The sequence below is a fragment of the Thamnophis sirtalis genome, unplaced genomic scaffold (genome assembly GCF_051295495.1).
Source record: "Thamnophis sirtalis isolate CommonGarterSnake01/CBP01778 unplaced genomic scaffold, rThaSir2_p1.2 scaffold_1, whole genome shotgun sequence".
Classification (NCBI taxonomy): domain Eukaryota; kingdom Metazoa; phylum Chordata; class Lepidosauria; order Squamata; family Natricidae; genus Thamnophis; species Thamnophis sirtalis.
In genome coordinates this window covers 87,425,195-87,497,283 of record NW_028261381.1, presented here as the reverse complement: position 1 = coordinate 87,497,283, position 72,089 = coordinate 87,425,195, and positions in this window count along the sequence as shown.

Below are 72,089 nucleotides of genomic sequence, written 5' to 3'. Positions count from 1 at the left end.
AACGATACAAGCCTTACTGTCATTTTAAGGGACAAACTCACTTTCCTTTATTTTTTTCAAAATAAGCAGAATATAACATTTTAAAATGATCAAGAATTCTCCAAGTAGTTGGCACACATGTTTGTATGTTATGATTTTTATGCAAAAGAAATGCAATTCTGAATGTAAAATGATCTCAATCTGACAAAAGTAAGTTTACACATAAGAAAAATCTTCCATTATCATATTATCAATCAACCTAAGACAACACTCCCAGTTTAAAAATAAATTATATGGGGATGTGGATAGGGGTGGGTGGGTAAACCGCTAGTTAGCCTATCACATAGATATAATAAATGCTCTATAGTCAGATCTGATTGAAATGTGTCCAAAGCATAGAAATATTTTCTTGGACTTATGCTCCCTTTAAGGCCAAACAGTAACCAACTGTTCATAATTGTATTAAATATGCTACATGGGTTGTTATCAACATTATAATGAAAAGTAACAGGATTATATTAAGCAGTTAATCTGAATAATACTCATTGATATCCATTCTTCACACACTGGTACCATAAGTGGGTTACATGAAATTACAGGAATTAGAATTTAAGGTATAAAAGAATAGAATAATATCACTATTATAGGGTTTACCCATACAAAGTATAATACTTTAAGAATGGTATTTAGGAATTTTCATTTCTAAAATTATCAATAAAAAGGGTATGATCCTATTAACTGCTAATAAGAAGAGCACAAAAGAATAAACCAAAACTAAAAGAAACCCTACATGTAATCAGCAGAACTAACTATAAGACATAATGCACGAAGAATCATACATGTGAGATGGCTGGCTTTATAAATTTACTAAATAAATGAATTTATATTACTGGCATTAAACTGCAGATACATTTTATTTAATTCAATCAAACATCCAAGATGGGGAAGGGAAAAGGAATTCATAGCAAGCACAAATAAGGAAAAAAAATCAAGGTTGGAATATAGATAACAGTGGCAAAATTAAATCTTAGAATACAGGTCCACCTTGATAGCACTGGAGATACAATTTATCTCCAAATACTGATAGCTTTAGAGACAAATTTTTGTGTTATGATTGGGATGAGTAAATATTGGAAGACCCTGTAAAAAGAACAGTACAATAAATAACATATTTGCCACTGACTTAACAGATCCAAAAAGGATGGATGAAGGTGTCTGTCAAATGAGATACCAGCAAATTTATCGTGAGTAATACCACAGGGCAAGACTTTTAACCAGGCCACAGAACAAAACCCACAGAGAAGATGGAGCAAAAATGTAATTATCCACCTGGTACAGCGTTGTTCAAACCAGGTGGGTTTATGACAATTCATCATGGCCAACTCACCACAGTCAACTTGTCATGGCCAACTTGCTGCAGGACAACTTGCTGTGAGACAACTCACTACGGGACAAGAATTAGACTAATATCAAATAAATGGTGGAATAGTATATTTAAAGAAAGGATGCAAAAGGAAAGGCAAAAGGAAATGTGAATGACAACAATAAAAAATTGTATTAGTTTTAAATAATTAAATTGAAGTGTTAAATTGTCCTGCAGTGAGTTATCCTACAGTGAGTTGGCCATGGTGAGTTGTCCGGTGGCTAGTTGACCATGATGAGTTGGCCATGGCGAGTTGTCCCATTCCATCACCAGATCATGGATGCTAGGCCTTCTGGACAATATATTAGTGGAAGCCAATATATGAGTCTACTTTGCCAATTCAAACGTCTGGAAGGAAAACTCCAGCCTCAATTTGCAGCATACCACTTGGAATATAATGGGGAATATCAAAAATAATCCTTGGATATTTAAATAGCATTTTCCCCAATATTTTTTATTTATGGAAAGTACAAAGCTATATATTGCAAACAATATATATGAACAATTGTTTCCCCCTGAAAAATCTAAGTGGTTGAGGGTTTAAACTGACCAATTTCATAAATAAAACTTTAGCAGAACAAAAGCTGACTTCTGGAGATTTTCGTGGCCTGAAAGGATTGAGTATTCCATGCACCTGAATTACAGATATCTGTACTGTCTCATTTGTTTGCTAATAAAGCCTCTAGTCCAACATGGTGTTTTTGGAAAAGATTATAATTTTGGTTTTAGAGTAAGTAAAGATGAGTCTTTTTTCTTGACCATGTTTTATAAAAAATTATAATACTCATAGTCCCACCACAAAGTAAGAAAGAATGATAGTACCAGTATAAATAAAGTGGGATTTTTTCTGTTGGCCCAAAGCTGGGGAAAGATTCTTGATTTCTAAGCATCTGACATACACAGTTTAAATAAAAACTGAACAGGAAAGGAACCTGTTGCGTCCTCCTGACGCAGCCGGCAGCCAAGCCATGCCCTGCTGCAACCTGATTGGTCCAGGCGCGGTTGGCTGCCGGCGGGAGAATTGTGCCACTCCCATTGACTGGCTGCCTGACAGCTATCCATATAAATAGCTGTCAGGCGGCGCTGTCCCGCGCGTGAGTCCTGAACAAGTTGCCTGTTTAACCCTGTTGAAATAAAGTTCTGAAAATTGCCTCATGCCTCGCCTCATACTTAAAAGAACCAAAAGACAGCTCCACTCCATCCCCTAATTTTGAGAGGCGTTTTTCATCACGTATCCTTGGCCAATACAAAAGACCATAAAAATAATTCTGAGGCACTTTTTGTAGCAAAAAATAAAGCCTTCAATTTATCGTCAAGGCTGCCAGCTTTTTCCTGAGCCTGTCACAAAGGACAGAATTAAGAGTGGATTTATGAGCCTTGGTACTGTATTTTTCCTCCAGATGTTCAAGTACCAGGTAGTGGTCAAGTATGGACTTGCCAATACTGAATCTGCCCATTTACCTGCAAGGATTTGTTTTGATTCCAGCCTATTGCAAAGTTTTAAAAAAAGATGTCTTCAAGTTTGTACATAGCAGACAAAGAGGATGATAACTATCCCAGAATGCGTCCTTTCAGAAGCCTTTTTTTTAAATAAATGGGAATAATAATGTCAAATCACAGTCATAGGGGATTACCAGGGAAGAATCAAAGGTGGGAAACTGCTATTAAAATTGTTGCCCGCTAATCAAAATTTGTTTTAAAAAGTTAATGGGAATATAATCTCAACCCGCCGCTTTGCTTCTGTTAACCTAAACCACTAATTTCTTGACTCCTGCCATTGTGAATGGAGACCAGATTGAGAGACTGGGCATACAGTGTCATAAGATAAATCAGAATTTATATCTGCCTCTTAAGTAAAAAGGATTTGCAAATGTAGCTCTCAGTTCACTGCAGCAATATAAAAGATTAAGCTTAAATATCTGTTTTTGGGCTATAATCTGTTAAAAGGCTATTGCCCTGGTGGCCTGTATAAATTTAGTCCATAATTCCTTTTAAGCATTTTTTTTTTCTTTTAAAGCAGAGCTTTTTATAAGGTTTGCTGAAACTCTAGCGGTGGGAGAAAAAAAGTTTTGTGCTGGCTAGGATTCAGGTCCGCCTCCCAGGAACCTTGATTACCCTACAGTCTAAGTCAAACAATGGGTTCAGAAGGGTGTGAGTTGGGCAGGGATGAGTAAGTGCTAGATTCTTAATAGATTATTTCTGTAATTGTATAATCAAAGCTGGAAAAGGTCAGTTGCAAGATTGAGGCATTGGCTTTTGACATTTTTTTATGTAGAAAAAGGAAACAGCGTAGGGAGGGAGGAAGGGAGGAAGGAAGGAAGGAAGGAAGGGAGTAATCTGATAGGAAAATGGAATCACTTCCACTTCCACTGATTTTTTTCGCCTGCCCACGGTCACTCTGTTGTTCTGTTTAGGTAAGGAAGTATCTCTAAAACAATGACCCAATGCATCCTGGGCAGGGCCGGATTTTCCTATAGGCTAACTAGGCTTCAGCCTAGGGCCTCAAGATCAAGAGGGGGCTACATTCAAATTGTTAGCAAAATTAAAATTACACTATTCTAAAAACAGTGAACACTAAAACACTGAACCGAAAATAAGGAGAAATTCTACGCATATGACTAATAAACAAACATCAAAATGTATTGGTTAAGATCGTTCCAGCACCATGGCAGTTGGGGAGCCCGCCCACGTTCCCAGCACCGGCGGTCGGGCGAGAGGCGCGGCCACTCCCAGTAGCCACTCCGTCGACGCGGAGCCCACCAGCGGCCAGGCAGGTCAGGGTGAGGGGGCCGAGCCGGGCAGCTGAGCGCAGCAGGGGAGGCGGCTGGCCTCACTGCCTTTGCCGCAGAGCAGAGCTGCCCTCCGTCAGGAGGCCAGCTATATATATTGATATATATTGATATATATCACAGTAATGATGTATTTTATTGTCTCTCATGTAATTTACAAACTTAAAAATGGGAGGTGAAAGGGCCTCATAAGTGGAATAGCATAGGGCCTCTTTTCATCTAAATCCGGCCCTGGTCATGGGTTGCCTAGTTAATATTATATGTGGCTAATCTATAATTAGATTCAAAGACAAAAACTGGTGAAACTTAATAATTCAAATCCCAACCAAGAAGCCAAGACTGATTAAGGTAGCATCTAAGAATATAAGCAGTTCTACACAGGAAGCAATTTTTTTTAACAAAAATAATAATAATTAGGATGTTTGGGTCCAATCAATGCTATTTGTCCAGATAAAATTCCTGGATGAATCCCTGCAGTTTTGTTGGCAAGAGGTTTTTTTGCAAGTGTTCCTGGAGCTGAGAGACAGTCACTCGTCCAAGGTCATTCCCTTGGTTTTGTGCTTAAAATGAGAATAGAACTTACTATCTTCCGGTTTCTAGCCTGATGCCTTAACTACAACATTGAACTGTCTTTCATAATTATTTATTTTAGTTGTTACGTTATATTTTTATTCTGTTTTTTAATATATAATTAATATAAGAGCCGTGATGGCTCGGTGGTTAGAATACAGTACTGCAGGCCAATTCTGACCGCTGACTGCCAGCAATTCAGCAGTTTTAATCTCACCGGCTCAAGATTGACTCAGCCTTCCATTCTTCCGAGGTCAGTAAAATGAGGACTCAGATTATTGGGGGCAATATGCTGACTCTGTAAACTGCTTAGAAAGAGCTGTAAAGTACTGCGAATTGGGAAATAAGTCTAAGTGTTATTGCTATTGCTAATTCAAGGCAGTAATGCCAATGCCTTGAACCTAATCTGGGCCAATAGGTGGTCTTTTCTAGTCCAAACAGAAGTCAGGATACCACAATCTGCATGAAGCAGGTTTGTATTACCTTTTTTTAAATGCCATGTCCCTCTGCTTGTGTTACCATATTCATAGGTAAAAAGATGCATGAATCTTGTTTTGAAATCCACTCTTCTGTTCCTTTTCTAAAGTGAGCTAAAGAGCCATTGCTGTCACTGTTTCCAATTTGCTTGTGTGATACACTATTGATTTCTTCCAATGATTCCATGTATTGTGTTTGGCTATTGCGGCATGAATTGGGTATCCTTCCAGAACTCTTTCTAACATAAACCTTGTTCATGCTTGAAAGAGGCCTGTGATTGCAGGCTTACTTGCCTCCTATCTTAGCTCTGCATAAGTGACTCCAGAATAAGTTTCGATTTGTCACTTTTGTTGTTCATGGTTTTTACTTACCTTACCTATCAGAGATCAAAATTCAGTGTTTGCAGGGAAAAGGCTAAATCCTCTCAGCAAAAGTAGATTAGAGTTTAGATGGGGTGCAGAATGCCCACATCTTGTCCACTTCATCCTTGGTGTGTCAATCATATGTTAGCTTGATTAAAGTTCATGGCATTCTGTGCAAGAAATGATACATTTATTTTCATAGAATAGAATAGAATAGAATAGAATAGAATAGAAGGAATGGAATGGAATGGAATGGAATAGAATAGAATAGAATTCTTTATTGGTCAAGTAAGCCGCCCTGAGTCCCCTCAGGGAAAAGGGCGGCCTATAAATAAATAAACTACAAACAAACAAACAAGTGTGATTGGACACACAAGGAATTTGCCTTTTCTTCCTAACATGCATATTTTTGCATACAATTTTGTTTGACTGCCATTCCCCCTAAGGTAGGCTTTTTAATTTATACTTTCTGAACCTAGAATTGTACTGAGAAAACTGCAGAAGAGCATAAGAGAAAAAAAGAAGATGGAGAAGCAGAATACCCCAACATGTAGAAATGAAAAAATGAAAAGAGCTTTATAGATGTAATATTTGTTTTCTGATTACCAGATCCAGAGGATTAAGTGGTTTCTGGTGAACTATGTAGCAAACATGGGGCACAATTGTGAAACCAAGAATGCTGTTCTGATAGCAGCAAATGATTCCCATTCATTGTATATAATCAGACATATTAATCAGCAAACAGATTTCCAAGGGAATCTCTGCTGCCTGGATCAGTTCTAATTAAGGTGGACAAAGCATCAGTCAATGGATAAGAGGGAATAGTTCTGTCCCAACACCAGGAGATAGCAGGGAGCCTTGCAGTTTTGCTCCCATGAAAGCTGATGACATTTTCTCAATAAAGCCATCTCAAACTTTTCTGCTTGTTCCTGTTGTTATCTATTATCTTTAGCTGAACACTATTTAAGCACTGTTTGCGTTTCACAGTTTTTTTTAAATAAGACCCATCACGATTACTAAACTGCTTCTGATGTGTTGAGTACCGCTTCCCCTGCACTACTCTACATTAGTCTACAGTTAGAGCACATCTTGAAACTTCTGTCAGCCTTATCTTCAAAGAGCAATTCAAAGGACTGTGAAGTAAAGGGAGATGTTTGCTACAGGCCATTGTTGTATTCGGTCCCTGCTCCGCACAAGTCCTTATCGAAGCTGTTATTTTTCACCCCACAACTTCTTAATACAGATGCCTTAACTTCCATCTGTCTATCTGTAGAAAGTGCTACTTGTGCAGCTACAGAGCAGAAAATCCCAAGGAATCTGCAAGTATGCGGAAAGAAATGTGGTTGCTGCAGGGATGCAATCTGCTGTCCCCTTTGTCCTGATGAAGCCTGTTTTGAGGAGTGGCCTTTCTGTGACAATCACAGTGTGTTGAACATTCACAAGGAAAACACCCTGCTTCAAAACTAACTAAAATTAATAATGAAAATAAAAACAGCAATGTATAGGGAATTTTGATTAAGGCTCTGCAGATTTTTGAGCAGATGACTATAGCTATTCATATAACTAGGACATCGATAGCTTTTATTGCAGAAAAGCAGAGAGATCCTACTGTATTGTTTTCAGAATTTATCTGTATTTATACACACCCATACAGACACACAGTTATTTTTCCCCAAATGTGATTTTTTGTATTGCATTGTATTCTATTATTTAAAAACACTTATAAAAAACAATATTGGAAAAATGAACAAACCCCCACAGACAAGAATGTAATCAAAATAATAATGGAATATGGACAGGTTAACATTAAAAATGAAAGAAAAAGAAGAGGACTCTGAATATTTTAGGTCACAGGAGATTTTTTTTTTATAAATGGTTAGTTGATAGACACAGAGATCAGACGGATAGGTTTATATGAGATATAGATTTTATAAGAAAGAAAAACTGATTAGTAAACATTTTGATGCTTATATAAATGATGTTAATATTGAAGATAGTATATTGTATAACAATGATTGATAGTATCTACTATATGTTTGTATGTTGATATCAGTGGTGGATTCCTACCGCTTCGGACCAATTCAGCTGAACTGGTATTGTTATGGTGGCCTGGGTTGCTGTAACCCAGGCCTGCCACACCCCAAACCGATTCCCCGATCTCTTCTGCCATCGCTGTTTTCAGTCAACTGCATATGTGCAGCAATGCACAGCAGGTGCGCATGAGTGAAGCATGCGCAAAATGCTGTCTCAGCAAACCGGTAGTAAACCAGTTGATATGATCTTTATGATTATGAGGATGTTTACATTTCAACATATTACCTAGAAAACACACTGTTCAAGTTAGAAATGGAATTTGTGATATAAAAACAATAAAAATATAAAAAAGAAATAATTATTTTTAAAAGTCCTTGAAATTTTGACAACAGAAATGATGAGAAGTAGAAACTACAATTCTGATTCTTAAAAGAGAGCTCTTAGCTAATAACAGCAGGTTGAAGACCTGTTTCCAAGATCAACTTCTTTCTGACTATCTCTGTCTTGTATGGATTAAGTCTGAATGTATTGTGATCATCCAACCATTGTCATGGTGGCCCAGTGGTTAGAAAGCAATACTGCAGGGCTAACTCACTGCTCACTCCAGGTGTTCAATTTTGAGTGGCTTAAGGTTGCCTCAGCCTTCCATCCTACTGAGATTGGTAAAATGAGGTCCCAGAATTTTTGGAGCAATATGCTGACTTTGTAAACCACTTAGAGAGAGCTGTAAAGCACTGTGAAGCGGTATATAAGTCTAAGTCCTAGTCCTATCACCTTCAACTTGATACTAAACTAAAAGAGGAATAGTACTAATGTCACCTGCATAATGCTTAAAAAAAAGGGTTTCATCTACCAGTCATGTCTCACTCTACAGGGCAGTGCTCATCTTCACAGCTGAGAGAGCCAATGTTGTCCAAAGACACTTCCATGATTATGTTGCCAGCATGACTATATGCTGAAGCACACAGAATGCTATTACCTTTCCACCAAAGTGAAACCTATTTATCTACTTGCATTTGAATGTTTTCGAACTGCTAGGTTGGCAGGAGCCGGAATCCACTCCAGCATGTAATGCTTGGATCTCAAAATGCCAACCTTCTGATTGACAAGCCCTTTAACCTTCTGATTGACAAGCCCTTTAACTGCTGGGCCACTGCACCCCTTTATATTGCTAGAAAAGTAAAGGTGTGTATCCCAATTGTGAGGTTCTGATAAATCTGAGAAAAAAATGGGAGAACTGCATTGGATCACTCTAAGTCTTTCTGCAACTAGTTTACCTGCTTCCCACATCCCTCCCTCTCCCATTTATCCCAATAATGGTCATACCATGGTTTAATATTTTCAACATCAGTTTGTACTTCAGCATTAGCATGTAACATTACTAGCAAGGAAAGACATTGTTCCCCTGACAACCAATATATTTTTATGACATTCCAATGAAAACAATCAAATGATATGATTTTTCTCATGATTTTTTTAAAAATCCAAAATAAATATTTGCTGACCTATTTTATGGTAAGTTATGCTGACTTGTTTAGAGTTGTACTTAGAAACTAAAGAGCAGATGGATTAAAGATTTTTTGAAAAAAGTAATCCAGTGTAATAGGGAACCACTGGCATTTTTTTCCATAATAGGGTAAAAACATTATTTTATTTATTGGGTCATTTAATAAAGAGAAAGGATAGTTGACCTTTTAGAGGCTATTAATGCTGCCAATTTTTTGCTGAATAGTTCCAGCACAATAAAATGTTTGAAAAATTCCCCCATATGCTTTTTTCAAGAGAGAGCGAGAGCAAGAGCAGGAGCAGGAGCAGAGATCAGGAAAAGACAATATAGAAGCCTCTAAACTGTCGAGAAAAAAAATCTATTAATATGGGGGATTCAGTAGATACAATAAATTGTTCTCTTAAGTATTTTTTTTTCAAAAACCACCATTTCTCCTTTTTATTTCCAAAGCACTAGTTTTTATGATACATTGCTACTTGACTTGCAATTACATATAACTTTCCTATTTCTAAACACTGAGTTTATGGGATATAAAGAAAATTGGCATTGCTGGTTAGCTAGATGGTTCCATTCTGGGAAGAATTCCTTCATCTTGGGTCTCAACAAAGTCCCAGTTTGGGTAGGTATAATAGCAAAATCTAGCATTTATTTGTTTGTTTGTCTACTTATTTATTTATCATATTTACCACATTTTTGGCATATATGATGCACCCCCTCCCGCTAAAAGTGGGTGAAAATTTCAGTGTGTCTTGTAGACCAAATACAGGCCTGTTTTTGGCCTCCTGAACCCTCCTCACGATGCGTTTTCACCCTCCCCGGCCTCCGGAAGCACTCTGCAGTGCTCCGCATGTCCTGTTTTTTGCCAAAAATGGGCCTGTTTTTGGCCTGCAAAGTGCTTCTGGGGACCAAGGAGGGCAAAAATGGGACGTATGGCAGCCAAAAACTATTTTTTCTTGTTTTCCTCCTCTAAATCTAGGTGCATCTTATAATCCAGTGTGTTTTATAGTCTGAAAAAGATGGTATATGCCACCAAGAGCTTCTTCAGGACTAAGCTTGGTAGAGTCATGGTTATGACTTGCTGAAAAAAAATTGACCGGGATATGTATCAGAGAAACCAAAAGCTGACTGCAGAATAAGATATGTGACAAGGACAAGTCACTGAATAGTAGACCACTGAGAAGTGGCATTGTAACTTTATTCCCCTTCTTAAAGACAGTAAATATTTTAGCCAGTACTTATGTTACACCACTGCCCTTTCATTCATTGTTGAGAAACTTAAAACTGCCTCTCTTAAGCAGAACTTTGTCCATGAATTTATACAGGAATTGTTAGCTTTCAGCTAATATTCAGAAAGCTGAATTTAGGGCTTCTAAATCTGGGCTACAGCAATCCAGACAACAACTATATAGCAATGGTCCAGTGGTAACTCTGTAACCATCTGGTAGTCAACCAACCACTAGACTTTTGCAGCCCAGATCTTGTAGTTCTAACTGAATTAAACTCTCTTGTGATGACAGGACTAGCACAGAAGAAGTATAATAATATTCCAATAGAATATCAGAAAGCAAAGTTGCACATTGGGGCTGGTCACAGCTGAGAAATTGAATTAAATCTAAAATAATGTTAACATTGCCATTCAAAAGCAGAGTGCTTAATAAAGTGATTCTACTTATGGCAAACTTGAAAAGCTCATCTGCACAGTCTCTCTCAGGAATCTCCACTTATGAAGGCTAAGTTGCAACTTTGTCTGATAAAAGCCAGAAGTACAAAAAAACCCATTAAATCTGAGAAGCTTTTCAAAGTTTAAAGCTTTACAAAGACATTTGATTTGATTGGTTGCTTTGAAGTGAGAGTTTGGGCTTTAGTGCTTAGTCAGAATCTGTTGTTCAAGGCTTTTAAAACTGAAACATTCTTTCAAAGCTTGCACAACCTTAATGTTTAATAAAGTAGTTGTTTGTAGGCCATCTGAGTGAACAGACAAAATAATTGACATTAGAAAACAACATACTAGTTATCTTGTCATCTTGGATTTTTTTATGAGAATGATGTCACTTTCTCTCAGAATTTGAGAATGTTATTAGATTGTTATTAGAATAAACTACTTTTCCTTATTATTCCTAATTGACATGAGTAAAATGGAGAATTTGCTTCAAGATGTACAACAGTTCTGAGGGAAAATGCAATGGTAGTAGTTGTTGTGCTAAATGTGATTATTATGGTTGGTTGCATAGTCAGCTAGATGTTTATAGCATTATTATTTTTCCTCCCCCTCTATCTTCCAACTTCTATCTTCTATCATATATTTTCTATCATTTACTGTATGTACATATGAGGTAATCTTGCTTCTATTTTCCCAATTTCAAAAATTCCTATGAGGTAGATTGGACTGAGAGAGAATGACTGGCCCAAGGTCACCCAGCCAGCTTTCATGCAGATCTAAAACTCACAGTCTCCTGGTCTCTAGGCCATTATCTCAACTACTACACCAAACTGATCTTCATAATAAGATAAAAGGATAAGGAAGCCTTTCTTGGTTACAAGATTCCTTCCTTCTTCATATGGCTTGCACAATAGCTCCCTAAGGTATTCATTGATCCAGTGGCTATATTATTATTTGTCTGACAGGAAGATAGTTGATGTAAATCTTCCTATGTATTCCTTTATCTTAATATTATACCAAGTAAGATTTATGTACAAAAATCAACATAGTTCTTGTAGGCGCATCAAAAAATATAGGATGCATTCATAGTTGCAAGTGAGACAATATGAATGTCATGAGCAAAGTGGATTAAGAGATTCCCATTTTTTAAACTAGTGACTGTACATTCGGCTAATGTGCTGATAAGTGCACAAGGTGCCATGTAAGATCCCACAGTTGATCACTTACAGTGGGATTTATGGCAGAACATTGCCAGCAATTTCTGTTTTCTTCCTCTTTCCCAGCTATATGGTTGCTGTGCATGCAAGTGATGGAATGATTATTTTCTATTCCTACCCTGCTTTTTCCCTATCTTCTTTGGATGTGATTATTTTTATTATTTTAGCCACTAAATTCTAACATAATTCCATAGTAAATATATATTGTGGAGTACAATTATAAGTATTTGCTACAGTATTTAGTGGTGGTTCTGGAGAACACCAAAAAAGAGTTGGAATTTCATGTGGCCTGAATCATGAACCACTCTTGTCATGGGGAAACAAATAGAACAGGGAAAAGGTATTTCATGCCCTCCAGATATTTTGGATTACGAACTTCATTAGCCTCAGATAACATGTAAACCCTATGGGTGGATTGACATGACACCCTAAACCTGAGTTAACAAAATACTCATTATGCCTAAATAATTAAACCAGTGGTCCCTAACCTTTCCAGCTTTGTGGTCCACCAGCAGTGAGGGGAGAGAGGGGATTTCTCTGTGCATATGTGTGCAGCTCCATTTTCGCAAGTGGCAGGCACACAAGCACATTGCTTGCACAAATGGAGCTTTGTGCACATATACTCACCCACTGCTCATGCAAGTGGAGCTGCATTTGTGCTCACACGTTATCCTGCCACTTGCTCATCCTGGTTCTGAATGGGCTGCATCCTGGTTCTGAACAAGGCACATCCCAGTACTGGGCTGTAGCCTGAGGATTGTGGATCCCTGAATTAAACCATATTATGTTTTAATGTAATGGCCTGTTTCACATCATATAAAGACAATGGCTGGATTCTCACAAGATGCAGAACTGCAAACAACGAAAACCCATTTGCTGTATTCCAGTATGTCTTATGAACCCAATCAGTATAATTACAGAAGTAGTAATTCTAAAGGAATCGCTAATTCACTACCCTTAGGAAGACTTTCTGATAGAAATGTGTAATCTTTTTTATATTGTGGCATTTTATTTGATCTTCAGGAACAGTTTTCCCATCCCTTCTTATCAAATATGCTTTTCTGCAAAGCAATAGCTAAGTTTGTTCTTGCTTATAATCCTCCCCCATCACGTCTGTGTGCAAGAACAGATTTCTTTCCAGGTTAATTTGGCTAATGACTGGATATGGAAGGAAAGAATTATGTTGCCCTATAACATAAGGCTTAATTTATTTGCTTGATTCATCTGTGCCTATTTTGTCTGCAAAGAGTTTTGCAATATGTCTTTTCTCTTTTTGTGGCACACTGTTGTTTGGATTGCATAAACCAAGCTGGGTGGTGGGGTCTGCTTTTGGAGTGAAGGTTGAATGAAATAATATTTGCATCCTTTCAGCTTTAGGGTTGTCTGCATCCTGTTGCTAATATTTTTGTGCTAAATTGTGACCTAACTATCAAAGTCATTGCATGAGCTTTGAGTTGAGGTGGCTCAAAGGTGCTTTGAGCCGAGGTGGTGCAGTGGTTAAATGCAGCACTGCAGGCTACTTCAGCTGACTGCAGTTCTGCAGTTCGGCTGTTCAAATCTCACCGGCTCAGGGTTGACTCAGCCTTCCATCCTTCCGAGGTGGGTAAAATAAGGACCCAGATTGTTGGGGGCAATATGCTGACTCTGTAAATCGCTTAGAGAGGGCTGAAAGCCCTATGAAGCGGTATATAAGTCTAACTGCTATTGCTATTTAAAATTCCCAAATTATTGAAAGTTGGCATCCTTTTTCTAAACAGAATGACTTCTAAAAATTTCCCCTAGGTTTCCCAAATACTGTAGATATTTCTTGCAAATGAAAAAAAGGACAGGCTAGCTTCAGTTAAAGTCCTTAATTTAAGTGACAACCACGCACCTGTCCATGTAGTTTTTTTGGTTTCGTGTTCCAGTAATCTTTGTTCCTTTTCTCACATTATTCTGCTCCTGTTTCCAAGTTTTGTTCACAATCTTGCCTGCACTTTGTTGCATTGTTGCACCACAAATGATACTTGAGGAACTACTGGATTTTGTTGACTCATTATCAAGTTCTTCATCTTTTAGATGTCCCATTCATATAAATCACAAATATTTGCTGGAAGGAAAATAGAATTCTGTGCAATTTGGCAGAAATGGAAACATCCTGAAGCAAAACATATGGAAAGGAGCATGGGTATGGTTTTGTGAAGAATTTGCTTATTTCAGTGAGCACGGAAAAACTGGTGGCCATTGGTGGCTGTGAATTATGGGAGTTGAAGTTCAACTGAAAGACATTGAGGCTACCCACCAAGAAAAGTCTGCTTTCATGCTTTCTCCAGGGCAGTTTCTTGTTCCAAGAAGCACTGATAAGCCCCCAAATGCAATATACACATATGTCCAAATCTCTTTTAAATCTTCCTGTTATTCGCTATCATCACAGTGAGCTGCTTAGATTTAACAGAAGGCAGCTTGGTTTAACAAGATAAGGGGGAAAGGTAACATGCAAGATATTTCTGAGAATTGTCTCTGGAGAATAAATGCAATGCTAGGTAACGAAAATAAGAACATTTTTTACATTTACTGTTTCAGCAGAAATGAAAGAATGCACATATTTCTCCTGTTCCTTGGGGAGAACAGCAAAATGAAAGGGAGAAAAAAGAACAAGGCCAAAAGATTAGACAAATTCTTGGTGCACTGAACCATCAGAAGCTATCACTCATGAGAGCCCAAGAAACAATCTTATTTTCAGCTTATTTTAAACCTCTAACTGCAAGGTTCACTCTCAGTAATTGAGCAGGGAAGCAAGAAAGTTTAAGTTCCAGTTCCCCTTTTCAGTTTGCTTGGCTGTATGTATGTATGTATGTAAGTATGTATGTATGTATGTATGTATGTATGTATGTATGTATCCGTGTCTGTTTCTCCCTTGCATCTATTGTGAACTCAAGTCTATATTCCTTTTGCTCCAAGCCCCTCATTGCTTTTTCAAACGGTATTTGTTCAGCTTAACTCAGCTCAAGTTGTACACATTCCAGACTGACTCTTTTTCTTCTAGGCCTGTTACATTTGCAAACTTCTCCTCTCCCTTGTTGTGAGACTATCATTATTTATTTAAAAGATTTGATTTACAGATTTTTACCCACTCTTCAATTGAAAATGACTGCATGTGTTCAAAATAAAAGCAAGGCAATGTCTTTCCCTGGTTGTAAAACTAGTTATGGTAGGAAAAATATATATTTCTCCTTCCTTCTTTGGCTTAAAAAGAAGTTGCTTTCAGTATTGCAAATGAGAAGACCATTTGGATGAAACAGAGTGTTTGCAATGAAATGTGAACCTAATCAATAAATAGAGGATAGAAGGTCCAATCTTGTATGAGAAGATGTGCTTCTTCATGGCTGTGTTAATGTGCATACCTCTATACAGCAGAAATCAGCAGAAAAATATACCTTTCCATGCATAATTTGCATTGCCTTAGTGTTCAACCTCTATTGGCCCTCAGCAAAGGGATTTGCAACTGGTGCTCCCTTCATAGCTTTAATGCAGGACAATTTAAGATAAATAATTTCTAGACTCCCCTTAAATGTGTTTGTTCTCCCATAGCATCACCAGCTGGTGTGAAAAATAGTCATCAGTCAATCTACTACACATATTTGATTAAAAGCTGCAAGACACATTTGAAATATGTTGAGAAGGAAAAATAGATTTGATACAAAGTCTTCTAAGATGTATGTATGCCTGCATGCCTGCATGCATCTATCTATCTATCTATCTATCTATCTATCTATCTATCTATCTATCTATCTATCTATCTATCTATCATCTATCATCTATCATCTATCATCTATCTATCTAGACATTGTAGGACAATCAAACTCTTAAGATTAGCTAGCAAGCTATTTTTCCAGAGTTAATGGGCAAAAGGCATTAATAATTTAATGCCTTGCTAATTGATTTTTCAAAACATTGAAGTTCTTAAGTTACTAATATCATTAGAAAAAGTTTTTTTAATCCTCAAATCTACAGATAATTTTAATTTACAGTATTAAGCTATACTAAGTTGTACTTCATGCAGTGGATGCCCAGATGTGATTTATTAAGAATAATGGATTCAATTATCCTAACAAATCAATGGATTAGGATCTACAAGTATGTTCATTTAGCATTATATGACAGTATGGTGAAATCAACAACAAACTATTCTTTGGCTGCATGGGAAGGGTTGGGTTTCAGCCCAGGTTCATATAGGACAGTAATATTAGCAGGCGCCCACTGTTCTAGTAGAAATCTCTAAGAAATGCATTCATCAAAGGTTGTAAGCTTGTCTTCACCATTCTTCCAGAAGACTGCTAGATATATCATTTTAATATATGGTAGTGGTTAGGGGACTTCTCTTAGGTCAGTGCCCATGCCTTTACTCCTTCCTCCATAGATTCAAAACTATACAGCTGGAAAGTGACACCTTCACAGTATAGCTGCCCACATTCTACGTCTATAGAGAGAATTTTCTGTGGGAGAATTCTGGTAGCCTTATTGAAGATGCATATATAAAATACCCCTCCCCTGTAACACTTAAGCTATGTGGGTAGGGGGACTCAGCTTCTCTGTAAGACTGCTAAGAGAAGGGCTGCCAGCTACATAGTAGCATCCAGGGGTGGGTTCCTGCCAGTTCTAACCTCTTCTATAGAAGAGGTTCCACAAATCTACAGTGCCATTTAGAACTGGTTCCAGCTCCCTCCCCCTGCCCGTCCGCACATCATCAAAATGAAGAGTGAGAGGAGGAATTCTGGGAGCTGAAGTCCACAAGTCTTAAAGCTGTCAAGTTTGAACACCTCTAGGGATTTTTTCTAAAGGATTAGGAGTGCAAGGGTCTTGTAACTTGACAGCTTTAAGACTTGCGTGCTTCAAATGAGTTTCTGAGCCAACATTTTGGTTCCTAAGCAAGAGTGTTATTAAGTGAGTTTCACCACATTTTACAAGTTGGTCACGCCCACCCAGTCACATGACTGCCAAGCCACTCCCACTCAGTCACATGGCCATCAAGCCACTCCCACAAAGCAGGCCACACCTACAGAAGAGGTTCTAAAAAATTTTGAAACCCACCACTGGTAGCATCCAACTTACTGCCTTTCTGCTACAGGAGAAAGCCACAACTTAATGGAGGAGAAACAAGGATGTTTGGTGCTGAAAGAATAGCACCAGAGAGTCTTACTTCGCCTTTAATCAGCTTGCATGGTGAAGAAAAGCAGAAGACGGTTATTTGCAGTCAGTGTTTGATTCCATGTAATCATCACTACATAGGAGTGTGAACCTATAGCAAGTGACATGCTGCTTCCCTTCTCAAACCATGGTAAGAAAAGGGGGGAGGGGGTAGAATGGAAGAACTGGGCCTTTTTTCTGTTCTGTCTCTTCTGTATATGGCTGGCAGAAGAAGTATGTGCATGTAGCAGGTGGAAGTGAAGAGAAAAAACAGAGAACAACTCTTCTGTGCTAGTTCTTTGATCCTACATTTTGCTTTGTCATCAAGGCAAATTGAGGGTTGGAAGTGCTGTTGACAGTTTAAAGAACTACTACTCTGAATATTAGCCTTTTAGTCTTTCTGTGGTGAAGAGCCCTTGGACTGCAGACTACCATAAATGGAAGAAAAAAGGTCTATTTGCCTGTCAGAGGTGTGATATGAGAGAAGTAACAAAATATGCCAATGAACCTTTCTCAGGTGGCCAGAAATTTGGGGGAGTTCATGGAAGAAGTGACTGAAAGTAAACAACAATGGCATTTGCTTTCAATTGCTATAGGAGCTACATTGATAACTGTGACATCAGAATCTATTGACAAAAACCTCAAGAGCCTGCTTCATCTCCATAGGACTATCACATTCCTTGCAGCTCTGGCAGTAAGAATTTACATTGTCTAGATAACTAAATTCTGTATTCAATGCAGAGAATATGATCTTAATGCATATTTGATATACAGAGCTTTTCTGTACTGCAGCCTGAAGCTGCTTGACTTCTTTGTGTAAACTGGCTGGACATGAAGCTGGCTAAAGACACCCCTCTTCAGATTTCAACTCTACTATTTGACCAAAGTGATGACCTATCTGGACTGCACTTATTCCCCACCTTCTTCCCCCCTCCCACTTTTACCAGAGAAGCAAAGACGTGCAAAGTATTTCTTCACCCAGCATCTGAAAAAGGCACTTGTGTGACTAATAAAATGGATTTGATAAATTTATGGAGGGCATGTTTATCAAGACTACTAGACTGAAAATTTAATGCCTTCAAATACCAGTTGGAAGGAAGCATTAGTAGAAAAGGGATCTACCTTCTTTTCATGATTATGAGACCCAGAGGTATCTCAGTGGCCACTATGTGAAGTTAAGTTAGGATGAATTTTGACCTGATCTGGCAGGACTTTTCTTATATTCAGATTGCACCTAATTATTTATGCTATAGAACCCTTAAATATGTGTTTCTTTAAATGATTAATTGTATGCCTTTCTATAGCTTCCATGCTGTTCCAAAAGAAATGTTTGCGTTTCTTCAAAACCTGGAAGACATTTTGGTGCACAGGGGAGCATTTACAGTTTTACAAAGGATTAACATACAATACAATAGCAGAGTTGGAAGGGACCTTGGAGGTCTTCTAGTCCAACCCCCTGCCTAGACAGGAAACCCTATTCCAGACAAATAGCTATCCAACATCTTCTTAAAGACTTCCAGTGTTGGGGCATTCACAACTTCTGGAGGCAAGCTGTTCCACTGATTAGTTGTTCTAACTGTCAGGAAATTTCTCCTCACATGATCATAGTTTGTCAAAGTCAGGGCAACCATCAAGATGACCGATCTAAGAGGAACTGAAACCAAATGCCTTTTACACCCGAAGGAGTGCACAGACCTTGGACATGGCATTAATGAAGAGGGAAGTGAGCTTGGGTCCAAAGATCCCCTCCTCCATTTTTAGTTGATTGTGGAGATTAGTACAATGCTTTATATTTTTTCCCAATATCAATTCATAAAAATCCTGCACCCTTCAAAGCAGTTCTTTGAAACCTGTTTGCCAATAGTAGGATAACAAGATAAAGGTCTCTGAAATATTAGAAATGGAAGCCCCAATGTTGGAATTCTGTGATGCCAACCAGAATATTGTTTGCATGCCAATAGTAGCAGCTGTGGAATAGGCAAAGTATTATCCTTTATGATTTTCTAACTGTAGCCTATCTATTCAAGTCAATATTGTTCAAAACACTGACAGATCCAGAAATGTAATTCAAATTGAGAAACAACAATTTGCTGCAGTAGTTGGGATGTGCAACTGATTTGCAAAGAATCTGTGTGGATTGGAATCTCTCAGATTTTACAAATTGTGAAAATTTTCAAAAATTTAGATTGGACAGAGATTTTTCTCCCAATAATGATATGTAGATGAGTCAAAAAACAAAAAAAACCACCAACCTTACGTTGCTTATAGTTAGCCTGGCAGTCACTAAAATTGTCTGATCCAGACTCAGTTCAGCTTTTTGAGAGTTGGAAATTTATTCAATGACACTGTAAACCTTGAAGTATATTTCTGATTGGTTTCCCTGTCAGATTATATTCCACATTACTGCTTCTGATCAAAAGCTATAAGGAATAATGAACAGTATAGAAAATGCTTCTCTGTCAAAAGTTGTTGACTGTATCTAACCCATTTTTTTCAGACAGGAATGCCTTACCATATCACATAATCTATACATTGACAGAATTGTTATTCGAGATGGAATAAAATAACAATACAGTAAGAAAAAGTAGTGGTTTATGAGCAACACTTAAATATCATTAAATTTAGAGATAGTAGAAAACTGTTTGGGAACTCTGGATAAGCCAAGAGTGAGTTTAATCTCAAAACATTTATTGCAGCTATAAACTGCACCAGAAGATTAGAATTCCTAAACAGAAAGAACTATTAATGGTTATATACAATATCTTGAAAGATAATTGGAATAGGTATTTGTTAACCGAGAGACCATAAATGCTTAATTGTTATACACAAGCTTTGAAGTATCTTAAGATTGGGGCAAAATAGAAGTCAGAAGTCAGAACAAAAACCCTTGGTTGTGTGTAATTATTTTAATTTTGATGAATTTTGTTATTTTTGCATTTGTTTTGAGCCCCTCAGGATTACACTGTGTAATATGGATAGCCACATAAATCTTTTAACTAAGTCAATCAGAATGTAAGTAAAACAAAGCACCATACTTCGTTTCATGTATAAAATAAAATATGGCCACATCAAGTACTATTTGCTTTGTGCTGCTTCCTGCTACTCTGGATAATCTAGCTGGAATCATGCCTTACATTTGTTGTTAGTTTACTTGTTTCCCATCTTGGCCAATGCAGCAATTCCAGTTGGGAGAGGATGAGTGGATTTACAGTTGCTGGGGGATGGATAGCTGTTAATTCATTCTGGATCTAATCCCAAAAGAGAGAGAGGAGTCTGCAGTGAGGGCCATGTGATTGGATTGCTTTTGCTATTACTGATAGAGCTGGTGGATACACATTATATCTGGCTGCTTACAAACAAGACTATGTGCTGGTTTGATTGATGTATGGATGTTTTGGTATACAAGCAATCTGTAGCTGCACTTGTACTTTGTTGATGTTAAGCTCAGGGATACATTTAAGAAACTGAGATGTTCCATCTGTATTGATTTGGATGTTGGTTGTATTGATGTAGATCATATTGGTTCCTTGGTTTTTATGATGAGCTGCAAATGCTAATATATTATTGGCACATCTTGCATAATGTGTAGCAGAGACTATTCTACAATGATGTAATAACTGGAAACAAAGGCAGTAGTTGGAATTGTGTTGTGTTGTCATATCAAGTCTAAATGAATCTCATGCCATAGAGGGACTTGCTTCCTCAGTTGTTTATTTTCACCCCGGACTGACATTACTGAGATCTGACAAGTTCTTTAGGGGTAAACAATCAGTCTTACAAAATCAGTAGCTAATAGTTCAATGAAGACAAGTTTGATGGAGCTGGTCTCTCAGGATTACTGATGGAATAGCCATACGTGCCATCTCTATCTCTGCTATAGCCTACATGTTTGCAGAACTTGCAAAATTGGGTAAAATTGCATTTGCAATAATAAATTGATATGTTTTTATTAAAAAATATATACCTCATCAGGAATTATAGCTGAGGATGGAACAGGATTACTTACACAATCATTGGTTGGTTCAATAAGGTACATAAATAACTCAGTATATTTTGTCATATTATATTATAATGATTTACACATTATGAACATCATAAAAGGAGAAACTACCTCTTAGCATTGCATGTTTAATGATAACAATTCCACTAAAAGGAAAACAACAAGTAAGCAAAACCCATCATTAAGCAATTGTGCCCCTCAAGCAACCATAGCCATTTCCCCCTAAAATACCTGGAGACTGATACAGCAAACAAGTTTATATATTATAAACTTATATTACTTGGATATAAATAGTAAATTTACGCTATGTATAGTCAATAAATAGTGCTATAAATATGGCTTTTTGATCTGAATGCACTGTTTCTTTATCTTAGGTAGTGCATGTTGTAGACAATAAAATAGATCAAATCTGTTTATGGTGAGGTTTAATTTGCCCCTGCCACTCACTTTTCAATTTCACTATTGATAACACAACTGAATTTGGGAAGTTGATTACATTTACCATTTTCTTAGTGATTTAGGGGGACAGATTTGAATGGAATGTTGTAAAATAGTTAAAAGGAGAAGTAGCTTCCCTTACTCAAATGCCATTAGTAAGCCAGCTTTATACAACCTGAATTCTTTTTGGATATGTTTGCTTGATCCATATTGTGATTTGCCTAATTGTTTCCCCAGGCCTTATCAAAAAAATCATGAGCTACTGATAAAGCCAATAGTAGCTGGAGAAATATCCAAGGTTATCTATGGATTTAGAAAGTCATGAAATTGCTTTGTATTCTAGTGAAATGCTAGGCAAACTCATTCTCTGCTCTCAGCAAAAATCTACTCTTGATGCCTAAATGGACTCTGCTCACCATATGCTAAAATCCATTATGGGCATTATTGAATCTGTGCTTCTTTGACTATCTTGAACCCAAAATAGAGGCTAATTTTTGGGTTCACTAATCCCTTCCATTTCTAAAACAGGATTGTTTTGGAGCAGAAGGTTTCCAACTGTAGAACTTTTTTGTGATTCTTTTTCAACAAATAAATAAAGAAGCAACAAGTAAATACTGCCAAGATCTGCACTCTGTTAGATCTATTAAGCTCTGCCATTTAACTCTTCTTTGTCAGCTTAAAAGAGAACAGATGGAACTGTTGAAGGAGAGAACTGAAATGTGATACTGTAAAGAAAGAAAGAAAGAAAGGGTAATGCTAGTAATGGATTGAAGACTGCTGAGGGTGAGATTTCACAATTTTTAGAGGCAAATTTAGCTTGGTAAGAGCCTATATTTATCACAAAGATGCTAAGCTGAGAAAATATCAACTGTTAACCCTCTTTATATATCAAAGAGGGTTAATATATTTATCTATCTGCAGATTGTCAAGACAAGTAGGGTGCAACCTAGTTCAACCTTTACAATGAGAATGTACTGAATGCATCGAACACATTTTCATTAATTAGAGGGTGTAGAGAAAAGAAAAGCCATCTTATATGTGGCTGAGCTTGACAGAAGTAAATCTTAGAAGGATCTAAGAGTCTTTAAGAAGTCTGCAAGTTAACATGGGTCAATAGTGCACAGTGGATCAACCAAAGTATAACATAATGATTGTGAGAAATAAAGATTTTATTTTATTGTGGTGTAATCAGATCTTACCTGGAACTCACTGTCCAATTCCAATGTAATTTAGAAAGATTATCAATAATAGCAATAGCAATAGCACTTAGACTTATATACCACTTCACATGCTTTACAGCTCTCTCTAAGTCCTTTACAGAGTCAGAATATTGCCCCCAACAATCTGGGTCTCATTTTACTGACCTCAGAAGGATGGAAAGTTGAGTCAACCTTGAGCCTGGTGAGATTTGAACTGCTTAATACAAGTAGCCGGTAATCGGCAAAAGTAGCTGCAGTACTGCATTCTAACCACTGTGCCAACATGGCTCTTGGAATAGGTCCAAATAAAGCTGGTGATTGATCTGGAAACCAAATCCTACAAGAAAAGGCTGAAGAAATTGAATGTTTAAATAATGATCATTTGGTATCTGGCATCATTTGCTACCAGTCAATGATGATGGAGCAATGGAGAAATATGGAGCTATATGGAGAGCTTGAGTAGATAAACTCCATGGAGTGAGTGAACAAATGGGTAAGGACTTCAGAGAATGTTGGAGGATTGAGGGAGATTTTACCTTCAGAGACAAAGAGAATCAACATACTACAAAAAGCATGAATGCCAGTAAATATACTTCCAAGTGCCAAGATTTTTGAATGATGTGGAAAAGGAAGGGGGAATGTTGAGGGAAAAGTCATGTTCCACATTGTGTGGCATGGAAAGGAATGGGCATTAGGGAGCTAAGTGAAAAAAACTGCTATAGATAAGCCAATGTCTACTATTCATCAAATATTCTTAGATATTAATGAAATATCCTATTTAATTTATTTGACATTGTTGCCTTCTGGGGGTTAAGATGCATGATATTTCATTTTTAAATCATTCTCTGAGATACAAATGTATTTTCTTTACTAAAAACACAAATGTACCACAGATTTAAACCATCAAAAAACCCCAGTATGGTGTTGCGATTAAAGTGCGGAAGTAAGAGAGCGGAGACTATCAAGTCATTTGCTCTTAGCCCAAATCACTTCACAGAATTTTTGTGAAGGAAAAATTGGAGGAAAAAGTGACCTTCAGCTCTTGAGGTTGGCTTAATTAGTATTTTCTCCCCCTGGTAATAGCAGAGCATTGGACTAGATTATTTTTGTAGTCCTTTCCAATTTCATAATCTTTATCATTCTATCCTGGTGTAATCCATAATTCCCTTTATGGCTTCAAAGTGAGTTAGATTAAATGAGATCTGAACAAACTATGACCCCACTGATCAAGCCTAGCTTAGTTACAGTGCATTATGCCAAATATTCTTGGGACTATTACTAATGTTATGTTTTGTTCTCTTCATCTTCCATTTTTTTGTATATTTTTATTGTGCTGGTTACTCATTTTCTGAAGTACAGTCTGTCTGCCTGCACAATTTGTTCTAACCTGACTTTTTATCATGTTCTGTTCTTTTTCTTGTAAACTCAAGTAATTTGTGATTGCTCTTATTAAGGCTTATACTTCTTCTGTTTCATTTTTGATAAAATTATTCCATCCAAAGCTTGTTCAGAGGGATCTTTTTGCACCATGCTTCACTTAATCTAAGGATAAATCCAGATTCTAACACATGGATGTTCTCCAAGAACAAAACTACACTTATAGTTTTAGAATTCTCTGTGTTTGTATATTTAGTCTCCTCATCTCTGGCTGTGGCAGCCAGTGATATAAAACAGGGAGAAGCAAGTACAAAATAACACAGTTCAAGAATACAAAGTGAATTCTGAGAGATATTAGAGGAAGAAAAAATTAAATATGGCAGTGATTGCAAATTTGGAGTAATGGGTAAATTGGCCTCAATCCATTGCTTCTCTTGTTCTTCACTGTTAGAGATACTGCCAGCATGTGATAAGAGATACACTTGAATTTTTGCAAGGAGAATTGGGGTAGACAGCTTACTCCTAGCAGATCCATTAGTTTGGTCTATTCAGTCCTGTTTTTTTTTTTTTTAACTCCCCAATGTCTTTGTAGAAGAAAAGGAATTGCATGACAAGCAGAGTAGGATACTGGCCTTTTGACTGGTAGAAAATAATTTTCCTACACATGAGCTGATTAAATTTATTAAATTTTATTTTATTAAATATATTTATATGCCGCCCGATCCCGAAGGAAACTGGAACATACTGTATAAACCCCATGATATCGGTGAGAAATGATTTATAAACTATCATTTCCAGCTGTTGAGAAGCTGAACTGATCTTCTATTTGCTGCCCACTGGCTTTTCCCAAAATTAATTTTTGAGGGAGGCAAAAGAAAGCTCACAAGTAGGCGGAGAGTTCAAACATGTATCACTGTAATTTGGTAGCAAAATTTACAGGTCCTTATTTTTATGCTGTTTGATAGTGTTAAACAACAAAAATAACGCTTTACTATATTAGTAGTAAAGCTAAAATTTTGTTCTATGCACATTCATTAAGACATTATTTATTGCAATAACTAAAAACAGATCATATACAATTGGCAGTGTTTTTATAAAAATCACTTGCCATTTAGCAATAATACATAATCCATTATATGTACCCTGATATACTTTGTGCTTCTTTTCATAATGTAACTGAAGTATTCGACCATGGTTGGACATTCCAAAAACACTGTAGATAATGTTGCTTTATTTACAGGTCCTTATTTTTATGCTGCTTGATAGTGTTAAACAACAAAAATAGCATTTTACTAACTAAATAACATTTTATGTAAAACTGGGTAAATTAAAATAAAAAAAGTATGTTTAAAGGTAAAGTGCAGAATCTGTGACCATATTAGATAGCTAATAAATGTTCTGTTCTCAGCAAGTTAATCACATATGGCTATTTATGTCTTTCACACATCATATCTTGACAGTTATTTGTATACTGTCCCTCAATCTATGTAAAATATGCACATTGTACCTTTTAGCATAGAGTATGGGAGACAATGAAGCTGCATTGCTTCAAGAAATTTATCATATTGTTGATTTTATTAGATTCTTCATCATTAGTTTACTGCAATTATTGACCCTCTACCCTACCTGGTCTACAACATATGGTTTCCCTTTAATGATCATCTTCTTCAAAATAGTAATTTAACTATTGATGCATTATGTGAAGCATTGATATTTCCATTTTACCATCTCACTGGAGAATGATGCATATAAGCAGAGTTGCAATGAGAAAGATTGGACTTGAATGACAGAATAACTTTAACACATTTTTTTTACCTGGACTATTACCTGGACTATTACCTGGACTACAAAGCTTTTTCAAGGATATTTTGTCAGCTCTTCAGATCTGGATATGGCAGTAAATTTCATCCTGCTGGCTTTACACAGTTAAACTAACCCTCATGTCTCCAACTTGGACAAAGTCTCTCAGATGCATGAGTTGGTGGAGCTAGATAAAAAATCTTTACTGCAGTTAGAAGAAAGTCACATTAAGCAATTGATTGCCCTCCATCAATGTGAGGATGGAACTTCCTCTTACACTTCCACCAGTTGCAACCTGTTGGTTCTTGCTCTTTCTTCCTTTTTCACATTTGAAAAAAAAAGTGCTCTGTGCTCTATGGCCTTGAAGCTAAGCAATTTTTGGTTGTCCGGTGTAAGTGACATTTATGTCCCAAATTCTCTAAGCTTTTCTTCCAAATTTCTTTGATTTTTTTTTTTGAGTGGGAAGGAGGAACTAAGAGTAAACACACACTAATGGAGAATGAAATGAGGACCACTCCATTTGGAATACACACAGATCTGAATCTCTGAAAGCCTTTTAAAGATTTGCAAGGCAGAATCCCTCTGTTACACAGGAAGGCTTTCAGAACTGGTATCAGTGTGATTCATGGATCTCTGGTTTCTCTCTCTGGACTTGTTCTGTTTTCTGTTTTATTAAGATCTTTAAATCTCATGACTAGAGAAAGAACAGTAGAATGGGATAAATGGACAAATCCCTCACATCCAGTATCACAGATTAGTAGGTTATTTACATGCTCATTTATTGTGGCGTCTGGATCTCCTTGTTACTTATCCTTCCCCACTAGGTCAGAATACTAGCTCTGTTATCTTTGAGATGTGGTCTCAAAGTGAATAAAACAATTTGATTTACTGGGTCACTGATTCCTGACTGATTCTTCTCCCTGTCACCACTCAGGGTCAATTTGGCTTGCTGTAAATGGTTTCTTATGGAGGCACTTTAAGCAGTTCACACAATGGAGCCAGGACAGGGAGTGGGGCATCCCATAGGTTTGGTAATGAATGCAACTCACGTGTAGAGGAGGTACCTTTTACTAACGCTTTGTACATAAATATATGCAGAATAAGGAAGGGGAAAAAAGGTTTTTAAAACTGTAAGATTTCTCCCACATATGTCATATTGAAGCAAACAGACATAAAGCTGTACTGTGGTTTACTCTAATATATACTTTTTGAAATAAACCATTTGCAGGAAGGGTATACGATGCACAGGTTATTATATGGTATCTCGAGCCTTATTGATATTTCACAGATAAAAACAGTTATGCTTTGTATCATCAGAATGGTGCAGTGGGGTCATTTTCTGTTGTGCTGCATATTTCGATAGCCTCTCATTTCCTTGAACTAGCAAAAAGCTGGGAAAAGAAAGTAATAAAAAGGTTTCGCTTGACTGCCTGCTCTAAGGAATGAATAAAGACTTACGATAAATTTGAATATGAAATACCAGCTGTGCTTATAGATTCTCTCCTTAAATACAGTCAGCAAATATTTATTTTTTTTACTGTTCATTGTTTTTTTTAAAAATATATTTCCAGCTATTTTTAATTAGGCAATTACCAGGCAATCTGCTGGGGAAAATTCCAGTTGGTGAAATATATCAGATTCACACCTGCTTTCGTACTTTCATGGAAAAACTGCTAAATCCAGAAGATCTCATTTTATTTTCCAGCTCAATAAAATATTTCCTAAATCCTTAAATGTAGAGCCAATATTTATTTATGGCCCAATTCAGAATATTGTTTACAGTATGTTAATACTTTCTAGCCATCCAATGACCATTTAAATAGATTGTCTGTATTTGGGATGGTGACTATTAATACATCTGGAATAAGTTGCATTGAAGAAAACACTTCCATGACAAAACCAATCAAAGAAAGAGAATTTACTTTTTCCAATGGCAGGTCATCCTGAACCAGCTTCTTCCTGGCCTCCATTATAAGACCAACAATTTCAATTGGACCAAAGCCTGTTTTGGATCTCTAATTATTTGAAGTCAACATGAGTCCCATTTGCTTAGTGTATGTGTTCTCACCAACCACAGATTTCAAACATGAGTGTTTCTTAGGTACTCTCACATGTAACGGAATGTGTGGACGATCTTGGGGAATGACAGGAAGAGCTATTGCTTAGGAACAATAAGACAAGAAAGAAAGGAGATCCCAGTGGCTTAACGGTCAGAGAAAGAAACTTAGGGAAAATGCACTCTAATGGCTCAAGCAATTTAAAGTGGCACCAGGAAGATTGTACTTTCAGATTTGCAAGGTGGAGATCAGTTCTTCCAGGTAAATCAGACAGGAAACACAACTAGATGAACTAATTTTACTTAATGTAAGGATACATTAACAGTGTTGCAAGTGTTGAGACTCTTGAAAGAGTGCAGAGAAGAGTAATAAGGATGATTAGGGAACTGGACGCTAAACATATAAAGGATGGTTGCTGGAATTTGGTATGTCCTTTTTAATAAAAAGAAGAACTAGGGTTGACATGATAGCAGTGTTCCAATAGTTCAGGGGCTGCCACAAAGAAGAGGGAGTCAGGCTATTCTCCAAAGCACCAGAAGGCAGGAGAAGAAGCAATGACTGGAAACCAATCAAGGAGAGAAGCAATTTAGAACTAAGGAGAAATTTCCTGACACACCAATTAATCAGTGGAACATTTGCTCTCAGAAGTTGTGAATGCTCCAACACTGGAAATTTTTAAGAAGAGATTGGACAACCATTTGTCTAAACTGGTGTAGAGTTTCCTGTCTGAGCAGAGAGTTCAAGTAGAAGACCTCAAAAGTCCCTTCCAATCTGTTATTCTGTAATTCTGTTAAGTGTAGAAGTACAAACTTTCCCCACCATTTTTAACTACTTGATGCATTAGGGCAGATCCTTCCAAAGTTTCTTTTTCTAACCATTAAACCACTGTGGGCTTCTGCCTTTCTTGTCTAATTATTCTGCAGATAGTATCTCTTTTCCTTGTTCCCCAAGGTTATCCACACATTCCATTGCACACATGACCTCTGCTTAGTACAGATATGCTACCCAGAGCAAGCCAAATAACCATTTGTCAAAGTGATGGCATTGCTAGTGCACTGGGAAAGGAAGCCGTTCTCATTTAAATTCTGCCCTTGCAAAATTGTAAAGAGACAAGAGCTGCTATAGTAGTAACTGCGTCAAATGCCATATTGATTCAAGACCTGCAGGTTGCGAGTATGTGCTGTTCCTGAAATTCTCTTTTGGATCAGCTCTGTGCATCCAGCAATTCATCAGGACTGTAGAAATGTAAATTTAGCTTGACAACAGCAAAATCTGTCACAGGTTTGGATCTCTGGGGTGTCAGTAGATCTAATTAGTCAGTAGGGCTATGTGAATTAGTTGTGATTCAGTTTGAATAATCAGTTAAGTTCAGATTGTTGAACCAATTAATTTTGGATTGTCAAATTGAATAATCTCATTAATTTAATTTAAACTGTCAGTTTGATTTAGAAAAAGTCTGTCTGTATCCATTCAAAAAAGCTTCAAATAATCAAATCAATTCAGATCAATTTGACAGCCCGACTAGAGTGACTCAATGTTTCAATCCAATTTGATCTGAAGATTTGATTGAACTGCTTTTGAAACAAATATTCACTCTGAATATTTGCATAGTTCTATTAGTTCAATCATATCTCTATGGATAGAAATTAACTGAAACTGTTAAGCAGTTCATCAGTTTGCAAGTGTTACAAAGATTCCATGAGAAGAGTATTCATGTGGTATAAAATTCACCCCATTGTACTACTTTATTTCTTAAAGAAAATGTGTCTTCATTTTGTCCTTGGGACATGTTAAAAGTATATAATGAGTGGTTCCCATTACCTATTTTAGCTCAGGATTGTTCATACATATTTCAAAATGAAGCCTACAGAGTTAAATATGGCTTTATTTTTCCCCAAGTACAAGATTCATAGAATGGCAGTTTTTCTCCAATTTTGAAATGACACAATTGGGTGATGTATGCTGACTTACAAATGGCCAAAGGTCTAGGTGGGATGCAATATTGGGAGAGCAGAAGACCAGTTCCTGGTCAAATCTTTTTCTTCTCTTCTTCCCCCTGCTGTAGTCCAAACGAATGCTCAGGAAAAGCTATGTTATGGAGTTATGGAAGATAGTGCAGATTTTTGCTGGAGAGAGGGAGAAAGGGAGAAATCTCTATTGCACAAGCTGCCTTGAGATTGCACTCCATTAGATTTCCCACTCTGTGAAAAAAAAAACCTTGGAATTACTGTATATATTTATCATATTTTTAGGAAGCTTTGAGAATTGATAGTCAGTGAGAAGCTTGGAATGAAAGTGTTTAACCTAAAAATCAGAGAGGTAATATAAATTGCCTTGACTGATCTAAGGTTACTTTTCCTGCAAATGCAACCCACTTCTTTGGAAAAATGAGGTCAGTTTCAGTATGCTTCAGTTTTCTAAATTTGATAGGAAATACTTCTTTATAATTGTGCATGGAAACAGGGATCATGCTACTCTCTTATATTTCATTCTGAATAAATGTAGACAAATTGAGGTAGTGAGATAGATTGCATTTGTGTAGAAGACACTGAAAACAAATGTGAGACTACTTATCTATATCTGTTCTTGTCTGTATTCATCTGATAGGCTAACCCTAATGTTAACTTAATACAATAGAATACAATAGCAGAGTTGGAAGGGACCTTGGAGCTCTCCTAGTCCAACCCTCTGCCTAGGCAGGAAACCCTATACCGTTCCAGACGAATGGCTATCCAACATCTTCTTAAAGACTTCCAGTGTTGGGGCATTCACAACTTCTGGAGGCAAGCTGTTCCACTGATTAATTGTTCTAACTGTCAGGAAATTTCTCCTCAGTTCTAAGTTGCTTCTCTCCTTGATTAGTGTCCATTCATTGCTTCTTGTTCTACCCTCAGATGCCCTCTTCTTTGTGGCAAACCCTGAGATATTGGAAGACTGCTATCATATCTCCCCTAGTCCTTCTTTTCATTAAACTGGACATACCTAGTTCCTACAACTGTTCTTCATATGTTTTAATCTCCAGTCCCCTAATCATCTTTGTTGCTCTTCTCTGCACTCTCTAGAGTCTCAACATCTTTTCTACATTGTGGCGACCAAAACTGAATGCAATATTAAGGTTAGGTTTATTAAGGTTTATTAAACTTGTATGCCACCCTATTCCCAAAGGGACTCAGGGCAGCTGACAAACCAATAGGGAAAGGGGGGCAATACAAAAAAGACAAAACAAGACAACAACAAGTACAAAAACAAATTAAAAACATCTCAACAGCCGCAACAGTTCAAGTGGGGCTGGGAACTCTCAGCCCCAGGCCTGCCGGAACAGCCAGGTCTTGACAGCTGTGCAGAAAGTCTGAAGGGTGGTGAGGGTCCGAATCTCCACGGGGAGATCGTTCCAAAGGGCCGGAGCAGCCACAGAGAAGGCCCTCCTCCAATATTCCAAGTGTGGCCCTACCAAGACATTATAAAGTGGTATTAACACTTCACGTGATCTTGATTCTATCCCTCTGTTTATGCAGCCTAGAACTGTGTTGGCTTTTTTGGCAGCTGCTTGCAGCCTGAAAGACAGTTTAACTTCCAGAAAAGAATGCAGGTTATGGATGGAGGTTTAGTTCTCTAAGGAATAGAAATACACAGTGGGAATATTCCGAAACATGTCTCCATTATTGAAGTGTCATATGTTCTCAGTGGCCCAGCATGCTGCGAGTTAACTTGGGTAGTCTGTCAGCTGTGACCCTTTCTGGAAACAGAAAATCTGCCATAACAATTTATTGTTTGGCTATTTCAGTTTCAGATTATTGAAACATGGCCTACATGGAATTGCCTTGGAAGACAGCACAAAGTTGCTGCTACTAAAGAAGGCATCATGTAGATGGTTTTCAAAATGCTATGCAGGACTCCACACCTCATAAGAGATAAAAGGGTTTTATTGACTGCCAGTCTGAGATCAAGATATTGGTGATACCATTCAGAGCAGAACATCTGCCCCTCTATACATTTGTTTAAGATCTGCCAAAGCCCTTTTCTCTGTGAGTCTCACTACTGCAAGTGGCACTTACATGCAGATAAGAAACAACCATATTTTTTGGAGTATAAAATACTCCTTTTTCCCTAAAAAAAGAGGGTCAAAATCTGGGTGCATCTTATATACAGAATAAAGCATTTTTGGCCTACCGAAACCCTGCCTCCTTTGCAAAAATGGACGTACAGAGGGTTTGGAAGGCTTGCAAAGTGCTCCTGGGGGCTAGAGACGACAAAATTAAGCACAAAACAGGCTGGTTTTCCTCATTTTTGCCCCCCAGCCCCCAAGAGCACTCCACAAGCCTCCCAAAGCCTCCTCGTGCCCCCTTTTTCCCCCCAAAGGCCCATTTTTGTGAAAAATAGGCCATTTCTTTGCTCATTTTTGCCCCCCAGCCCGCAGGACCCCTCTACAAGCCTCCCAAAGCTCTGCATGCCCTTTTTTCTTTCCAAAAAATGAGGTGTGCAGAGGGCATAGGAGGCCTGCAGAGTGCAAAAACTTTTTTTTAATTTACCTCTTCAAAATCATGATGCGTCTTATACTCTGAAAAATCCGGTAATCTTTTTTAAGCCTGATGAATATGGAACATCCTTTCCCTGCAGCGGAAGCTAGTGGCAAATCTGTATTGGTTTCATAATTACCTCCCTTCTTATGCAAATTTTTGGGTCTCAGCAACAGCAGTTGATCATTTTTCGTCTATAGGATGTTTGTACTGGGTATTATTGTTTTACTGTTTTCATTGATTGCCTCCTATCTTCAAAACTGTTTATGTGGGTTTATAAATGTTGCAGAATGGAAGTAAGGAAAAGAAAGGACTACAAAAGTCCATGAACTAAAAAAGTAATACACCCTTTTTGTTGAGTAAACTGTAGTTTTTCCAGACCAGGATTGTAAGGAAGGGAAGAAGGTGAGATTTTGGGAAATTCCTTGGAAATAATTTACATTTAGGCTTTTGAATTATTTTCCTTTATTGCAGTAGCCAGCAGATCAATTTTCTTTTATCTGTATAAATGAATCCTGAAGAGCATTCTATCATGTTCAACCATATTTATTTTCCGTTAAAATCAGGACTGTCTCCTAGGTTTGTCTTGTATAGTGGTTCACACTACTGCCTTCTGCAACACATTAGCTATGCAGTGCCTTTACAATTGTACCAGATTTTCCCCTCCCCCTAAAATATATATTGGTAATCTGACAAGGCCAACAAAAGTGAAGTTATCTGTGGAGCTCTGAAATGAAGACATGACACGAATGAAACTGCACTAATTTGACAATGCACTGACAGGATTATCATGCAATTAGCAACAAGGCGATACAGCACCAGCTTGTTCTACTGAATTTGTTGTGCTAAAAGTGGCAGTTGCTGGAGTTGAGTGCAGAATCTTACAGTATACAACTATTTCTTTTGCACAGCAATGCCAATCCTTTGACTGTCCTCATTTATTCACTTTTCTAACAGCTGAATAGAACATGTGGTGTGAAAAGCTCTTGACATTTTTTTTCACTGAAGTCTTTTCATATTAAAGAGTTTAACAGTTAGCAGAAACATCAGTGCCACTTAACAATAATTTCTCATATAGATGTCAGCTCAAGTGATTAAGCTCTTCTGTTCAGTGCAACCTACTTTAAATATGTAAGATGCATTAATATCAGAGGGTAGATGTGATTGGCTATCTGCTTGGAATCCTGCTCCTAGCAAAATGCAGGAAATGGAATTGCAGTAGAATAAAAATATTCTACAGACTCCATAAAAACTGTTATTGTAGCAACATACAACTGAAAGGTGCTTTGTATTTCCCTGTTCCCTCAAGTGAGGCACAATTCACAGTTTGGGAAACCTACTACAGAGGTATATCTATGATTTCAGTTTCTACCAGATGTTCACAACAGAGACAGGCAATAATGACCAACAGAAACATTAGTTGTTGCAATCAGTTGGGATACACTGTGAAAGGAAGGAAGTACAATGGGTACTAGTATTCTCAACCTCTTGGCAGGTAATTGAAAACACTTCAGAAATTTTATTTCATGCATTGATGATCCTGTTTATCAGTGTGATGCTTGTTCAATCAACAATCCTTTGGTATTCCAGTCAGCCCTTAGAAAAGTGTTAGACAAACCTTCAGACATCATTGTACAATGACTTCCATCATATTGATTGTGATTATCTATGATGGGTGAAGATAATGTGAGTTATGTCCCAAGTGAGGGGTATCAAACTCAAAGCCCGTGGGCTGGACCCAGTCTGTGGGGTGCTTAAATCTGGTCCAAAGGGCCAGTGTGGAAATAGCAAAGGACCGATCCATGGTGCCTCTGGCAGCCAAAACGGGGCACTGCAATAGGCTGTCCAAGCTGAAAACGAGGTGTGGGGGGACCATGCATGCCCTCTGTGTCCCATTTTGGCCAGCAGGGTGCTGCAGCAGGCGTCTATCTCATCTCTCCTGCCCTGGCCAGCCCTTGATGAGAACTACAATGCTGATCTGGCCCTCAAAGAAAACTACTCAGCTATCTCATACTATTAATTTATTCCATACTTTTTCTGATGTTTTGCACACAAGACCTCCACCATTTTTCAAAATATCTCAAGATCATAGCACCTAGCAAAATGATTAAATTAAGAGCCCGATGTTGATGCCCATTGATAGCTTAATAATTTGATTACCTCTTTCAAGCTAAATTGATAATGACAGAACAAATGACTGTTATTTACTAATATTCTGTGTAGCTTGAAGTACATTCTAAGGACATGCAAGAATAAAAGCAATAGACATGGGTTACTATGAATAAATGTTAGTCTAAATTGACTTTCAGTTTAAGACTATTGAGCTCTATAGTATAATATGAAAAAATGACCCATAAGGGAGGGAGAGCTACTGAGTCCATCTCAACCATATAACTCAATCTGTATGTCATGTTGTCTGTTCATAATGGGAATGAAAGGATAAAGTTGATTATGTAATAAAACACAGTGTTTAAAAGTGGGAAACCAACTGACTATCAAAGTGGCCTTAGTGGCTGATAGACTAAGTCAGTGTTTCTTAACCTTAGCAATTTAAGATGATTGGACTTCAATTCCCAGAATTCTGTAGCCAGCATGGCTAGTCACATTTTTGTCTACTATACCATAGAATGTAATGAACAAAAACTGATAATTTGAACAAAAAATGAACAAAAATAATAAAGCAGCATAAGATACTGTGAGAAGGAAACAATTTTTGACAGATGATGTCTTTTATTGTTTTTGATACCATAGATTTGATGAACAAAAAATAATAAACAGCATCATAAGATATTCTGAGAAGAAACAGCCTTTGACAGATAACGTCTACTAATTAAATTTTGTAAGTTGCTTCGAGTCCCTTTACTGTACAGTGAAGGATGGAATATAAATTAGCTAAATACATAACTTTGTAAATAAATTATTCTGAGTTCACAGTATGTTCCAGTATCCAAAAATATTTTAAAAGCTTGACCAGTACAGCTTGATATATTAAATTTATTGGGAAAATTTGGGTCTTTCAAGTTTTTAATGTATCTAAATTATTCAGTTTAATACATATATTTTCCTTCCCTTTCTCTGATGTTTAAGTTCATGATTAATTTTAAAATTTGAGAAATTTAACATGAGCATTAATGTTCATGATACTTCATGTTTAGATAGAAATCTCTGTTCACAGTGTCCCATATATTAAATAGCTATCTCAGTTTTCAAGTGCTATACAATTATAAATAGTTCCAGAACTAGGCATTCACTGAACCATTTAATTTGTTATTTTTATCTGTTTCCTCAAGCAGGCAACTCCTTTGAATTTATGAAACTACCCTATTACATTACAGCTGCTGGGGATGAAACTGTTTTCAGATAAATGAAGTATGGGATATCTTTTTGGACCATTTTCCAATAAGGAGAGAAAAGGAACTATTTGGTAATGTTTTAAGAAATTAGCTCAGATTTCTAAATACGTTGTTCTGAACAATATTAGGTGAATAGAATGAAATGTAATAGCTACAAGATCTTATTATACTGTGATTGATCAGACCTATGAACAAGAATATCCACTTTAGTAAAAACACAAACAAAACAGTAATTGAATGTGTACAGCAAAAAAAATTAGTGGAAAAAGAACTGTTCTCATGCAATTATTTTAGCCTACCAGCTGCAACCATTGCTCTGTAACATAAATATGTGAGTAGGAAGAAAGGAAACTGGCTCTTGATAATTTCAGGATAGGAAACCAATTTACATGTCCTGACAACATGTTTTGTGATGGTCTTTCCCACTGAAACAACCAAAAACACTACGGTTTCCACATTTAAAATAAAACCAGGGATGGGAGAAAGTCTTGTCTCATTGCATGGTTAATGAAAATGTATCCAATTCACATTTTTAACTTATATCCAACTATGATTAATTTTAAAATAGATTATTTTAAAATTTATAATCTGTTTCATTTTTAAAACATAAAAATATGCATCTTAAGATGTGCATCCAAATATGTGTATTTATTGACTAATTTTCTATATTTGGCATACAAATATGAAATAAATTAAATTTTTATTGAAATGTGTTATGTCAAAACATGTTATGTTTTGACATACACAGTAGTATGCTTATGCTATTTTTAAAAAGTCACAATGACAAAAACTATAATCACAATGCTTATGATCCTACTTCATGTAGAGTAGGGGGCCAGCAGAATGGCTTCAGTGAATACATATTAATTTTAAAGATCTCTCTTGAGAAATTTTCAGCTATTCCCTTAAGTATATTCTTTCTGGAAAATCTGCATGCTTATTTATTATCAAAATTATTATTATCAAAATTTATATGCCGCCCAATCCCGAAGGACTCCTTATCCATGAACTGATAGAATAACTATTACTCCAAAATAGTTGGACCTTCCTTTGACCGTTTAGGTATGTTGCTTTTTTTTCTTTGAGTGTATGTAATTAAAAACAGGCACTATTAGTTTCATCGTGGTGGTGTTATTTAAACCCTCTCCTCCCTTTCACTCACTCACACACATACCTAACCATCCATCAAGCCTGCCCAATTTTCACCCAGTCTGAAGTCATTTCCATGAGGTGAGAAGACTTCTAAAATTTCAGACCCTTGTCTTCTGTCCAAGTCCCACGACATTTCTTTCAGGACTTTCTAAAGTCAGCTTGGTTGAAGGTATCAGGCGTGGAAGTGATCTTTTACATTGGGCCTTCAAGCCTGCCACATTTTCTACTGTGGGAAAATGGGAAGCGCGATTGCATCTCTATACCTATATATAGGTGATATATAGTCAAGATAACATTCTTTTCTCAGAGAGTCAAGTCACTTTGCCCTGCAGCTGCAATAGTATGACTGGGAGGTGTCTCCAGTTCTGGATGGTGCCTGATTGGATCATATGATGGACATGTGGGTGCTGGGCAGGGACTTGAACTTTCTTTTGTGTGCGGAAAACCTGGAAACCTTCCAATTTGGGTTTTCCCAGATGTGCCAACATCTCTAATAAAATAGAACTTTGAGAAAACTCAAGCCTCAGAATCTTCTTTCGTTGGGGGTGTTACTCAGAACCCTGACACTAACCCAAATCTGACAGAGGAAGGATTCAGTGATGGGTTTCCTCTGAGAATGAAGAACAGGGTTACTTCACTTCCATGGTTGTTCAGATAAAGTTTCCCTTCAAGGCTCTTTCAGAAGATGACATTTCTCAAGCCCCCTTCTAACGACAGAAGTAACAATATTCCATTGCATCATCATCCAAATATTCTGGATGGCTTACCTTTTTTGAAACATAATAGTACAGTCCATTAAACAATCATAAAGATAATTACAAATCAGCTAACTTTAAGAATCATAAAACTAAATTGTAAGTGAATTTCTAGAGCTCAGAGAAATAACATTTTAAACTTCAAATGCATACTGAAAAATAATAGTCTTGATTTCCTTTCTTAAAAGATGCAATGAAGAGCTTCCTTGAGGGGTAGGGCTGGGGAGTTACTATACAGTGTTGGATACTAAATGGATTCTTGTCAATCAAGATAACTTTGAATTAAACTGTGAAACCTTCTTTAACAAGATGCTTGGAAGGAGGTGTCCCTTACTGAAGTATGTCTGCAGAATGGAAGAGCAAGGCATCAAAAGAATGTATATAGTTTATCAATTTGCATCTCTTTTATGATGGTATATGTGATGATGTCATTATGAATTTTTATGTGACTTGTTTCAAATAAAGTAATTTGTGTAATGATGCAGTGACATAAATAATAGAAGCTAGAGTGGAAATTTACCCATGTATTGTGATGTCCTTTCTACTATTGTCTGGTAAGAAAAACTTTCATTGTATTGGGCTTGCAAAGGAGATGGGGAAAATGTCTTTTCTGCCTGCCTTTAAGCAGCTGCACTTTACACCACCTGAATTGTCCAGATGGTCTTCAAAGGAAGGTCCAACTAGAGCACATACTATGAATCCAAGTTCTTGATGATGTCACCACTGGACATCAGTTCACGCTGGCCAAAAACTTCCCACAGGAGAAGGTATCTACCTGCTGATCAAAGACAAGCTATGAGTTCAGGAGAATTTTCTTAGGGAAAATGGCATCACATTCAGAGCTATGTCAGGATCCATTGCTAAGCCAGATGATTTCTGACTCAACACAAACTCCATTTTGATACTGTAGAGTCTGAACCTGTCTCATCCTCTCCACTTCTTCTTGGCATTATTTCAGTTTCCTCCCCTGGCTTCTTTCATAGCAAAAGGAGTCTTCTGTGGGTATATGGAGGAAGCCTCTTCCAACAACTGGAAATACTGGAGGAAACCATCATAAGGATAATGAGCATCACAAAAACAAAGTGAATAACTGGAATTGTGCAAGTTATGCACTATATGCACAGCTTCAGACATTAATATTTTTGCATCTTGGCAGAGATCAATGAATTCTAACTTCTTTAAACAAATGAAGTAAAATTATTTTTCATCAAGCACCTCCTTAAGTATTTGAGGAGATGATTAATGATGATTTACTGATGCAAACAAAACCGAAAGTATCTTCAATAAACTGTTATGAAAAATGCAATTTAAAAAGTCATTTGCTTAATCATTGAGTCAACATAATTCTATGCCTGATAGAACATACACAAGCAATCTCAAATTTTTCATCAGGCATACAAATATATATATCACAAAATATATCACATATATATACATACACACACACACACACACACACACAGAGGGAGGGAGGGAGGGAGGGAGAGAGAGAGAGTGTCACAACCCCTGGTAAGCCCCAATTATGGGAGGAAGCTAACTGCTTCCATCATCTGTCAATCGGCTCGTCACAAGAGTCCATCACAGCAAAAACCCAATATTTTTACTGTTGCCTTTGTTATATTTGTGTTTTTTAATTTGTGGTTATAAATAAATAAAGGGAGACTAGTATAGATCTATTTCAAGCTATTTAGCTCTCATCAGCTAGCCATACCCTTACTGGGATTCGAACCTGTGCTGTATTGCATCTTAGGCAAACGTCTTAGCCATTAAGCCACAGGTCTCCTCCTTATCAGCTGAAGGATGATGGAAGCAGTTAGCTTCCTCCCATAATTGGGGCTTACCAGGGGTTGTGACTCTAAATATATACCTTCTTCCCTGGCTTCAGCTGATAAGGAGGAGACCTGTGGCTTAATGGGTAAGACGTTTGCCTAAGATGTAATATAGCACAGGTTCGAATCCCAGTAAGGGTATGGCTTGCTGATGAGAGCTAAATAGCTTGAAATAGATCTATACTAGTCTCCCTTTATTTATTTATAACCACAAATAAAACACACACACACACACACACACACACACACACACACACACACACACAATTATACATAAATATATTTCCATAACACACAAATATATATGCTTCTGACAACAAAAACAATTTTAGCTTAGCAAACTTTCAGAAACAATGCTTGAAAAATCAAAAGTAGAGGATAATTCTTACAAGTACTTCTTCAGCTTTAATTTCTTGATTATATAAATGACATTGATATTTGCATGTATTCCCCAAGATAAAATTTTCCCAAACATTTGTAGGTATCAGAAGTAAGATCCACCATGATTTCAATACCCCAACAGGTACTGAGTTGTCTTGGATTTGATGATTAAGAAAAGCTTAGACAGCCATCTATAAGATATGCTTTAATAACTGAACAGAAAAATTAATTTCATTACATTATGTTGGGAGAACAGAGCAGTTCTAAATGTACCTCATGATCATTCATCAAATCTATTGTATTGGTGTGTAAGTCACACCTTTATTCATTTACACTGTTTTAATGCACTTCACATGGGGCTACTTTAAAGACACCTGCAGTTCATTCCAAAATGCAGTAGCCTAGCTATTCAAGGCTGTTAGTTTAGTAATATAATGTTACCACTTTGGGATTTGTCACCAATACCTTTCAAAGTCTAATTCATAATTCATAATGCTTGTATTATCCTATCAGCTTTTAATGGCTTGGCACTCATGTGCCTAAGGCTGTCTCGTGACTAGATTCTGCCCATCCAGTGCAGTCTTCCTAAGAGGAAGAGGGTTCCCGCTACATTCTATATGAAAAGGGCAGGAGCCTAAACTCTTTGTATGTATGTTGGAACATACATACCTGAAATGTGTAGAGCATGAAGCCAGACAGCTTTTTGGATTTGTCATATAAACATAATGGGAAAGAGACATTATCACAGATTTAAAACATTATGGACTTTCAAGCCTACCATGTCACTTTGCTTGGTCTTTTAGACTGTCTGTTCTGATCTGAAATAAAGGAATCTTGATATCCAAAAGAACCTAAGCAAAACTAGTGCCTGTATGAAGAAGGAATTTTTTACTTTTTAACTCTTTCTTAACTTTTAAAAGGTGAAAAATTCCTTATGCAAAGGAGGCCCCGAGTTCTCTGGCCTCCTCCTAGTTAATACTGAGAGCAGACACCAAAGCACTGTGACTTGAAATCTGGTAGCAACTACCCTGGCTTTAATTATTTTTTAAAAAAATATTTAAAATTCTTTCCTTTCCCTGAGGAGACTGGTGAGGCCCTGCCTCCCTTGCCTCTAGTGACTGCACGTCCCTGAATGACAACCATGAACCTGACCCAGATAATTGAAAATCCAAGATAGAATGTAGATTACATGCTATATCTTGTTTTATTCTGGGACACTGGTAGATTGGACTGGATATGGGAGATATTAATATCAGTTCCTTGTTAAAATCATATTACTCACTAATTACCATGAAGTTTTTCATAGTTGCTTCGCAACATAAGTATACCCATAGAAGTGTTCTATCTCAGATGCTTAATGGAAGCTGTGGGTTTAATTTAATTGACTTAGGTGCCCTCTTTTTCCAGTGCTGCTGGGAAACAAAAATAACAAAATACATCATATTTCAACAAGATGGAGAGAAGGAAAGAAAGAGAGAAAGAGAAAGAGGGAGAAGTAAATAAATAAGAAAGAAAGAAAGAAAGAAAGAAAGAAAGAAAGAAAGAAAGAAAGAAAGAAAGAAAGAAAGAAAGAAAGAAAAAGGGCTATTACTATTTGCATAAATTCATCTTATGTGCCAATTTTACCCCAATTTCAAGATTCAGGGCTTGGCTCTTAGCTACTTATTCCTTGGTTATCTCCTGTTTGGGTTATTTATTACATTATATATGGGACTGTACCAGTGGTGACATTCCATTTTTTTACTACAGGTTCTGTGGTGTGGCTTGGTGGGCATACAGCAAACTCTCCATTCCCTCCCCACTCTGGGGCCAGCCAGAGGTGGTATTTGCTGGTTCTCCAAACAATTCAAAATTTCCGCTACTGGTTCTGTTGAATTTCACCTGGAAATTCACCTTGAAGATCACTTGGAAAGTTTGGTGGTCATCTAATAAGGAGAGTAGTTGATTATATTTGATGCCATGCTCTATCTATAGCTGCTTGTTAGAAGCAAGAAGCCAGAGCTGGGTGAGGTTATCTAGGAGTTGATGGCAGCTCTGTAGGGGAAGGAGAGAGCATTACTTATTGTGTTTATGTCTCCCCAAGATTCCAAAAAACATAACTGAACAATTTAATTAGTATTTTTGCTTACTGGTATCTTCACAGAGAGTCCAACATATTGCTTGCCACAATTTACAAAAGATGAATGAAATGAACTGTGACTTAGTCCTTTATTGGAAATCCTGCCACTGGCCAATGATACTTATACGGCAAATATCAGAAGTGGTTACAGTAACATAAATTGTAGTTAAAGCCATTCTGGATCATTGCAATTTGAACTACATAAAGTTATCTGAGAAGCATTTTTGATACTTCAGTTTATCCATACTGCAGTAGCAGTACTTAGAGTTGGCTTGAATTAGTATTCAAGCCAAGCAAATTCCTGACAATTCTTTCCTCATTAATACACTTAATATTTGTATCACAGCTTCATATTCTAAGCTTTTCAGAAGATCAAGGAACCTGAATCTTGGCCAATAATTAATTAATAATTAATAATGTTTCCACCTCTGTGCATTTTCTTTATTCAACAAATAAATCAGGACTTTGACAATATTATCCTTTTCTTTATCTTCCATAGGGAGGAAACAAAGCTGACTATAGCAAAATTCATATTAAATTCTCATGATTATCTCACTATTTTCTCCCTTTCTGTAATATGGCTTCTTTCCTCCTCCTCTTCTTCTAGCATCATTTTCCCTTGTTTCTATTATTTTAAAGTCTTGCCTATTTTCAATGTGTTGTATTTTACTTTGTTGTATTTTGATGTTTTATTGTGAAATTACATTTGTTTTGCTTTATATTCCTGATCTGTATCCAACATAAAAATAACCTATGAAATACAGCTATTTTTGTAGTTCAGAAGTCTTTTTTTTTCTTATCCAGAATTGAGGATAATTAGTTTATATAGTCTCTGACTTGGAATATTTTCCAATAGATTTAAAATATTAGAACTGTCTCCCTTCTAACAGCTGCATAGGAAAACAGACCTAAATTAGGTTAGCTGAAATCAATGGGTATATAACATTTTCTTTGATGGTATCGAATTTAAGATGCCCCTCCTCTGCCCTAGAATAAAGAAAAGCACATTTACTGCCTCTAATTACTATATTATTAGTCAGTTAGAGGTGATATTTTTATTCTAAAGATTAAAACATTAGGGGAAAATATCATCTTCATTTCAAATAAATACAGAAACACATTAAGTGATTTTAATGTTAATTTTGCTTATTTATTTTGCCATGGCTTTGATCTTTTATCATAGGCTTATGTGTTGGTATACTTCCTGTTTCAAACTGTGTTCAAATGGAGTAAATGTTTTATTTTGCTGAGAAATGCACATTGTATGACAAATTATTTATCTGCTAGGGAGCAACTGGCATGAACTACCTCAATTTCAGTTTCATCAGTACAGCAGAATGTCATGAAGCATACAGTTGTGAATGACAGATTTAGAAAGATGATAAATGAAGTCCAGACTTGGCCTTGGAGTCAGTTTCTTCATAGTCAATGGACCCAAAACCCATTCAGAAGGATCCCTTTCATAACATATGAACCTCACAACAGTCCACTGAAGTTACGCTTGCTCATTAGTAAGAATCAGATGTTAGAACTTCTCTCAAAACTGAAACTGCTTCCACAGGGAAAGTCTTCTTAATATCCCCTCACAATTGTCATTCCCTTCCCGGGCCTCATTCACTCTATGGGAGGGAATAGCCAATTTATATCAGCCTTACAAGTCATCCAAATATTTTCTGGATAAAGGCAAGCGGGGAGGAAGGATTATTGAAGAAAAAATGTTTGACATATAACAACCTACAACAATATTTTACCATCATGGAATATTTGAATAGAATATAGTTGGAAGGGACTTTGGAGGTCTTCTAGTCCATCCCCCTGCTCAAGCAGGAGAACCTAGACCCTCTCAGACAAGTGACTGTCCAGCCTCTTAAAAACTTCCAATGATGGAGCGCCCATGATTTCTGAAGGCAAGCTGTTCCACTGGTTAATTGTCCTCACTGTTTCTCCTTAATTCCAGGTTGTTTTTCTCTTTGATTTGTTTCCTACCATTATTTCTTGTCCTGCCCTCTGGTGCTTTAGATGGGCCACCTTTCCCCAAGTTACATCTACCTGTCCCATCAGGTCTGACATGAGAGGCATTACAGGTCATATTGATTAACTAATGCCATCCAGTGGGTCTCAGGAGGAGAAACTTTTCTGTCATGGTACCTGGTCTTTTGAACATTATCCCACAAGAACTGAGATTGGGCCTGACCCTGCTGACCCTCCAAAAGGCTCCAAAGGCATGGCTCTGTTAACATTCCTGAAGATCTGGCTATTTATTTAATAATGAATAAATAAATATGCATGACTCTGGGATGCTAATAGTTGAATAAATAAATATTCAATTGCTTTGAAAAGTAATGATAAAAATGTGTAATTTTGTAAAGTAGAGTAAATAAATGCAGGTAGTCCTCATTAAAGGACCATTCCTTCAGCAATGATTCAAATGCAGGTAGTCCTCATTAAAGGACCATTCCTTCAGCAATGATTCAAAATTATAACAGTGCTGAACAAGGGGGACTTATGACTGGTCCTTAAAGTTGCAGCTGTTGTAGCATCCCCACAGTCATGTGGTCATGATTTGGTTTGCAATTATGACAATTGCAACATCACAGGTTCCCATGATCATCTGATCTCCATTTGCAACCTTTACTGCCATCTACTGACAAGCAAAGTAAATGGGGAATCTGTCAGAAGATCACAAATGGTGATCATGTGACATGGAGCCTAACAACTTACAGTATGTACTTAACAACTACAACTGAAACTGCAAAAAGTGCCACCCTAAGCTGGTGCAGCTACAGAATGTGTCATTGTGATTTCTGACTGTATTGTTTAGCAATGGAGTTTCTGTCATAATTGCCATTGTTAATTGAGGACTATCTTTACATTACTTCACAAACCGCACAATACATGATCAACAACATGCCCTTTTCTTCCACATGCTCTTTTTGGGGGTGGGATAGAAACAGCCCCAAGCAGGACACAAACAACTTTCATCATGAAACAATTGTATTTATTCTTCAGTACAAAAACAAAGTTTGCTTATTAATGGAAAAGTGAAGTGCTTGGTTATTTACTATACATTTTCTGATTTATAAACTTTTTCTTTATCCTAATTTATTCAGCATTTCTCCAAACATATTCCTTATATTTGGACTTAATTCTGAGTTCTCTACTATGTTTCTTACATCTCCAACTAGCTGTAACCAATTCACTTATGTCACAAGGAAATTCAATGACTCAATTCTCAAAGTCTCCTTTGGATGGAATTAATATTGCTGTCATTTTTATGATTCTACTGTAATTATTTGGATTCTGTTATGATCTCTATTAGGTCTTATTATTCAATGCATGAAACCAAAGGAAGAGTAAAGATTTTGCCTTAAGGATAGAAAGATATGAAAGAAATAGAAATAAACAAAATGTTATTTTCTCTTATAGATGAATTTTTGAGTGGGATTTTTCCCCCACTCTAGGGGAGGAAATTCCAGGGAGAATTCTGAATTTAAAAAAAAATCTAATTGAAAACACATATTTATTTTTAGAAACCAAATCTTACTACCTTATGCAGTGGTCAGTCAAAGGCATTATGTCAATGCTAATTAGTTGGTTAATGCTTTAATTTAAATTAGTTGGTGCCTTAGCATCATGCGATTGGCATATCCTTTTTGTGTGAGGTATGGTATAAAAGTCAATGTTTTGCAGATACAATAAAATAAATAGGAGATGTTCCATTGACAAGTGACAAATGAAACCTGTTTCCAGAGAGAGCCTTTGTTGTTTCCAACTTTATTGTTCAAAAGATAAGCAATGCATCAGAATGAGAAATAATGCAAGTCAGAAAATCAAATTTGCACTGTGGAGCTTTGAATCTCAGTGTTTCAGGCTAAATGGTGTGAGTAGGAAGAAAAGCCCTTCAGAGACTCACTCACACTGCTTTAAATATATCCTTTACCTCACCACCACCTCCAAACATATAAAATATAATTGATATATCAAGTATACAAAGAAGGCACTTTGGAGCACATAAAGTACATTTCTAGTCTCTAGGCCCAATCTGTCAAAAATCAGGCTCAATTTTAGATAGATAGACGACACAGCTACTTCACAATGCATAACTATGAGGAATCCTTCTGAATGGTGAATATGAAGTGTCTGGCTGGTACAGTTCTGGAGCTTCACACTTGAAGCACAATGAAGTACATACCACCTTGAACCCTGAGCTAAAGAGCACGGGAGGGGGCGGGCAAGAGATGGTCTTCAAAAAGTGTTTGTTCAGACTGCCACTCTAAACCACTGTTTCATTTCACTTAAAGGCACGACTAGGGAACTGTTCGGAGGTGGTATTCATCAGGTTTTGACCAGTTCTAGAGAAAGGTAGTGGAAAATTTGAGTAGTTCAGAGAACTGGTAAATACCACCTCTGACTGGCCCCACCCCCATCTATTCTCTGCATCCTGAGTCCCAGCTGATTTGGAGGAAATGGGGATTTTGCAATAACCTTCCCCTGGAGTGGGGAGGGAATGGGGATTTTATAGCATCCCTTCCCTGCCACTCCCACCAAACCACACCCACAGAACCAGTAGTAAAACATTTTGAACTGCTCCCTTAGTCACCAAAATACTTTACATCTACCTCGAATTTGTTCTGTAGATGAGACTCTGATTAGAAAAACGTTTACTCTCTTTTGTCTTCTTTTGTCTTCAATTCCTTTTTTTTTCAACTTCCTTTTGCCACTTTACAGAAGTTGACGTGCAGCAAATAACTACACTTTTTTTATTCTATTCAAGCCAGTTTATTTTCTGGCTAATATATGTATTTGAAGCCACCAAATGTATGAGCTGAATGTGGAAGGCCTTTATCCCCTAAGTGGAGTGTAATATGTTCTTGATTATGAGGTTTACCTGTTTACACTGGTGTGTTCTGAGAAGACAGAATGAGGGAAGTCATATAGTTCATACAGAGCTGTTCACAAAGTATATAAAACAAGCTGTTTTGACATGAAGTATTTGAATGAATTATGTGGATGACATTCCTGCTCACATTTTACCACATAGAGTCCTCGTTAGGACAGATGCCGAAAATGAGAGAATCAGCAAATGGCATGTAAGGATGCATAACCCAAAGATGCCAAGATTGCAAAATTTCCTCCTTTGTGTAAACTAACAGTTCAAATTCCTGGCAATCTCAATTTATGCTGACCTTATAGTCTTTCTCAGAGCAAATTTGCTCCTGGCCTCAGCACATCCACAGTGTTGTCTTTTTTTATATAAAGCAAACATTATCCTGAAGTGAAGGAAAACTATTTTGTGCCTCATTGCATGAAAAAGTCCATGTCATACGCATCCAGCTGTAAAAGAAGAGGTAAATAACCACCTTGGATCCCTCCTTCCGGCCCTAGGAGTCCCACTCCAAGACCAGATGGCGCGAGTAGTCAGGACCCTGGTCTCAGACTGTTGTCGCTAAATGCCAGGTCTGTTGTCCACAAAGCTCCCCTCGTCCGGGACTTAATTGTTGACGAGAGGGCAGACCTGGCATGTATTACTGAAACCTGGCTGGGCACAGAAGGAGGAGTCCCCCTTGTAGAGATGTGCCCAGAGGGATTTCAGGTGCTTCATCAGCCGAGAGCCCAGGGAAGGGGTGGCGGTGTGGCTATTGTAATCCGGGAGTCTCTGTTACCTCGTAGGGTCCCTGCTCCGGAGCTTGTCGGGTGTGAGTCTCTGCTGATAAAGTTGGACCTCAAGGGTCAAGTGGGTTTGCTGCTAACGTACCTGCCTCCCAACTGCGTTGCAGCATCCCTCCCCTCGCTCCTCGAGTCAGTAGCCGAGCTGGCGGTTGAGTTCCCCAGGCTTATAGTTCTGGGGGATTTCAACTTGCCATCGCTCGGTGAACGCTCTGATGGGGCGCAGGAGTTCATGGCTTCCATGACAGCCATGGGCTTGACCCAAGTAATTCGGGGCCCAACCCATGCAGCGGGTCACATGCTTGACCTCGTATTTCTCTCGGAGCAGTGGATGTGTGATCTTGGTCTGAGGGGTAATGAGATCATACCCCTGTCGTGGTCAGACCATTGCCTACTGAGGCTTGACTTCCGGAGGCCAAACCCCCACCGTAGGGAGGAGGAACCGACCAGGTGGTTCCGCCCCAGGCGACTTATGGACCCTTTGAGGTTCCAGACGGAGCTTGGGGTTATTCCTGATACCCTCGCCCACAGTTCGGCGGAGACTCTGGCTGCCGCCTGGTACTCGGCGGCGTCGGAGTCTCTCGACCGGATTGCGCCACTACGGCCCCTCCGGGTCAGTGGATCCCGGAGAGCTCCCTGGTTTACCGAGGAACTCCGGGAGAAGAAACGCCGGAGGAGATGCCTAGAGCACCAGTGGAGGTCCGATAGGTCCGAGGCAAACCGAGCACTCTTAACTACCTGCACCAAGGACTATGTCCGAGCATTGAGAACTGCAAAAAGATCATATATTTCTTCCTTGGTTGCGTCCGCCGAGTCACGCCCAGCCGCCCTGTTCAGGATAACCCGCTCCCTCCTTAATAGGAGGGATGCGGGAGACCCCTTGCAGGGTAGGGCTGAGGATTATGCTCAATTCTTGGCGGACAAAGTAGCTCGGTTTCGATCGGACTTGGACTCCACTGCAGTAGATCCAGCTGAGACACAGGAGGATCATTTGCCACATCAGTTCTGGGTTGAGTTCCAGGAAGTTGCCTCTGGGGATGTGGACAAGGCCATCCGAGCTGTAAGTGCCTCCACTTGTATTCTGGACCCGTGTCCCTCCTGGCTGGTGGCTAACAGCAGGGAGGTGACACATGGCTGGATCCAGGCGGTTGTCACCGCCTCCCTTCGGGAGGGGCACTTCCCCGCCGTACTCAAAACGGCGGTGGTGAGACCCCTCCTAAAGAAACCATCGTTAGATCCAGCCATCTTAAACAACTTTCGTCCTGTCTCCAACCTTCCCTTTATCGGGAAGGTTGTTGAGAAGGTGGTGGCCTTTCAGCTTCGACGGGCCTTGGAGGAAGCTAGCTATCTTGACCCCTTCCAGTCCGGCTTCAGACCTGGTTACAGCACAGAAACCGCTTTGGTCGCATTGACCGATGATCTCTGGAGGGCCAGAGATGGAGGCTATGCGTCCATCCTGGTCCTCCTTGACCTCTCAGCGGCTTTCGATACCATCGACCATGGTATCCTTCTGCGACGACTGCGGGAGGTGGGAGTGGGAGGCACTGTTTTGCGGTGGTTCTCCTCCTACCTCTCGGACAGGTCGCAGTCGGTGTTAGTGGGGGGGCAGAGATCGTCCCTGAGGCCCCTAACATGCGGAGTACCTCAGGGTTCGGTCCTATCCCCCCTACTATTTAACATATACATGAAACCGCTGGGCGAGATCATTCGGAGGCACGGGATAAAATACCATCAATATGCGGACGATACACAATTGTATCTGTCCGCCCCGTGCCAACTCAATGAAGCGGTGGACGTGATGAACCGGGGTCTGGAGGCCGTTAAGGACTGGATGAGTGCTAACAAACTGGTGCTCAACCCGGATAAGACCGAGTGGCTGTTGTGTTTTCCCCCCAATAATTTGGCTAATACACCAACGCTTAGGCTGGGGGGTCAAATTTTACACCCCTCAGATAGGGTCCGCAACTTAGGAGTCCTCCTGGATCCACAGCTGACTTTTGACCACCAGCTGTCAGCTGTGACCAGGGGGGCATTTGCCCAGGTTCGCCTGGTCCGCCAGTTGCGGCCCTACCTAGATCGGGGGGCCCTCACAACAGTCACTCGAGCCCTTGTGATCTCTAGACTGGAATACTGCAATGGGCTCTACATGGGGTTGCCCCTGAAGTGCATCCGGCGACTACAGCTAGTCCAAAATGCAGCCGCGCGAGTGATAGTGGGCGCACCTCGGTTCGCCCACGTTACACCTGTCCTCCGCGAGCTGCACTGGCTGCCTGTTGGTCTCCGGGTGCGCTTCAGGATAATGATGACCATCTTTAAAGCACTCCATGGTAGTGGATCTGGGTACTTGAGAGACCGCCTTCTGCCGATTACCTCCCTGAATCGACCAATTAGATCGCACAGACTGGGCCTCCTCCGTATTCCATCTGCCAGTCAATGTCGACTGGCGACCACACGGAGGAGAGCCTTTTCTGTTGCTGCCCCGACCCTATGGAACGAGCTCCCCATGGAGATCCGCACCCTCACCACGATCCAGACCTTCCGCGCAGCCCTCAAGATCTGGCTCTCCCAGCAGGCCTGGGGATAGGCTTCCAATTACCCGCCCGAGTGTTTGATTGCTGAATGAAAGTTGTGTTTTATTACTTTTCTTTTGTTCACAACGTGTTTGTTTTGACCTTGCACTTCCCCTCCCCTGTGGTTGTAAGCCGCCCTGAGTCCCCTCAGGGAAAAGGGCGGCATATAAATCCCAATAAACCTATAAACCTATAAACCTTGGTTCAGTATTACAATTACATACAGGCATATAATTGGCATTTGCATGTTATCTTTTAAGAGCTTGCATTCAAAGTTCTAACCTAGATGTAGAGATCTGTCAAATTCTCACATTTTATTTCTGAAGAATTTGCAGGCTTGTTTTGCAAATAAGAATAGGCACATGTTTATGAATTGTGAAGAGTTTGCAAGGTGTTTTTTTTAAAAAAATGAATGAAGCAAGCACTCAACATCTTTTTATTTCTCTTTCTCCTGATATTTAGCATATTAGGTTATCTGAATTGCCCTTACTGAAATGAAAAGTCAAAGTATTGAATAGGTAGGTTAATTGGGATTCGTGTTATCCTTAGCAACTGTTCAATATAAGATGGAGAAAACTTGAATCTATTGGCTAATCTCCTCAGGTTGCATAATTTCAATGTAGCACAGGAATTCCGGTGAACTGGCGTATAATATCTCTAGAGAGCACAAAGTTGGAGAAAGCCAGATTAAACTTGATCTTTATTATAAACTTCAGGCTTGCAGGTTCATCAATGCATGGCACATTAAAAGTAATGGGATATATTTTTCAGAGGTTGTTGTTTTTCTTATTATTTCTTGGGTTTACAAATCGTACATCTATGCACACAGAGAACAAAACAATGCATGCATCCTTTTGATGCCGAGAAAATTATTTATCTGTTTAATGCTGTTCCACATTAGCTCGAACTTGAGATAAGGATTAACATTCACAGAAATTAAACATGCAACAATGGTTTCTTATCCATTAGAACCATGAAAAGAAATAGATTAGCCTATTAGTTGGAGCCCAGAATTGTGACTAAATGTTATGTTTGCTTTCTTTCTTCTCTTTTACTTTTTTTAAAAAGAGCTTTATGAGCCAAATATTTCACTTCCAGAGCATTGTGATGTGCCAATAAGCAATCCAACCGAACATTGTGGGCTCCAATTTGCCCACAAAGTGTTTCTCATAAATTATGAGGGATACCAATATAATTTCTATGTTGGTATTTATTTTCAGATCCCATTTTTATCCCTAGCAAGAAATGCATCACTCTTTTCAGCATTAACCACCCCCTTGAGTCCTGTGAAATTTTTCTTGGTCATTCTCTGCTACCTCAGGCCTAAAATATGTACATGTGGACTTTCTTATATGCAAACACACACATATACATGCACACACAATGTATAGAATTGCACCAGTCATATTTACCTAATGTGTTCTAATCCTATGTATATTTGTCCATGCATGGACTTCAGATATCTGAGGTTTGGATGGGTCCTTCTTTTCTCTTTTATGCTGCTCAATTGTGTATAATGAATGGAACAAATTGAATAATTGCTCTTCTGGCTCTTTGGACAATGCTGCCTGTTGCTAGGGCAGGCACATAAATACATATGGGGTGCTAAAGTCCTTACATTGTGCTTTGTCAAAGTAGAGCTACATGTTGGATCTTTCTCCTCTAGCTCAGGCAGATGGATCTGTGTCTGTTTATCACATATTTTTTCTCATCTTTGGTCAATGGAGACTGCATCCTATTTGTGTGTTTCGGGGGTGTATTGCCAAGTATAAATTCCAAGATTCCATTATTGCAACATGCCTCTTACAAAAATGCAATAGGCACTTATTTGAAAACTGTAGGATTGAACTTTTAATCAGATCATGAAGCTATAAATCCCTTCTTCATTTTACAGTTAATAAAATGCTACAGAAGTTTTGCTCAGTTCCAATGCACAAAGCCCATTGCAGTACATTCATTCCAAGTGTACTGCTTTTCTTAATAGCCTCTGAGTATATTCTCTATGTCTAATGAAGCTGTACTCCATTGAACCAACTATTAAAACAGCCAAGACCAAATGTGTCAGCTTTACTTATTAGACCAGATTTATAGAAGATCTTATTCACTCCTGTGGTAGTTCTATATTCAGTTTCATTTAATGGGAATAAAGCATTCAAAATGTTAATGAGTTTGGGCCAGGGCGAAGTTGCTACACTTAGTCAGTAAATGAAAGTAAGTTTAAAAGGAAAAAAAGAGACAAATTTGCCAAATTTCTAGTGAGGGCTTAGAAATAAAGTAGTGTCCATTAAGCTAAACAGAGAGAAAGAATCCCAATGCAAGAATTTTATTTTCTTTTTGAAATGAATGGGGATGGATATTCATAATGTTTGAAAGTTGTACATTAGAGTAAAATACAGGTGTGGGTTAATGGCTTTTGCTTATGTGTAGACTAACATGATTTCTATCCTACTATTTCTTTGAGAAATTTTAATGGGTAGGTGAGTATATCAAAAGGATTAGAGGAAATTTCTGCCAAGACATTTTGCCCTAATACAGACATGCATTTTTTTAATGGATATTTTACTGAAAAAGATACATGAGTATTTAAACTGCCTTTGAATCTTTAAAATATTTAGATGGGATAATTGGCATATGAGAATTTTAATCTTGATGAAAAGGTACCATTTTAAATATCTCCCCATCTCTAATTAAGTTAATAAGAAGTTGTGTAAATTGTTTTTTAAATATTTATTATTTATATGAAGGAACTGTTACAGTAAACAAATATATGGTAGTGAAGAACTTCATTTAATATGGGGATGGAGAGTAAGGATCCCAAAATTGGTTAGAACAAATACACATCTAGCTCAGTCAGAATTTCAGGCTTTATAACAGGACAACAGAACAAAGAATTAGAAGGAAGCTTAGAGATCTTCTAATCCACCCCCTGCTCAAGCATGAGAACTTATACCATTTCAGACAAGTGGTTTTCCAGTCTCTTCTTAAAGCTTCCAATGATGGAACATCCACAACTTCTGAAGGAAGCTAAGGTATATGTAGTACCTTGCTCAATAGTAGTAACTGTGGAGTCCTAGTAGACAATCATTTAAATATGAGCCAACAATATGCAGCAGCTGCCAAAAAAGCCAACACAGTTCTAGGTTTCATAAAGAGAGGGATAGAATCAAGATCATGTGAAGTGTTAATACCACTTTATAATGCCTTGGTAAGGCCACACTTGGAATACTGCATCCAGTTTTGGTCACCACGATGTAGAAAAGATGTGGAGACTCTAGAAAGAGTGCAGAGAAGAGCAACAAAGATGATTAGGGGACTGGAGACTAAAACATATGAAGAATGGTTGCAGGAACTGGGTCTGGTTTGATGAAAAGAGGGACTAGGGGAGACATGATAGCAGTCTTCCAATATCTCAGGGTTTGCCACAAAGAAGAGGGACTCAAACTATTCTCCAAGGCACCTGAGGTACAACAAGAAGCAATGGGTGGAAACTAATCAAGGAGAGAAGCAACTTAGAACTGGGGAGAAATTTCCTGACAGTTAGAGCAATTAATCAGTGGAACAGCTTGCCTCTAGAAGTTGTGAATGCTCCAACACTGGAAATCTTTAAGAAGATGTTGGATAACCATTTGTCTGAAGTGGTGTATGGTTTCCTGCCTAAACAGGGAGTTGGCCCAGAAGACCTCCATGATCCCTTCCAACATTGTTATTCTAAGCTGTTCCACTAGTTCCTTGTTGTCACTATTGGGAAATTTCTCCTTAATTCCAGGTTGCTCCTCTCCTTGATTAGTTTCCATGCACTGTTTCTTGTCTTGCCTTCTGGTGCTTTGGAAAACAGGTTGACTCCCTTTTCTTTGTGGTAGCCCCTCAAATATTGGAATACTGCTCTCATGTCACAGTTTTAAATGCAGTTTTTAGAAACTGTGACAGGCCCTGTTTTAAATGTTACATTATTTTTTGTGTATCTTCTATTTCAGGATAACAGGAAACTGAGGTCATTTTTTCCTTTCAAAATCTTGCTTAGTGGATCACAAAATAGGGACATGATAGCAATAGATGGTCCACACTTTCATAATTCTGAAGTTCATAAGCAGCTGTATAGCTTTACTCTTAAGCAATTGAATACTGATTTGCTAGCTATATTTTAATCAGTAGGAACCTCATTCAACAAACTGTAAACATTGTATTAAGAAGCTCATTTGGATAAAACTGATTTATATCTTGGTCCTTGCACTTATAGAAATGCTCTTTTTTAGACAATGAATCCTGAGGTAAATTGCTAATGAGGTGATGTTTGACAATAAGGCTGCATTGACAGAAACCTTATTAATGCTCCAACATGAACAAAGGAGTGTGTTAGAGCAATTAAAATGGAGGCAAGAAAAGCAGAAAGTCTATTGTGCTCGGGATTCCTTCATTTTATTTTCTTCTGAAGAAGGAGTTAAGTTTTGTATTAGATAAAGTGGATTGTAGAAATCTGCTCAAACTGTAATGCACCAAGGTTTTTTTTTTAGTTCAAATTAAAATGTGGAATGGAATGTAGAAGAAATTGAAGAGATTTAGAAAAACAGATAAAAACAGAAACAGAAAAGGCATGAACAGCTGTCTACTTCAATGTAGTGCCAAATGTGGAAAGAAAGAAAGAACAAACAAATGTCACTAATGGCATTATTATTAGCCAGGCTGGAAAGAATGGATGCCAGGACTTCAGTAACATTAAATTAGTGGCAGTTTCAAAGGGAAGAGTAATTTGGAAACCACTGAGATGAGGAGAATTTATAAGGTCACAAATGAAATGAATCAAAGACAAAAAAGGAGATGTTTGCTGAAGTACTTCTAGTTAAGATTTTATTTTTGCATAAGACTGACTTTGATAGAGATAAATCACTACAATTGTGAGTATAGCTTAGTCCCTTGAGGATTCTGACCAGTGAATATTTGGTAACATGTTGTTTGTGTTTTAAATTATAGGTTGCCATGAAAACCATTACTTTGTCATATATATCTAATTAAATGTTTTGATCTTTAAAAACAATAGGAAAGACACAGCAAATAATAAAAAAAAGACAAAACAAAACACAGAACATACATCACAATATACAGTAATTTTACAGCTTTCTATATCGGCTTTCCTACTTAGCTTTTATAATTCTCCCTTCTGTGTTGCCTTCCTCTCACTATAACCTTGTCCTATAATGTAACAAACATAATATTAACATTTAATAGTATTCATTATTTATATCTCCATATATTTGTATTCTCTATTTTCTGCCTTGGCTTCTGTTTTCTAGCCACTTGTACATTTTATTCCATACTTTATAGAAGTCCGATTCTTCTCTTTCTTTTAGTTCCATTGACATTTTATCCATTTCTGCACATTCAAGTATTTTCCTGATTGTAGTTTCATCTGAGGGTGTATTGATTTTTTTCCAGTTTTGTGCGAAGGCAATTCTGGCTGCACTGGGTATACTTTGTCAAATTATAATGCACTTGAAATCATATAAATATTATCTTATATTGTGTTACCTTATATTGTATTGTATTTTATCATATCATATTATGCAATATTATATATTTTATTCATAGTGTAATGTCATAAGGATAGTGATATTCATATTATGAACTAGCAACTCAACACTCTAAACTTTTATTCAGGAAGTGTGAGAATTTTTATGGCTACATTCATAGAATAGATGCAGTTTAACAAGATATGCAGTAAACCAGAGGTGGGTTGCTAATCATTTTACTACCAGTTTGGGCGCACTCCTGTGCATGTGCAGAAGCATCTGGGAGGGGGTAGAGCTTCCCGCCGCCACTACTACTGGTTTGGCCAATCCTGGCCGAACTGGCAGCAACCCACCTCTGCAGTAAACAAAGTTAAATGCAATAATAGGGGAGGGAAATTGAAAATATGTTCCCAATGAACTACGTTTTCACAGAAATATTGCCAGAGGTATTGACAATTACATAAAATATCTACAAAACCTTTCATTTACCCTGTAGTAATTCCACTGGTTGCTATTGTAACCCTTTCCCCCCCTGCTTTAATGTTTTGTCTGTGTGTGTGTGTGTGGCCCTGATGAGAACAACACTGAACAATACTGTCAATAGTCATATGTTATTCATGCCCAATAAATTCAAACTCTCTTAGGTGTATCCTAAGTGTTGTCTTAAACCATAAAAGCTCAATTTTAAACCCAGTGAATGAGCTATGACTTAGGACCTAGAGAATGACGAATATTTTTAATAAAAATGTCAATACCTTAGATAGGTTTCAGATATCACAGATGATAAAGGCTTCGGATGGTACGATGCAAGAAAAATGTTGAATTGTATTTCCTGACAATGCCAGAATAGCATGATAGCCTTTTTCAAACAGTTGTTCTGAGACACCCCTTAGGCATACTTGAAGTCTTTAATTAAGGGATATTCTCTAAAGCAGTCTGTCTTGCAAATATTGCTGTTAAGCAAATTCAAACTATTATTTATGGTTCAGTACTAAAAAGAACAACGTATAGGAACAATAGGCAGAAAATTTATGCTGATTGTTGCAATTGAGAGCAAGTTTTTCATGCGTTTCATAGTCTCGCTACTATGGGATGAGAACAAAATTTTGCCTTTCCTTTCACCTAACCAGCTTCCTATTATTTCATGAAAGCTATGAAGCATTCACATGTAGGAATAACATTGAAATTAAGTATGTCAGAATAGTGTGCATATAGAAGGAGAGGTCTGTGACACTAGACAGGAACTGAGGTGCAGACTATGCTGAAACCATCCAACACAAAGGACAGACTGTAAAATGCAGGCTGCAAAAGCATACTGCCAAATAGGCAGCATTGTAAACAGAAACATCTGCATGCTATATGGGCCATGTTCCCATGTCCACAAAAAGTCACAGATCCTAAGATCTTTACAGATCCAGACAGGCAGACAAGTACTGTCCACTCAACCAGCCATCATGGTATAAGGCAAGAAGCAGAAGACCGCAATAGTGATAGATTTAGCAGTACCAAGTGACAGCATCAACAGGAAGAATAGCAAAAGCACTTATATACCACTTCAAAGTGCTTTACAGCCATCTCTAAGCAGTTTACAGAGTCAACTATCTGGGTCCTCATTTTATCGATCTCAGAAGAATGGAAGGCTGAGTCAACCTTGAGCCACTAAGAATCGAACTCCTGGAGTGATGGATCTGTTAGAGGATCCAAGATTGAGGAGACACAGACCAGGTGAACAAAGATGTAACCCTCCTCCCTCCTAAATTTTGTTGCATGAAGTACCAGGGAAGATTATAATGAAAACTGTATCCATAAAATGAGATAAAAATTTAAACTTGAGGATCTTACACTTACATTAATGAGTAGTAAAATCATTCCAATTTAATCAATCCATACTCATGTTGGATTTTATATTTTAGTTTAGTTTATTTCAAAAAATGATAAAAGTGTATGTGTGTGTGTGTGTATTATCTATGTCTGTCTGTCTGTCCATCTATCCATCTGTTTATCAAGCATTTATCTATCATCTATCTTTTTCTATACAGGTATTTTGGATTTTTGTAATTACCCGATTCTCTGTGGTTAAATTAATAAATAAAGAATTGGGGGGAAATCAACCAAGCCTTATTATTGAATGGTTAAGGTGCACTTTGATAGATGTAGACTCTGCTGTTTGTTTACCCTCCCCACACACACACACATGATACTGTTTTTGTGGATAAGGAATTTTGGGTTATGCAATGACATGTTAGTTGTGGGTGAAAGACATGGGCTTTCAAACCCAGAATCAATTATCTCCCCAATTAACTAGAGACAATAAACAGAAAGTAAGAAAATATAATTGGAAGAACATGTTAGAAAAAGTAAGAGCAAAACCTAAGAAAAAAAATGAAAAAATATGGAAATGATAGTGGAAACAACAGCTTCAGACAAGAAATAACACAGCACAAAAATAAAGAAATGTAGGGAGGAGGAACTGGCTGACCAACCACACTAAATGTATAGTCCTCAACCTACATGGAGGGAAGTATGCAGTGGGGTATCCCAAAGCTCTGTTTTAGGTCCAGTACTCTTCAATATGTTCATCAATGATTTGGATGAGAGGTTAGATGAGGAACTCATCAAATTTGCAGATGACACCAAGCTGGCAGGAATAGCCAACACTCCAGAAGATAGGCTTAAGATACAGAAGGATCTTGACAGATTTGAACATTGGGTACTATCTAACAAAAAAATGAAATTCAATGGTGAAAAAAGTAAGGTTGTACATTTAGGCAAGAAAAACAAAATGCATAGGTACAGTATATGTAGTACTTTGCTCAATAGTAGTAACTGTGAGAGGGATTGGAGTCCTAGTGGACAATCATTTAAATATGAGCCAGCAGTGAGCTTCAACTGTCAAAAAAGCCAACACTTTTCTAGACTGCATAAAGAGATTCAAGATCATGTGAAGTGTTAATACCACTCTATAATGCCTTGGTAAGGCCATACTTGGAATACTACATCCAGTTTTGGTCGTCAAGATGTAAAAAAGATGTTGAGCCTCTATAAAGAGTGCAGAGAAGAGCAGTAAAGATGATTAGGGGACTCAGGGCTAAAACATAAAGAATGGTTGCTGGAATTGGGTATTTCTAGTTTAATGAAAATAAGGACTGGGGTGACATGATAGCAATGTTCCAATATCTCAGGATCTGCCACAAAGAAGAGGGAGTCAAGGTATTCTCCAAAGCACCTGAGGACAGGACAAGAAGGAATGGATAAAAACTAATCAAGGAGAGAAGCAATCTAGAACTAAGGAGAAATTTCCTGACAGTTAGAACAATTAATCAGTGGAACAACTTGCCTTCAGAAGTTGTGAATGCTCCAACACTAGAAGTTTTAAAGAAGAGATTGGATAACCATTTGTCTGAAGTGGTGTAGGGTTTTCTGCTTAAGCAGGGGGTTGGAGTAGAAGACCTCCAAGATACATTCCAACTCTGTTATTCTATTCTATTCCATTGTCTGTCTGAAAGGGAATAAGCCATAAACAAAAGAAAATGCATGAAGCGCTGCATGGCTGTGATGAGATGCAGGAGGAATATAATTTTGAAATAGATTTTTACCACAGAAACTGCTAAATACTATGATTCCATGGAGATGTCCCTATAATTATCAAAATTTATACCTACACCAAAGAGCTGGTCCAAAGGTTTGTCAGTGCTTACCCTCAAATACTGCAATGTGCTCTACATGGGGCTGCCCTTGAAGAGCATCCGGCGACTTCAGCTAGTACAGAACGCGGCCGCGCGAGTGATTGTGGGTGCACCCCGGTTCACCCGCATAACACCTATCCTCCGCGAGCTGCGCTGGCTACCTGTCGATCTCCGGATGCGCTTCAAGGTGCTATTAGTCACCCATAAAGCCCTACATGGTAGTGGATCTGGATACTTGAGAGACCGCCTTCTGCCAATTACATCCCTGCGACCAATAAGATCACATAGATTAGGCCTCCTCCGTATCCCATCGGCCAGCCAGTGTCGGCTGGCAACCACAAGGAGGAGGGCCTTCTCGGTAGTAGCCCCGACCCTTTGGAACGAGCTCCCCGTGGAGATTCGCACCCTCTCCACCGTCCAGGCCTTCCGCACAGCCCTTAAGAACTGGCTCGCCCGTCAGGCCTGGGGATAAAGATAGTTACCCCTCCCGAATGATGAATGTATGTTGTTTACTATTTTATTATATGTTTCTATCTTAATGTCTGTATTCCCCTTCCCCGATTTTATGTGAGCCGCCCTGAGTCCCCTCAGGGAAAAGGGCGGCCTACAAATATTAATAAAATCACTAAAAAAAAAAAATCACTAAATGGAGATAATCTGATAAATCCCAATTGTGTCATTCTACCAAGACTCTTTTAACATGGTGGCATATATCTTAGAAGAATCCATGAAAAATCCCACACATAATGCTAATTCCACCATAACTATCTCTTATCATATGAACATTTCCATATGTATTCAATATTTTACACATTCAAACTAAGATGAATTGAAAATCTAAAGAGAAAGGGAAATAACTTGCAAATAAACACATATTTTCATAATATTTGTAACATTTTAATGCTTTCAGTACATCTTTCACTGAAGACCAAATTTGTTTCCTTATATATTCATAGTTTAACGGCATTACATTTAAAGAAAGAGTGCTCTAGCAAAACAAATAACATTTTGCTTTGCTCTTCAATTGCCAATTATTATTGGCTTTTTCTAAAGTTTTCCAACTGTTGTTACTGCTCCTCTTTTTACTGTGGAAAAAATTATTGCCAAGATGGTGTTACTAAAACATAATGATTTAATTCTTCCATCCCTGAGGGATAATTATCCATGTTTTCCAATACTATTGAATAACTTTAAGTGAAAAACAAAATCTTTAAATGAAACTAGGCATTATAGAAGATTCATAAGTAATTAAAATGATAATTTGCATGAAGCGGCTTGTTGCAATTCTGAAGTTGTATTGAAAAAAAGATGAATTAATGTTTCCCCCTTCCTAATCGGTATCAAAAATGATTATACTCTATTCTCTATCATTATCATTAATTTTCAGAGCAGTTTTTTTAATCAGTAAATGTTCATTTTCTAAAAAGCCAAACAATTTGTTTGGTCAAATTTACTAACATATAATTAGATTTTAAAAACTCATCTGCCCTTTGATTTACTGCAAGGGCAAACTGCTTAGTGATATTTGATGCCATTGTTGCCAGCTGTGAAGTTCATAATAAAATCTCATTGTACAGGTATATCCTGGAGCAAAAATTACAGGAAAAAGATTTTTACCAGATTCAAGAGAGAGTTAAAATCATTCCATTTCTGTTTTATAGTTGTTTATATTTCCTTAGTATAGTCAGGAAGGCATTTTTCAGTTTTCTTTATGATATGAGAAATTCTGAGACCTGAAGTCCATACATCTTAAAGGTTGACAAGCTTGAGAAATATTGGATTACATGCTCTTCAGATAGGTTCCTTTCATAAATATTTAAACAAACTTTTTTTTTCATTTTATAGTCAAAAGATTAGCAGATTTTCATATCATCACCAACATGCAGGCCAACTCCATTTCCACAAGATCAATTCTATATCTGAGACATAACCACTGTGAATGTCTTCTTAATCAGTTTCAACACATGAATCAGCTCTTACTAGGGAAAATGCTTTTCCTTTACTCCTTATATTACCATGTAGCATCATATAGATTCCATAAAATGAAGAAACAAGGCTGATTAAAAAAATAAAAATATTGCAGTTCTGAATGGCTTATTGATTGGGATTCGTTTCTTGACCTTTTATACTCTGATATATATTACAGACATGGTGGCTCAGACACTGAGCTTGTCAATCAGAAAGGTTGGCAGTTCGGCGGTTTGAATCTCTAGCGCCGTGTAATGAAGTGAGCTCCCATTACTTGTCCCAGCTTCTGCCAACTTACCAGTTCAAAAGCATGCAAAAATGCAAGTAGAAAAATAGGAACCACCTTTGTTGGGAAGGTAACAGTGTTCCGTGTGCCTTTGGCATTTAGTCATGCCAGCTACATGACCATGGAGACGTCTTTGGACAGCACTGGTTCTTTGGCTTTGACACGGAGATGAGCACTGTCCTCTAGAGTTGGGAATGACAAGCATATATGTGCAAGGGGAACCTTTCCCTTTACCCACCATATTTTTCTGAGTATAAGACGTACCTTTCCCTCCTAAAAGAATGTGGAAATATTGGTGCTTCTTATACATCGAATACAGCAATTTTTGGCTTCCTGAAACCCCACCCGCATCCCATTTGTGAAAAACGGGAAAAAAATGGGGCATTTTTTTTTTTGCAAAAACTGAGGCGTTTTTGCCTTCCCCCAGCCCTGCTGAAGTCTGCAGAGTGTTCCTGTGAGCTGAAGAGGACAAAAACTTTTTTCTCACTTACTTCTTTGAAATCTTGATGCGTCTTATACATCGGTGCATCTTATAGTCTGAAAAATACAGTATATATTACAGCCAACTGAAAAAGGCTAGCCCACACACCTCAGGCAGATGGCAACATCTCTTTGACATTATCTAGGCTCAGATGCTAAGCAGGGTCAAGCCTGATTACCAGTAGAAGGGCTGTAGGTTAGACTAGCAAGCCAAAACACCACAGAAAATGACAGTCACAAACCACTCCCATTAAGACTAATAACTGAAACTGTAAGTTCTATTCATAGAGCCAGCAAAAATCAAGGCTGACTAGAGGATAGCTTTCTGTTTTCTTTTTTACTGGCCTGCTATTTACAAAAGAGTTGCTTCACATTACGATGGAACATTGCAAGACTCATATAGCTACTTCAGAATCTGCTTCCGAATCTCTCCAGATGTGCATGTTTGCACAGCCACTTTGTTTCGTTAGGCTGTTGGTTTGTTTCATTTTTCTCAGCAAAGTGAAAGGACTGTATACATGTATTCTTGTAGAGATAGACAGGAATGCTTCTGAAGCAACCATATGAGCTTTGCAAATATCATTCCTGCTTTAGCAATTCAGAGAAAGATGTTTTACACAGACCTATTAATAATCATTAGAATTCTTAATTGTCCAAGTGTAATTGGACACACAAGGAATTTGTCTCCGGTGCATAAGATCTCAGTGTACATACAAGCAACAAGTGATAAATCATGATCATAATCATCATAAAATACATTAATCATAAATCATAAGATACAACACTCAGTGAGAGTCGTAGGGTAATAAATAAGCAATCAACATAAATCATACTAGGATATTAAGTGAAACAATTAATATAAATCATAAGATAAAGCAACAAAGTTATAGTCATATAATCACATAATAATATAATCACATAATAAGCAGCTACAATCTTTTAATGATAATTATGGACATCATCCTATCATCCGGTCAATAGGCATTTGTTTGGAATATTTCTTTTGAAATTGAAAACATACAGTATCTATTGTGGTTGTCACTTTGATTGTTGCTGTGATTTTAATGTACAGTATATCCTTTCTTTCTATCCCAAGAATGCTAAACATAGTAAATGCTCCTATACAGCTAACCGAGAATATATCTCAATAAGGATATGCAGAAGTGTAGGATTGGGCTAATGTGGCCAAACAAGAGTTAATTGACATTTCAAAGAATGCTATTGGATTTGGAATATGATGTTCATATTTTGCTCAGAAGCCAAACAACTATAAAATGAATGGTGAGTTTTGCTGGACGAAGTTACATTGAACTATGTTGTCAAAACATCAGTACCCCTTAATGCCACATAAATATCAGTTAATTTTTTCCCCAAGACTTTCCATCCTGCTTTGGGATTGTTTTAAACAATGTAAATGATGAGATATAATTTATAGATAAGTTATAAGTTTGGGAGTCTCACGGGAGCAGAAACATAAATAATCCACTTCAAAGAATGGATTAATCAGGTGTGTAAAGCATTTGTAACTGGTTGTCTGCATATGCCTGTACACATATTGCTGCTTCATTTGGCTAATATGTTTAGCAGAAATGGATCTTTGGGTGCAGTCACAGGTACAAACCAGTGCAGAGAGCATTGAAAGCAGCAGGGTGAACTTTCTAAAGGACAAGGCTGCTTTAATACTTTTAGGAGACGTACTTTGTTTGTACTATATGCTTTGTGAACTCTCCCTTTTCAAATGCTTTTCTCAGTCCTAATTTTTCTTTTTGGGGGAATATGTCTAAAAAATGTTGTAGTAGGGCGTCACTTAGAGTATTAATTAGGATCCATGCTTTCATGGTGTCTAATAAATGGATGGAAATAAGTAATTATTTTGTGATGTGGGTTACTTTCATTCAGCAGCAAATCAATTCTATTCTTCTGCATTTTGTCCAAGGATTTTGTCTGAAGACTGTTCACTTTGGATTGGTTCATTCTGCTTTACTTCTAATCTAAGCAAAGTCAGCCGTGTTTTATTCACTGGATTCAGTATGCTTCTGCAAACTCTCTGCATACAGATCTTTAAATATTCGAAAGAAATTATAAATTATAAAGGTGGGACATATCCCAAATATTGAATGTATATTCAATACATATATAGGTCTTATAGGTCTTTGAAAGACTACAGTTCTGCTTAAATCCTTTTTAATATGTAGTAACATTTTCAATCAGATCTTCTTTACAAAAAAAACACAAGAAGGAACTTGATACTTAAGAACAAAAAACTAATAAATGCCTCTTTCACAACAGTGTTTTGCATATATGAGCTCCAGACTTGATTTATGCAACAGTCATATTTACTTTTGAATCATGAGTTGAATATTTTGAATCACTTCTGACTGGAAACTACAGTAAAATTGATGTAATACCTTTTTTTGGATCAGTACATTTCTGAAGACCTCGTGGGCAGTCTACTTCTCCATTGTTAAACTCTTGTCTCATCTGGCTTTTGGGTCAATCTCCAGTCAGGCTTCTTTCTTGTGTCTTTAGGTCTTGCTTCTGGAGTTTGTTTTGCTTAGAAATACTACTAGAAGAGAATATTTGTAGCTCAGGGTTTAACTGTAGAGGTTGGTGCTCTTTCTGAGCTTGGTTGTTTTCTTGCAGATGTTTTGTTACCTGACTGGGTAACATTTTCAATACTAACTAGAAGTCCAATGCTGTTTAGCAGTTCATTGCAATCACTTGGGGAAGGGTGATAGAACAGGTGATGAAATACTTTTTATTTGATATACAAAATGTAGAAAACGACACTGATTCCATTCCAAATGAGATAATATTCATGGAACTTTTCTGACTTAATGTTGTTTACTCTCCCTAAAAAGGGAAGAAAAAGTACTTGATTACAATCTCACAAAATGAGGTTTCAAAATTGACTTCTTTTTAATGAAAAAGAATGCAGATTTGGGGAACGAATATTTTGTGTGATTTGTTTATAACTACCGTAAACTGAAATAAGGCATGTGTTACACTGTCTCTTTTTGACAATGATAGATTATTTTAAGATTGGTGCAAATTCTGATTGATTCCCACTCTCCAACTCTTCGATTCGGTCCAAGGAATTCAAACTAAGTAAAATATGAAAGGCAACAAGCAAATACAGAATATATACCCATTATATATTCCATATATGTAGCCAAATCAATGACAGAACAGTAATTGCTAAAGGGATGCATTCTTGTGTAAACATTGTTATAAAAAGTATATCCCTGTGTTTTGAGCTCCACTAGTTAGAAAACACTAGCGCAAAGAATGGAGGCCAGTTTCTAGGGGAAAGTTGCTTTGTCAAATACCACCCCCATTATCTCAAGTTTCCAGACATAAGGGATACCCATTAACAGCAAGTGGAATATGTTTGCTTTCCCACCAAGATTGACACTGAGTTCAAAGGTCAAGCACTGGCTGATACCTTATTTACCAGCTTAAGCCTCTGTTTCCCACAGAGGATGGGTTTCTATGAGAACTCACCCAGCTGCCTTTCCATCAGCTGGGGATTTTTTTTTGTACATCTTTTGTTTAGGAGCTGAATTTATTAGAAGACTATAATCAGTCAGGAACTGAAATCTTTTTCACCCTGTGTGGGCAAAAGCACGAGAAGCAAATAAGCAAAGGATAGGTCCTTAAAAGTCAGTGTTAATAATTCAGAATTTCCTTTCCTTTCCCCCTTGTTCCTTGCATGCCTAAATGAAGAATAACAAACTGAATTTTGCAGAGTTTGGTCTATTCCCTGCTTTTTGTGCAGCCTTCAACCTGTCAGTCTCCAAATCATGGTCAAACTCATATAGAAACTGCAAAAGTATGAAGGAACTTATGAAAAGAACTATTTGGAAACTTCTTTTCAGGCATTGGTTAAATTTCAGTTCCTCAGAAATCCTTTATAAGCAATGTGTTCCTACATCACATTGGGCAGAAAGGTCATTTTCCTTCTGCTGGCCAAATAATACAGATCACAGTGTACACAATGTCCAATGAAATACATTTTTGTGAAATCTTATACTATCTACCATCACTTTAATCCCGCCTTTTAAGTAGAAGCTGCAACATAATACTCCACCTGGTTTTCCACCTGTGTGACTCAAGCAAAGATAAACCCCTCTTTTACTATTATGATGAAAAAGTGTTTAGCTTATAAAGTAAACATTTGCTTCATTGACAAGGAGGAACTGATTGTGTGTAAGAGGGGTGTAATAGTCACAAAAACGCTAAGGCGGGGGGGAGGACACAGCTGATAGATTGGCCTTAATATATAGGTTAGAGAGAATTTTTAAAATAGTGAATGTTAGGTTGGTATTTCCCTTCGGTGTTTTGAAAGATGTGTTGGTTATGGAAGGGGAAACAACTGGGCTTTTAACAAAATTGACTTTTTAAAACCACAACTCTTTCTCCACCATTGAACTGGGTGTTGCTGACTCTTCCTCCATAATGGTGTTCATAGTACGGTAATGTTAACATGAATTCAATAATTGCTTTTTGTCACGGAATGCCTAAAGTACTCGTCTGTAAAGTATATACTAAAGTTTAAATGATCCAGTGTTTGCTCACTGCTTAGGCATAACTACTCTGAATATTTTTTTTTTTTAAAAAAGAGGCTATGAAATAAATAGATTACACTTAAGCATTTTTTTCAGGGATGAATAGAGAGAAGACTAAATCTGCTTAGTGTATCTTTCTCTTTTTTTCTCCCCAATAATGACAAACTTTCTGCATACACTTTAAAATTTAGTATTAGAATACCTATCTTCATTCCCATCCTTCCTTGATAAATTGTTTTTCCCCCAAGCCCTTTATTCTAGTTCCTATTGCTACAAAGCAAGTGGCAGCTAAACCGTTCTTGAGTCTGTCAGGGGATTAAGCATGTTTAATGTTCACAGGGCTCTATAGCCAGTAGGTTAAGAATATACTAAGGGCTTAAAAAAGGTAGAATTGTCACAGATCTAAGAATTAACTGTCATGCTAAAGGTCAGCTTTATGTGCGTTTCCTTTTTCCCCCCTTTTCCATGAGAAATATGTATTCATTATGCCAGGCAGAACTAAAGAGATAATGCTTTGTGTGAGGGAAGCCTTTTCTATTCACAATACCCACAAATAATTAACTTAGGCAATCAGGCTAAAGTGCCGTGCTTCTTTTATTACACTCGTGAGATTCATCAATCTCCTTATTTGTGTATTGAAAAGTGCTGTGTTATTTCAGCTATTGCCAAATAACAATTTGAGGCGTTCAGCAATATCTTGACCACTTAGAAGTGTGGAGTGCAGTTTAATAATGTGCTGTCAGAATCTTATGTACTTGGCACTGGAGTATGTAGCACAGTCATCCAGGCAGTTTACCTGAGATTGTTTTAAATCTTGGAGGAAGCCAATAAATCTCTAAAAAACAAATACATAAGTGCTCGAAGTGCCTGTCATTTGAATTTCCTCAGAACCTGGGAGACTGTTTATATGATAAAATAATGGAATGGGGAGAGGGGATCCCACATCAACAACAATGGCTAAAATTTGACCTCATCATTGATTGTCCACAATAATTGTTGTTATATCAACAAGCCCATCCATCACTTCCTCGGTTCAAGAGTTTTGCAAGGGCAGAGAGAAAAGTGAGGTTGTACTTAATTCCCTAACACTTCCAAGTGAATAACTTCAGCAGGCTCCAAGATCCATGAAATGTGTATCAGGATAATCACTGCCATTAAGAAAGAATTCTGTTTCTGATAAACATTCTTGCTTCAAATGGTCCACAAGGACACAGTGGCTCAGTGGCTAAGATGCTGAGATTGACCTTTCTGATGCTGCCAATCAGAAAGGTCAGCAGTTTGGTGGTTCGAATTCCTAGAGCCGTGTATCAGATTGAGCTTCTGTTACTTGTGCCAATCTAGCAGTTCATAAGCACGTAAAAATGCAAGTAGAAAAATAGGAACCACCTTTGGTGGGAAGGTAACAGCGTTCTGTGCACCTTCAGTGTTTAGTCATGCTGGCCACATGACAATGGAGACATCTTTGGACAGAGCTGGCTCTTCAGCTTTGAAACAGAGATGAGGACTGCCCCCTAGAGTCAGGAACAACTAGCACATATATGTGAGGGAAACCTTTGCCTTTACCTTACTTCTTAGTAAGGCATCTTTTTTGAAGCGAGGTGTGGATAGAAGCACTAGGAAGTTGCCACATCAGCCTCTGAAGCACTTCTGAGAGGAAGGGATTTGGCATGTGCAATTTACGCTTTTATAGAATGCTTGCTAGTAGATAAGAATTTAGACAATTTTGAAATTTCTCATAGGAAGAGGCTCTCATTTGCTGATATTCCAACAGCCTTTGGAGGTGAAAGATAAAATTACCTCTCAAAGCAAGTGAGTTTGAAGAGAGACATCTGCTCTGGCTTTTCTCACAAAGGCAATTTCACATGTGAATCTGCTGCGAGAAGTTAAAACAATGCTTTCCAAACTTGGCAACTTTGATATTTAAGTCCACAATCTTCAAGTTGCCAAGTTTGACAACCCCTGTGTTCAAGCATTCTTAATATGCAACTGTCCTATCATTTAATAAAATCCTTGTGCAAAGTTTGTTCTGTGTATTGAGTGAAAACAGCATGTTACTCAAAGTTGATTTATTCATCAACATGTTAATGATTTTCTCTGTACAAATAGTGATGTCTTTGACACTTATAAACAGCAGATAGTCACATGAAACACTCCAATACAATATTACCTAAGTCCCCATCTGTTGCAAACTTGATCAATAGTACTCACAATTATATCAGAATGTAATTAGTTGAAGAAGAGATAACTTTTGTTTAGGACAATTGAGTAATAGCAGGAAGTTTAGACCAAAATATTAAAAACTGAATTGTCTCCAGGGGATTCCAAGTTATCCTCATGATCAAAAATTAATGAATTCACATTGTTGAAGCAAATACTGGTATTGTGTGAATTCTACTGAAATGTATGTATCATTTGGCATTTGAATCTCTCTCTCTCTCTCTCTCTCTCTCTCTCTCTCTCTCTCTCTCTCTCTCTCTCCCTCCCTCCCTCCCTCCCTCCCTCCCTCCCTCAAGGTAATCTCTCTCCTAAAGGTAATTTCAAGTAATTGCTGCTATGTAGAAAATGTACTTGTGTCCCACACACATTTGAGTGGCTATCTGAGAACAGAGCGGAGATGGGTTGCTCCTGGTTTGGCCTGGATCAGGCAGACCGGTAGTGGCAGTGGATCAGAGATAAAAGGGAACTACAATTTTAAGATTCTGAAAAGTGAAAAATGCAAATGTCTCTGTCTCTGTCTCCTTGTCTCTCTCTCTCTCTGTCTCCCCCCCCCCGTGTGTGTCTCTCTGTGTGTGTGTGTGTGTGTTTGTCTGTGTGTGGAGCTGAATTGTATATAATCCTTGATGATTAGCCTTCAACTCCCACTTCTGTGTTGTTAACCTCTTTCCAATTCTGTCTGCACTTATGTAATGGGAAGATTGTTCTTTTGTAATGTAATTAACACATTTCTACTGTGCCTTGTAATAATTGGGGGATTGAATGGTTATTATCATTCTGCTGTTTGTTCCTGAGTCTGAGCTAGGATACCTCCTGGCATTCAGTCCATTTGCATACTATTTTTAAAATCTTTGTATAACATTCTTTGATTTAGAATTGTCCTTTTCGAGTGCTCAAATTCTTGTTCGTGACAATAGCTTTTTGCTCCTTCAAATTAGTAATTTTTGGTAGTACTTAAAGGTCTAAGTCAATTGCATAAGGTAGTATATTTGGGCCACTATTTCCATTCAGTCCAGTTGGGAATGAAAGTATGGAATGTAAATGTTTGTTCTGAAGTTTGTTCTTTATGAATGTACTGATTCGTTAAGAAATAAGTGTACTTTTTGACACAAAGCTGTGGAAGGCTTATACACACCATCATGTATAATAGATAATAATGGTGTTGATGATGTTTCTATCCCACTTTCAATCTGCAGCACTAGGCAGTACATGTAAGTGTAAGTCTTCCCCTCCAGTCTTTCACCATAACAATAATCCTGAGTGGTAAGTTGAAGGAGCAGGTTGGCTTTGTTCCAACAAAAAGCTACAGACACACCAGTACATTCACAAAGAACCTCATGAATTCCTGGAATCAGCTGTTTTCTCCAGGAATCCAGGGCACAAATTTATATCAGATCAATGGATTGCTACTGTTGGGGGAGAACCCTACTAAATATCTTATAATGTCAAAGGATCTTCTGCGGATGGCTCAGTTACAGTCAGCCAGGTGAAGCTTTCTGCCCTTGGCCCTGTGAGCTTATCTGGGAAAGAAAATCTCTCCATGTCATACCATTGCCATAATCTCTTAAGCACAAGCAGCAAAACATCTGAACTGGAGCCTGCAGGATGCTGACCTCCTTCTGTATTTCTTCCAATGTAAATCAGAATATTTGCATACAGGACAGCCTCTTTAATTTTCATAGGAAAACACTAATTATCCTACTGGATAATATTATGATCTTGCTTTGTCCTACCTCAATAGGACACTGGGGCTGAAATGAAACCACTGGTCTGAGTACATGAGTACCAATAATTGGTAAAATATAATCTTGGAGTTGAGGTAAGGAGAGTTTCCAGATTAACCCAACATATTGTGGGGTACACTTACCAATAATACTCATGCTGTTTTGCATCTCCATGAAACATTTGTATGGAGTGATGCAGAGACTGGCAATATCATCAGTATGCAAAATTCACCATCTTATTTCTCAGCATATTTGAGACTATTCAGGTGCTTCCTCAGTCTCTAGGCACATTAGTAACCTGGATCAGCATTTGCCAATGGAAGATCAATCAAGACCAAATATAATAGCTTGTCTTGAAGAGGTAAGGTGTTTAACCTCCTATGGCATGAATTCTACTTCCTTACAACTTGTTTAAAGCAAGCATTGATCCATCTTTACCAGTAGGAAACTTACCTGTATAGTAAACCTGAGTAAATCTGCCCTCATTTAGTTCAGTTTAAGATTAAAAAAGGACACCATTTGTTTTTCAATATACATTTGAGTACAAAGTGAACTACTTCTAGATATTGGTCCATGGGGTACAATAGGAAAGGATTAAAATAGTTGTATGTCCTCCTCCTCCTCCACCTCCTCCTCCTCCTTTTGATAGTGAGATGAAGGTAGCAGGATTGTTAGACTCTTTAGAGGACATTACCAAGTTTTATGTACATAGATTTAAAGGTTTCAGTGCAATAAATGTTTCATCCCTGAGTTTTGTGGGATCCAAAAGAGTTAATATAGCTGGTTAATAGCAATAGCAATAGCAGTAGACTTATATACCGCTTCATAGGGCTTTCAGCCCTCTCTAAGCGGTTTACAGAGAGTCAGCATATTGCCCCCAACAATCTGGGTCCTCATTTTACCCACCTCGGAAGGATGGAAGGCTGAGTCAACCCTGAGCCGGTGAGATTTGAACCGCTGAACTGCTGATCTAGCAGTAGCCTGCAGTGCTGCATTTAACCACTGCGCCACCTCGGCTCTAGTTTGGCATGACCTGGGAAGAATCAACTCATCACTGTAAAGACTCGATTAAGTCAGCTTGATGTACTTGAATTAATTATCAAGATAGCAAAACAATGGAAACTGGATAGATTGAGATACAATAGCATAGGGATTTTTTAAAAAGTCACAGAGAAAGTGATAGTGGCAGAGATAGGTTTGATATCCCCTATTCTGGCAGAGTAAATATAAATGTTAGCCTGCATTGTCTAAGCAGTCTCTG